Raw genomic sequence first — 72,089 nt, 5'->3', positions numbered from 1 at the left:
TATTTGCCTGATCCAGGTTGGAATGGATTTTCTGTCATTTACATCTAGAAGAATTCTGACAGATACAAGTTTCCAAAGAGGAAAATGACTATTCTGGAATCAGTAGTGGTTTTTGCAGCCAGTGGAGTAGCTATTTTTGTGTTTAAATCTTTTCTACAAATTTTAAAACTTAGATCTGTACAGTTTAGGTCAGGTCAACAAAAGCAAATTCAGTGACTTAATACTGGTCACTCACTCCCTGTCACCTTCACACATGCTTGGATGGAGATGACACCTGGAAAGCACATGCATCTTCCATGAAGCATCTGATGCAAAGGTAGGAAGAAGAGCTTTCAGTAGGGATTGGGTGATGGGGATGAGGCATAATCTCATTAGAGATAGCCAGAATGATGAGAATGAAAGAAAAGAAAGGAACACTGAACTAAATCTGGAAGCAAATATTTCTGAAAAGGGAAAAACACATGAGATCGATTAAGAACATCAAGGAAAGAAATGACACTTTTTTTGTCTTAGTAGTAGAGGACCTAGAAGACCCTAAAGAACTTATACAGGAAAAAAAAAAAAAAGGAAATTTACAGATAAACCATAGATCAGAAATTACATGAAGACGCTAAACTTCAACTGATAAAAAAAATTTTGCAGTAATTATAAAATCTATGAAGTAGATGCTATGAAGGATCTTGAAGACTTCAGGGTTTTAAAAGATACTAAACAATTAAAAATAACACAATATGGGGGCTTCCCTGGTGGCTCACAGATAAAAAAATCCACCAGCCAATGCAGGAGACATGGATTCCATCCATGATGAGGGAAGATCCCACATACCTGGGAACAACTAAGCCTGTGTGCCACAACTATAGAGCCTGTGCTCTGGAGTCCAGGAACCACAACTACTAGGCCCACGTGCTGCAGCTATTGAAGCCTGAGCATCTAGAGCCCATGCATTGCAACTAGAGAGTGGACCCCAGCTGCCACAATTAAAGAAAGCCCATGCACAGCAATGAAGACCCAGCATAGACAAAAATTAAATAAAAATTTAAAAATAACAAGTGAAGCATATCTATATTAAGATTGTTTGAAAAATTAGTTTGAAATAATTGTATTTCAGTCTAAATTGACAATTGCATGAAAATTACCTGGCTCAGAGGTAAAGAATATACCTGCCAGTGCAGGAAATGTGGGTTCGATTCCTGAGTTGGTAAGATCCCCTAGAGAAGAAAATGGCAACCCACTCCAGTATTCTTGCCTGGAAAATCCAAGGTACAGAGGAGACTGGGCTATAGCTCACAGGGTTGCAAAAGAGCCAGACATTATTTAGTGACTAAACAATCAAACAAACAAAAATCCAGTTCATTGACAGGGTTACACAATTTGGGAAAAATAAACAAGAAAGGCAAAGTGAGCCAAACAAGAAAGTCATGGATTGCAGAGCGAGGGGTTAGTGGCTGGTCAAGGGTTTGGGGCCAGATAATCTGAAAGACCAAGGATTTCTTGAAAAAGAACAAGATCTGCAGACATTTCATTTTCTAATGCCTTTGCTCTGTTGTCTAATCCCTTCATCATGTAGCTTAAACTTTTTCCTTTGAGTTTTGCCAAATATTACATTCAGAACTTTGTGGTCATATGCTAGACATTTTATTTCTTAACACTGAAGTGCTCAAGTGACAAGGGGTCTTGGAGCAACAAAGGGTTAAATTGATCTAGCAGGAAGAATGTTGTAATCCCAAGATATCTTCCCCCAGCTGTATATGTTCTGTATCATCTGCTTCCCTGTTGGCTCGGTGGTAAAGAATCAGCCTGCCAATGCAAAAGATGGAGAAGAGGGGATGTGGGTTTGATACCTGATCTGGGAGTAGGAAATGGCAACACACTCCACTATTCTTGCCTGCAGAATTCCATGGGCAGAGGAGCCTTGTGGGCCCCAGTCTATGGGGTTACAAAGAGTCAGACTTGACTGAGCAACTAACACAGACTCATCCCCTTTTCTTGATAGTCAGTGAGACAGTGGCTATGACTGAAACAGCTACAATCTGGCTACTTTATATTTTAAAAGATGAAAGAGATTTGGCAGATATAATCAAATCCCAAATCAGTTTGAGTTCTTTAACAGGGAGATTATCTTTGGTAGGTTTGACCTAATCAGATGAGCTTTTAAAAAGGTTGGGTTCTTCCTGAAGAAGGGGGTTAGAAGGGTAAGAAAGTCGTGTGGCATCTCAATGTGTGGAGGGAGCCATGTGGCAGGGACATGAGAACAGCACCTAGGAACTAGGAGAGGTCCCCAGTCAATAGCTAGCAATAAAACTGAGTCTTGTGTCCTACAACTTCAAAGAACTAAGTTCTGCCAGCAATCTGAATGGTGTTGGAAGCAGATGTCTTCCCGAGTCAGCTTCTACATGAAAATGCAGCTGACTGACACCTTGAGTCCAGCCCTTATGAGGCCCTTGTGAGCATCTGGCTAAAATGTGCCAGACTGCTCCTGACCAACGAATTGTGAAATAATAGATCTGTGTTATTGTTCTTAAGCAGCTGAGTTTGTGGTAACTTCTTTCACAGCTACAGAAAACAGATACAATTAGGAAATTTGGCTGCTACTGTATTTTTTTTTTTAATTTTGTTTTACTTGTGGTTATCTGTAGCTGCTGGGGTTACTAAATTGGGACTCAAACGTATAATATGGATGTATATGAGCCATGTTCTCTAGTGGAGTCTCAGTTGTCCCTCTCTGAACTACATAAAAATATGTCAGGAAAAGCTGTATATAATAAGCATATGTGATGTGCTCCTAGAAATGCAGTGCTTGTTTTGTTTTTGTTCAGTTGCTCAGTCATGTCCAACTCTTTGCGACTCCAAGGACTGCAGCACAGCAGGCTTTTCTATAATTCACCATCACTCCAAGTTTGCTCAAATTCACTTCCATTGAGTTGATCATGCCATCCAACCATCTCATCCTCTGTCATCCTATCTCATCCTCTCATCCTTCTCCTCCTGCCTTCCATCTTCCAGCATCAGGGTCTTTTCCAATGAGCCAGCCCTTTGCACCAGGTGGCCAAATATTTGAGCTTCAGCTTCAGTATCAGTCCTTCCAAATCAGGAATTCAGGATTGATTTCCTTTAGAACTGACTGGTTTGACCTCCTTGCAGTACAAGAGACTCTCAAAAGTCTTCTCTAGCACAATTTGAAAGTATCAGTTCTTCAGTTCTCAGCCTTCTTTATGGCCCAACTCTCACATCTATATATGACAACTGGAAAAACTGTAACTTTGACTATATGAATGTCAGCAAAGTGATGTCTGTGCTTTTTAATACACTGTCTAGGGTTGTCACAGCTTTCCCTCCAAGGAGCAAGCGTCTTTTAATTTCATGGTTGTAGTCACCGCCCACAGTGATTTTAGAGTCCAAGAAAAGAAAACGTGTCACTGCTTCTAGCTTTTCCCCCATCTATTTGCCATGAAGTGATGGGACCAGATGCCATCATCTCAGTTTTTTTGAATGTTGATTTTTAAGCCAGCTTTTTACTCTCCTCTTTCACCCTCATCAAAAGGATCTTTAGTTTCTCTTCACTTTCTGCCATTAGAGTGGTATCATCTACCTATCTGAGGTTGTTGATATTTCTCCTAAACTTCTTGATTCCAGCTTGGGATTCATCCAGCCTAGCATTTCACATGATGTACTCTGCATAGAAATTAAATAAACAGAGTGTCAATATACAGCCTTGCCATACTCTTTTCCCAATCTGGAACCAGTGTATTGTTCCACATCTGGCTCTAACTGTTGCTTCTTGACCTGCATACAGGTTTCTCAGGAGGCAGGTAAGATGGACTGGTACTCCATCTCTTTAAGAATTTCCCACAGTTTGTTGGAAACATAGTCAAAGACTTTAGCGTAGTCAATGAAGCAGAACTGACTACTTCTTTATTTCAGTTTTTATTAAATTCCCTTGCTTTTTCTATTTTCCATCTGATGGTGGCAATTTGATCTCTGGTTCCTCTTCCTTTTCTAAATCCAACTTATACATCTGGAAGTTCTCAGTTCAGGTACTGTTGAAGCCTAGCTTGAAGAATTTTGCACATTACATTGCTAGCATGTGAAATGAGCACAACTGTACCATAGTTTGACCATTCTTTGGCATTGCCTTTCTTTGGGATTGGAATGAAAACTGACCCTTTCCAGTCCTGTGGCCACTGCTGAGTTTTCCAAATTTGCTGGCATATTGAGGTCAGCACTTTCACAGCATCATCTTTTAGGATTTGAAATAGCTCATCTGGAATTCCATCACCTCCATTAGCTTTGTTTGTAGTAATGTTTCCTAAGGCCCACTTGACTTCACACTCCAGTATGTCTGGCTCTAGGTGAGTGACCTCATCATCATAGTTACCTGGGTCATTAAGACCTTTTTGGTACAGTTCTTCTGTGTATTCTTGCCACCTCTTCTTAATCCCTTCTGCTTCTGTTAGGTTCTTACCATTTCTGACCTTTATGTGCCCATCTTAGAATGATATGTTTCCTTGGTATCTCTAATTTTCTTAAGAAATCTCTAGTCTCCCATTCTATTGCTTTTCGACAATGAGGGCGACTCCATTTCTTCTAAGGGATTCTTGCCCACAATAGTAGATATAATGGTCATCTGAATTAAATTCACTGAATCCTGTCCATCTTGGTTCAGTTGATTTCAAAAATGTCGATGTTCACTCTTGTCATCTCATGGTTGACCACATCCAATTTACCTTGATACAGGGACCTAATATTCCAGGTTCCTATGCAATATTGTTCTTTACAGCATCAGACTTTACTTGCACCACTAGACTCATCCACAGCTGGGTATCATTTCTGCTTTGACTCAGCCTCATCATTCTTTCTGGAGCTTTTTCTCCACTCTTCCCCAGTACCATATTGAACACCTGCCCACCTGGTGGGGAGGCTCATCTTCCAGTGTCATATCTATTTGCCTTTTCATACTGTTCATGGGTTTCTCAAGTCAAGAATACTGAAGTAGTTTGCCATTCCCTTCTCCAGTCGACCACGTCTTATCAGAACTCTCTACCTTGATGCCTCCATTTTGGATGGCCCTGAACAGCATGGCTCACAGTTGCACTGAGTTACACAAGGCTGTGATCCATGTGATCATTTTGGTTAGTTTCTATGACTGTGATTTTCATTCTGTCTGCCCTCTGATGGATGAGGATAAGAGGCTTGTGGAAGCTTCCTGAAGGGATTGGCTGTAGGGAAAACTGGGTCTTACTCTGGTGGGTGAGGCCATGCTTAGTAAACTTTAATCCAATTTTTTGCTGACAGGTAGGGCTCTGCTCCTTCCCTGTAGTTTGGCCTGAGGTGGCCCATTCCTTGAGTCTGCAGTCTCTATGGTAGTGCTAATGGCACCTCCCCAAGAGGACTTATGCCAACATGCCACACCTCCCAGGCCTGCTGCTACCAGTGCCTCTGATCCTAGAGCAGGCCATTGTCGACCCACACCTCTGCAGAAGACTCCCAAACACTCAGAGGTAGGTCTGGCTCAGTCTCTTGTGGGGTCGCTTCTCCTTTTTCTTGGATCCTGGAGTCCACAAAGTTTTGTTTGTGCCTTTCAAGAGTCTCTGTTGCCCCCAGCTCTTTGGAAGTTATGTAATCAAATATGCTGACCTTCTAACCTGGAGATTCCCAGTCCCTTTACCAGATCCCCAAGTTGGGAAGTCTAAAATGGGGTCTAGAACCTTCACAATAGTGCTTTGGTATAATTCTTCTCCGGTTTGTTGGTCACCCACCCAGCAGCTCTGTGGTATGACTCCAAGATCAATGGTAGTGCTAATGGTGACCTCCTCCAAGAAGACTTATCCCAACACACCATACCTCTCAGGATGGTTGCTGCCAGTGCCCCTGTCCCCATGTCAGGCTGCTGCTGACCTGTGCCTTCACAGGAGGCCCTTAAACACTACAGGCATTTCTGGCTCAGTCTCTTGTTGGGGGAGAATGCTCCTTTCCCTTAGGTCCTAGTGTGCACAAGGCTTTTTTCTGTGCCCTCCAAGAGTCTCTGGTGGGTATTGCATTTGACTTTAATATGACTGCACCCCTCCTACCATCTCGTTGTGGCTTCTCCTTTATCCTTCAAAGTGGGCTATCTCTTTTTTTGGTGGGTTCCAACATCTTCCTGTCAATGGTTGTTCAGCAGATAGTTGCAAGTTTGGTATTCTTGCAGAAGAAGATGAGTGAACGTCCTTCTACTCTACCATATCAAAATAGGATCCAAAAGTCTACAAGCAATAAATGCTGGAGAGGGTGTGGAGAAAAGGGAACCCTCTTACACTGTTGGTGGGAATGCAAACTAGTACAGCCACTAGGGAGAAAATTCCTTAAAAAACTGGAAATAGAACTGCCTTATGACCCAGAAATCCCACTACTGGGCATACACACCGAGGAAACCAGAATTGAAAGAGACACATGTACACCAATGTTCATCGCAGCGTTGTTTATAATAGCCAGGACATGGAAGCAACCTAGAGGTCCATCAGCAGATGAATGGATAAGAAAGCTGTGGTACATATACACAATGGAGTATTACTCAGCCATTAAAAAGAATACATTTGAATCAGTTCTAATGAGTGGATGAAACTGGAGCCGATTATACAGAGTGAAGTAAGCCAGAAAGAAAAACACCAATACAGTATACTAACACATATATATAGAATTTAGAAAGATGGTAATGATAACCCTGTATGCAAGATAGCAAAAGAGACACAGATGTATAGAACAGTCTTTTGGACTCAGAGGGAGAGGGAGAGGGTGGAATGATTTGGGAGAATGGCATTGAAACATATATAATATCATATATGAAATGAATTACCAGTCTAGGTTCAATGCATGATACAGGATGCTTGGGGCTGGTGCACTGGGATGACCCAGAGGGATGGTATGGGGAAGGATGTGAGAGGGGGGTTCAGGATGGGGAACACGTGTATACTCGTGGTGGATTCATGTTGATGTATGGCAAACCAATACAATATTGTAAAGTAATTAGCCTCCAATTAAAATAAATAAATTTATATTTTTAAAAAAATAAATAAAAATTTTTTTAAAAAAAGGATTGAAAGGGTATCATCTTAAAGTGGAATGCTGCTGCTGCTGCTAAGTCGCTTCAGTCGTGTCCGACTCTGTGCAACCCCATAGACGGCAGCCCACCAGGCTCCCCCTGCCCTGGGATTCATTAGGCAAGAACACTGGAGTGGGTTGCCATTTCCTTCTCCAACGTATGAAAGTGAAAAGTGAAAGTGAAGTCGCTCAGTCGTGTCTGACTCTTAGTGACCTCATGGACTGCAGCCTACCAGGCTCCCCCATCCATGGGATTTTCCAGGCAAGAGTACTGGAGTGGGTTGCCACTTCCTTCTCTATATATGTATTGGATAATTTGGGCTTTCATGGTGGCTCAGATGGTAAAGAATCTGCCTGCAATGCAGGAGACCTGGATTTGATCCCTGGGTTGGGAAGATCCCCTGGAGAAGGGCATGGCAACCCACTCCAGTATTCTTGTCTGGGGGATCCCTATGGACAGAGGACCCTGGCAGTCTACAGTCCATGGGGTTGCAAAGAGTCAGACATGACTGAGAGACTAAGCACACAGCACAGATCAGATAATTCATACATAATTCACGTCTCAGCAGATGTGTGTGACTCATGATAAGGCTCTTATTGTGTCTGATGTGTGATATATTGCTAAAAATAGGCCCATTAAGATTTGTAAGATTGGGAGGGAGATTCAAGATGGAAGGGACATAGGTATACCTATGGCTGATTCATGTTGATCTTTGGCAGAAACCAACATAATACCATAAAGCAATTATCCTTCAATTAAAAATAAAATAAAATTTTGAAAAGATTTGTAAGATTAAGTAAATGCCTAGTAAAGAACCAAAATTTCATCATGATGAGATGTTTGATGGAGCTGGAACATCAATGAATGTGTGGTTAAAAATTTTTATTAATGGGTGTGATTTTCAAATATTGGTCATTACAGTTCTTGTAGTTGAATAACAATGATGATTTTCATATCATTAGTCATGGTTAAATTCCATGAAAGAATAATGATAACATACATTATATTTAGTTTAAGTACTATTTTTGTGATTGGTTTTGTGGGGTTTTCTTCAAAACCTTCACCTGTTTATGGAGGGCTTGGGTTAACTGTAAGTGGTGGTGTTGGTTGTGGTATTGTATTGAATTTTTGTGAGTCTTTTTTATGATTAATGGTATTCCTGATTTATTTAGGTGGGATGTTAGTGGTATTTGGTTATACAATGACTATGGCTACTGAGCAATATCCTGAGGTTTGGGTTTCTAAGAAGACTGTCTTAGGAATATTTCTTTCTGGCTTAATTATGGAATTTTCAATGGCTTTTCTATACATTGAAGGATGAGAAGTAGAGGTTGTATTTAAATTTAATGGTCTAGGAGACTGAGTAATTTATGATACAGGAGATTCTGGGTTTTTTAGTGAGGAGGCCAAGGGGATTGCAGCGTTGAATAGCTATGGTACTTGATTAGTGATTATGACTGGTTGATCGTTATTGATCAGTGTTGTGGTTATTATGGAAGTTACTTGTGGAAATTAAATAAGATTATGCAATGAGCAAAGTAATGAGGAAAGAAAGAATTAATTGATTGATTAATCCTTTTTAGTCTGATACTAATGTATGTTTTTATCTGAATAAGGGAGGTGGTTTTTGGTAAATGTTCTCTAACCAGATTAAGTCTAAGAGAGAAGAAGCTGATTTTTGGCTTGTTGTTAAGTTTAAATAAGGGGTTAGGTGGTTGCCTGGAGAATCCCATGGACGGAGGAGTCTGGTGGGCTACAGTCCACGGGGTCGCAAAGAGTCGGACATGACTGAGTGACTTCACTCACTATAGGTAGTGCATAATAGTGGGAAATACCTTAGGAGGTTGGAGAACTTGAATGCTTGATGAACAGTTGAACTTCAAGTTCTGTACCACGTTACTAATTTTGAGTGCCAGGATAAAGCTTAGTATAATTACAGCTAGGGCGGTTGGTTTGAGGTGACAAGGTATAGTTATTTGGGGGATTGTTGTTTGGGGAATATTGTTCGAGATAATAAAACCAGCAAAAATACTTCCAATTAGTAGATGTTTAATAGAATTAACTAGGAGGGCGTTGTTCTCAAAAATGATTGATGTAGATAATCAAGGCTGTCCTTGAGGACATAAATAATACGGGTTTGAAAAAGTTGTGAGTATAGATGTGGAGGAATGCTAGGTAAGGTTGGTCGATGCCAATTGTTACTATTATTAGGCCTAATTGACTGGAGGTAGAGAAAGCAATGATTTTTTGGATATCATTTTGGGTGAGGGCACATATTGCTGTGAATAATGTAGTGATAGCTCCTAGGCACAATATAACTGAATAAATGTATTATTTTTTGTTGAAGGATAGAAGCGAATGAGTAGGATGATGTCTGCTAATACTTTTGTGCTTGAGTGGAGTAGGGAAGAGATGGGTGTGGGACTGTCTATTGCAGAGGGTAGTCAGGGGTGAAGACAAAATTGGGCAAATTTTCTGGCTGTGGCTAGCACAAGACCCAGTAGAAGTAAGTTTGAATTATCTATTTGGAGTATAAAGATCTGTTGACGTCTCAAGCATTAAAGTTGGGTAAGAAGCATGCTGTTATTATGATAAAACCAATATCACCAACATGGTTATATAAGATTGCTTATAGGGCTTCTGTGTTTGCATCTGTCTGTCCATATCCTCACCCAATAAGTAGGAAGGATATCATTCTTACGCCTTCTCAGTAGATTAATAATTGGAAGAGGTTATTGGTGATGACAAGAACTAGTACTGTGATGAGAAAAAGGAGTAACTATGTAAAGAATCCGTTACTATTGGGATCTAAGTGCATATATCATACTGAGAGCTCTATAATTGATCATGTGACAAGTAGCACTACTGTACAAATATCATTGAGAAATAGTCTATTTTGAAACGGATTGATAGTTTGCAAGTTTGAACTGTAATTCAGTGCCAGTTTAAGATCATTATTTTTTGGCACATATAAACAAATATTGTTGTTGTACTAAACTGATAAAGGCATACGAAATGGTTTTTACATCCAGTGGATATGTGGTTTTGTAGCTGTTAGTGTCTGCTATTATAATAGGTATTGTTAGTGTAAGTAGGGTGGCTAGGGTGAAAGAGGAGAAAAAGTTTATTAGTTTTATTTAGAGTTGCACCGATTTCTTTGGTTCCTAAGACTGATGGATAACTACTGTCCTTAAAAGTTTGAAAAAGACACGTTCTTAGTCATGGGAACAGAATTAACAGTTCTTACATAATTTTTCGATAAATAAGGTACAGTCTTCTGTTACTAGATTCACAATCTAGTGTTTTGTTCTAAACTATATTTAAGGTAAAAAAGACCTAGAATGATTTTTGAGTTTAAGGATAGTAGAAGGGGTGCCGTCTGTGGGGTCGCACAGAGTCGGACACCACTGAAGCGACTTAGCAGCAGCAGCAGCAGAAGGGGTAAAATGTGTGATGATATGAGGACATTTTCTTGTGTAAAAGATGGAAAGATATTGTTAATATGGTGTGTGTGTGTGTTTTGCTCACTGTGTTATAATTAGTATATATAAAGACAATAGGGCACTGACTACTATATTAACTCCTATTGAAATAATTGTAATGTTTGATCATGAGAAAGTAGTATTACTCCAAATAGTTCTCCAATTAAGTTAATAGTTTGGGGTAGGGCTAGATTTGTAAAGCTTGATACAGTGGAAGTGACAAACAGATTAAAGGGACTAGATCTGATAAACAGAGTACCTGAAGAACTTTGGACAGAGTTTCGTAACACTGTATAGGAGGCTCTAACCAAAACCATTCCCAAGAAAAAGAAATGCAAAAAGGCAAAATGATTGTCTGAGGAGGCCTTACAAATAGCCGAGAAAAGAAGAGACTCAGAAGGCAAAAGAGAAAAGGAAAGATATACCCATCTGAATGCAGACTTCCAAAGAATAACAAGTAGAGATTAAAAAAAAAAAAAGCCTTGATCAATGCAAAGAAATAGAAGAAAACAATAGAACGGGAGAGACTAGAGATCTCAAGAAAATTAGATACCAAGGGAATATTTCATGCAAAGATGGGCACAATAAAGGACAGAAACAGTAAGGACATAATGGAAGCAGAAGATATGAAGAGGTGGCAAGAATACACAGAATTATACAAAAAAGATCTTCACGACCCAGATAATTACAATGGTGTAATCACTCACCTAGAGCCAGACATCCTGGTGTGTGCAGTCAAGTGGTATTCAGGAAGTATTACTACAACCAAAGCTAGTGGAGGTGACGGAATTACAGTTGAGCTATTTCAAATCCTAAAAGATGATGCTGTGAAAGTGCTGCACTCAGTATGCCAGCAAATTTGGAAAACTCAGCAGTACTTACAAGATGGGAAAAGGTCAGTTTTCATTCCAATCCCAAAGAAGGACAATGCCAAAGAATGTTCAAACTACCACAGATTGTGAACTCATTTCCCATTCTAGCAAGGTAATGCTCAAATTCCTTCAAGTTAGGCTCCAACAGTACATGAACCAAGAACTTCCAGATGTACAAACTGGATTTAGCAAAGTCAGAGGAACAAGAGATCATATTGCCAACATCCACTGGATCATAGAAAAAAAAGGAATTCCAGAAAAACATCTACTTCTGTTTCATTAACTATGCCAAAGCCTGTGACTTTGTAGATCAAAATCAACTGTGGAAAATTCTTCAAGAGGTGGGAATACCAGAACACCTTACCTGCCTCCTGAGAAACTTGTATGCATGTCAAGAAGCAACAGTTAGAACTGGACATGGAACAACAGACTGGTTCCAAATCAGGAAAGCAATACATCATGGCTGTATATTGTCACCCTGCTTATTTAACTTATATACAGAGTACATCATGCAAAATGCCAGGCTACATGAAGCTCAAGCTGTAATCAAGATTGCTGGGAGAAATACCAATAACCTCAGATATGCAGATGACACCACCCTAATGGCGAAAAGTGAAGAGGAACTAAAAAGCCTCTTAATGAGGGTGAAAGAAGAGAGTGAAAAAGCTGGCTTGAAACACAGCATTCAAAAAACTAAGATTGTGGCATCTGGTCCCATCACTTCATGGCAAATAGATGGCAAAAAAATGGAAAGAGTGACAGACTTATTTTCTTGGGCTCCAAAATCACTGCAGATGGTGACTGCAGCCATGAAATTGAAACATACTTGTTCCTTGGAAGGAAAGCTATGATGAATTTACCATATTAAAAAGCAGAGATGTTACTTTGCCAACAAAAGTCTGTATAGTCAAAGCTATGGTTTTTCCAGTAGTCATGTATGGATGTGAGAGTTGGACCATAAAGAAGGCTGAGCACCAAAGAATTGATGCTTTTGAACTGTGGTGTTGAAGAAGACTCTTGAGAGTCCCTTGGATGTAAGGAGATCAAATCAGTCCTAAAGGAAATCAACCCTGAGTACTCATTGGAAGGATTCATGTTGAAGTTGAAGCTCCAATACTTTGGCCACCTGATGTGAAGAACAGACACACTGGAAAAGACCCTGATGCTCATAATGATTGAGGGCAGGAGGAGAAGGGGACGACAGAGGATGAGATTGTTGGATTGTATCACCAACTCAATGGACATGAATTTGAGCAAACTCTGGGAGACAGTGAAGGGCAGAGAAGGCGTACTGTAGTCCATGGGATCACAAAGATTCAGACACAACTGAGTGACTGAACAGCAAGCATAGTCTTCAGGTTGCTATAGTGGAAGAAAAGTTGGTAGGCCTCAAGCTAGAATTATTGTTCAGCTGTGGATTCACATGTAATTTGAATTTTTCAGGCAAAATAGTATTAGATGATGTAAGGCCATGGGCAATTATTAGGGCAGTGTCTCCTATATAGCTTCAGGATGTTTGGATAAGAATAGCTATAATGACAAGTGCCATATGGCTGACAGAAGAATATGCAATGAGTGATCTTAGGTCTGCCTGACATAAGCAAATTAAGCTAGTTAGAATTATACCCCTTAAGGACAGTATAATGAATGGATATCCTATGAAGTATGTTTGTGAGCTTAGCATTATTTTAATCCATCATGTACCATAGCCTCCAAGTGTTAGCAATACAGCTGCAAGTACTGTGGAACCTGCAATATGGGCTTCTACATGTGCTTTAGGTAATCAAAGGTAGAGGCCATAAAATGGTAGTTTTACTCTACAGGCCATTGTGCATGCTAGACCTGGATGTTGGTTGAGCTGCATATTGGTTGAGCTCAGTATTGGAGTATTAGGAAATTTGAGGATCCTACTGAATTTTGAATAGTGTTACTAAAAGAAGGAGACCCTGTTAGTATATAAAATAAGGTGAGGTCTGCATTAAGGTGTTCTGTTTGGGTCCCCATCGAATAATGATAAAGAGGATTGGAATTAGTGTGCTTCAAATAGGATATAGAAGAGAATTAATTCTATGGCAGCAAATGTTATAATTAAAAATAGTTGTAATATAATTAATATGTGTGTTAGTCACTCAGTTGTGTCTGACTCTCTGCGACCACATGGACTGCAGCCCACCAGGCTCCTCTGTCCATGGAATTCTCCAGGAAGAATATTGGAATGGGTTGTCATTTCCTTCTCCAGGAGATCTTCCTGACCCATGAATCAAACCCTGGTGTCCGGCATTGCAGGCAGACTCTTTACTGACTGAGCCATGAGCGAAGCACATAACTAACATAGTAATATACAATTTGGGGGGGGGGGGGGTTAGGGATTCTTTTGGAGAAGGCAATGGCACCCCTCTCCAGTACTCTTACCTAGAAAATCCCATGGATGGAGGAGCCTGGTAGGCTGCAGTCCATGGGGTCGCTAAGAGTCGGACACAACTGAAGTGACTTAGCAGCAGCAGCAGCAGGGATTCTTTTAGTAAATGGTGTTGGCTTGCCATTAGCATAAGGGGTAGTAATTATGTAGTTAAAATCAACAGTGGAGTTGACAAGGAGTCAGAGGAAAAAAGCTAATGAGAAATTGAGGTTATTGTCATTGAACTGATTAAGAAGAAGTCATGTGATTCTAATTAGTAAGTTGTGAGTGGTGGTGTTGGTCCAGATTATGTTATTTTCTGATAATCAGGTTAGGGGTATTAGTATAATTATAGGAATAATGATTTTTAGCATTGGAGTAGATTGAGATTCTGTGTGTAATCAGTGCCATACATGTTTGATACTATTAATTACTAGTAGAGACAATCTGAGCACTACTTTGCAGGCTGCAAATACTAATAACACAATGGGCATTATATTAGCTAGGGTGAAATGTGTGTTGAGGATTACTAGGGTTGCCATTTAAATAAAGATAACATTATTCTTTCTAATCATAGTAAGGATGATATTAAATGGGATTGATATATTAGCCTATAAGGGATACTGTGAATGCTATGATAATATTTATATATATTAAACACACGTGGTAATTATGAATTTAATGACAATCTAATGAGTCAAAATCATTTGTTTTAAACTAAAAACCATATTCAGTTCTCTCTAATCCTTTTTGAGTTCATTCATAGGCCAGGCTTGCCACTAATAATATTAGAAAAAAGGCTGTCATAAGTATGGTATTTAAGTTATTTGTTTGTGATACTCAGAGAAGTGGCAGGAGGAGTGCAATTTCTAGATCAAAAAGAAGGAATGTAGTGGCTACTAGAAAAAATTTTATGGAGAAGGGAAGATGAGCTGATATCATGGGGTCAAATCTGCACCCCCTAAGGGCTTGTTTTTCCTGAGTAGACATTTAATTGGGGGAGCCAAAATGCAGTTATTAAAGCAGTGTGGCTAGAATTAGATTTGTGAGTAGTGTCAATATTAGGTTTATTATTCTTTTTGGCTATACTAAAACTAACTGATTGGAAGTCCGTTGTGCTATTTAATACTAAAAGAACACAAGCCTCATCAATAGATAGATACATAGAGGCATCGTCATACTACATCTATGAAGTATCAGTACCATGCGGTGTCTTGAAAGCCAAAGTGATGATTGGATGTAAAAGGAAATCTTAATAAACATAAAAAATAAACAACAAGGAAAGTTGATCCAATAATTACATGTAATCCATGAAATCCTGCGGCTACAAAGAAAGTTGAGCCATAGAATCCATCTGATATGGTAAATGATATTTTGCAGTACTCTGAGGCTTGTAAGTGTGTGAAATAAATGCCCAGGGCAATTGTGATAAAAAGAGCTTGAAGTATGTGATTTCAATTTCCTTCTGTAAGGCTGTGATGGGCTCAGGTGATTAATACTCTAGAGGCTAGTAGTACAGAGGTATTCAAGAGCAGGACTTCTAAGGACTGAGAGGACAAATGCTTGTAGTAGGTCAGCATCCACCCAGCTCAGGTACTGGAGCAAGAGTTGAATGATAAAAAGCTCAAAAGAACCCGGCAAGAGATAAGACCTCTGAGATGATTAAAAAAAAAAAATTCCACAGCAAAGTCCTTTTTGAACAGTTGGTGTAGAGTGACGTTGAAAGGCACTTTCTTGAATATCTCATCATCATTGATATATTGTAAGGTTATTTGTTAATAAGCCAAGTAGAAATGGTGTTGTTGAGTTAAAATGGAATAATATAACTAGACCAGATGTTATTAAAAGGACTGAGTGATCAGGGGCTAGGGTTTACTATATGGTAGGCATGGGTTTGGTGGGTCACACACACACACACACACATTTATGTATCATCATGTAAATAAAGGCTTACTAATAGTGTGAATATTTAGGCTTGAATTATGACCATGGCAAATTCAAGAATGGTGAGTAAAATTAGGACAAAAAAATGTAAAAGGGCTGTGGTGGTGCTGATGCTTCTCAATGCCAGTTTAATTCCAATTAAGTGAATTAGCAAGCATCCTGCTGTAATGCTGGCCATTAGCCCTACAGCTACAGCTATTGGTTGAATAAAAAGGCTAAATAGTTTCGATAATAACTAGAATAGTGATTAGGGGGACTGGTGTCACTTGTAGAAAATGGGCAGATGATGCTTTAGTTTTATTGCAGAAGCCTATAACTATGGTTCCTGCTCATAGAGGGATTGCTATACTGAGATTTATTGATAGTTGCATGGCAGATGTAAATGAGTGTGGCAATAATCCTAATAAATTTGTTGACCCAATAAATAGAATAAGTGATATCAGTGTTCAAGTTTGTCCTTTACTGTTATGAACGCTTATTATTTCATTGTTCATTGTTCATATTTTCACTGGTCATTGTTTTGGTGAGTTGGACCAACCATTATTGAAGAGAGATTAAACAATTATTAACCAATTGGTCAGATGTTGGAAATAGTATGCTCTGGAATATAATAATTAGGATGACAATAGGGAGTCCTATAATTGTTGGGGTAATGAAAAGGCAAATAAATTTTCATTTATTTTAGTGCTCAAGAGGTGTTCGTTTTTGTATTTTAGTAGATATTGGTTCTGGATTTTAACAGTAATTATATTTTGAAATTTTTAGTTGAAATATAATAAATAAGATAAAAACATTGATAAAATATTAATAAATCATGTTGATGTGTCTAGCTGTGGCATATTATTAAAGGGAATTTAACTTCCAATCTCCAATTTAAACGGCTAGTGCTAGCTTAGCTTAATGAATCTATAGCATTGATGGAAATCATTTTTCAAAGTGTTTTAGTGGTACCAACTTGACAATTGGTATAAAACTGTGATTTGATCCACAAATTTCTGAGCATTGTCCATAATATAAGCCTGGTCGTGTTAATAGGGTTGTTTGGTTTAGATACCCTGGTTTAGGTCTTGAATGTAGTACATCTTCTGAGGAAATTAACTTTTGGATAGTTATTTCCATAGGCAGCACACCTTATTATCTTCAATAGTCACAACTCTCCTGATTTTAACTCTATTGTTAGGATTTTGTAGGCATCAAAATTTGAGTCTTCATAATCTGTATATTCAAAACTTTAGTACCAATTGTGTCCTATAGTTTTTACTGTAAGAGATGGATTGCTGATTTTGCCTATTATGCATAGAATTCATAGTGATGGAAGGGCAGTTAAGATTAAGATAGTAGCCAGTAAGATTGTTCAAATAGTCTCTACTTCTTGTGCATCTATTGTACTAGTGTAAGTTTTGTTGTTAATATAAGTGAAATAATATATAGAACCAGCAAGCTAATTTTAAAAAATGATTATTAATGTGTGATTTTGAAAATGTAATAATTATTCTATAATGGATGTTGTTGCATCTTAAAAGCCTAGTTGTAGAGGCTAGGCCGATGAGATATACAGGCTTTTCACCTACGACTTCAACAAAATTATTTAATATTTTACTAATACCTTGTTAATCGAGAAAGACATAATGGCTATGATGTTAGCTTGAAACCAGTAGTTGGGGGGTTTGATTCCTTTCTTTCTTATCTATTTTAAATTGGCATATGTAGGTTCTTCAAATGTGTGATATGGTGGAAGACATCCATTTAATCATTCTAGGCTTGTAGTAGTTAAGTCTAGTGTCAAGACTTCTTGTTTTGTTGCAAATGCTTCTTAGATAGTAAAAACTATTACTATTACTGCTCTTAAGGAAATGAATGAACCTATAGATGAAGTAGTATTTCAATGGAAATATTGGTCTGTAATTTTCATTTCTTGTAGTATTTTTGGGATCAGCATGATGCTGGCCTTTGAAAATAAGTTTGGTAGTGTTCCCTCCTTTTAGATTTTTAGGCAAGTATGAGAAGAATTAACATTAATTCTTTAAATATTTGATAGAATTCACCAGTAAGACCATTTAGTCCTGGGCTTTCTGTGTTGAGAGGATTTTGAGTACTGACTCAATCTCCTTACTTGTTATCAATCTGTTTAAATTTTCTCCTTATTCATGATAAGGTCTTAATATGTCATATGTATCTAGGAACTTACCAGTTTTTTCGGCTATCCAATTTGTTGGCATATAATTTTTCATAGTAGTCTCTCATCCTTTGTACTTCTATGGTACCAATTGTAATGTCTCCTCTTTCATTTTTGAGTTTATTTGGGTCCTCTCCTTTTATTAATTAATCTAAATAAAAGTTTATCAACTTTGCTTACCTTTTCAAAGAACCAGCTCTGAGTTTTGTTGATACCGTCTATTGTTTGTCTGGTCTCTTTTTATTTCTGCTCTGATCCTTGTTATTTCCTTCTTTCTGCTAGTGTTAGTTCTTTGAGGTTGTAAAATGAGATTATTTGAGATCTTTGTTTCCTACTATAAAAAGACCATAAGAAAACATATTTATCACTATGAATTTGCATCTTAGAACTGATTTTGCTACATCTCATATGTTTTGATATATTGTGCTTTCTTTTGTTTCATGATATTTTTTAATTTCCTTTTTGACTCTTTGACCCATTGGTGTTCAGGAGTATGCTGTTCAATCACCACACATTGTGAATTTTCTAGCTTTCTTCCTAATTTCTACTTTCAGACTGCTGTGGTTGGAAAAGATATTTGGTGTTATTTCAGCCTTCTTAAATTTGCTAGTACATGTTTTGTGAAATATTGTGCGATCTATCCTGGAGAGGGTTCTATGTGCCCTTGAATGCATATTCTACTGTTATTGAATGGAATGCACTGTGTATGTCTGTTAGGTTCATTTAAAGTGTCATTCAAGTGCATTATTTCCTTACTGATTTTCTCTCTGGATTATATTTCTCTCTGGATTATAGTGTTGAAAGTCCCCTACTATTATTGCATTGTTGGCATTTCTCCCCTCATATTTGTTAATAATTATTTAATATACTCAGGTGCTACAAAATTGGGAGTATATGTATATCTGTAAGTATTGTATCTTCTTGATGAATTGACCCCTTTATGATGACCTTCTTTGTCCCATCCCTGGTGGCTCAAATGGTAAAGAATCTGCCTGCAATGCAGAGACGCAGGTTCAGTCCCTGGTTCATGAAGAGCTCCTGGAGAAGGGAATGGCAACCCATTCCAGAATTCTTACCTGGAGAATCCCATGGACAGAGGAGCCTGGCGGGCTACAGTCCACGAGGTCACAAACAGATACGACTGAATGACTAACGCTTTCACTTTTTGTTCATATCTATAACTGTATCTTCTTAATGAACTGACCCCTTTATCATTATATAATGACTTTCCCTGCCTCATAAATTTTTACTCAAAGTATATTTTGTTTGATATAAATATAGCTATCTCTGTTCTCTTTTGGTTTCCATTTGCTTGAAATAATTTTTCCATTCATTTGCTTTCTAAGAGTGTCTTTAATGTTTCAGTGAGTATTTTGTAGGAAGTATATAAATAGGTCTTATTTTTTATTCATCAACCATTCTGTGTCTTTTAGTTGGCAAGTTTAAACTATTTACACTAAAAATAATTGATAGGTAAAGACTTACTATTGACATTTTTTTCACTGTTGCCTAATTGTTTTGTGGCTCCTTAATTCCTTTCTAACTGTCTTTTGTGTGTATGAATTGATGATTTCTTGTAGTGGCTTGTTTTGATTATTTTTTACTTATCATTTATGTATCTATTACAGGTTTTTGTTCTGTTGTTACTGTTAGGTAGTTAGAATAGGGAAAAGGAGTCCAAAATGGCGGTGGCTAACAAAAAACAAGGAAGGTCAAAGGAAGGTCCGAGGACCAGAGTGAAGACTTCAGGTAGAACAAACAGCACTCCTGGCTAAGCCCAATTTGCATAGGGCAGGCCCAGGTGGAGGCAAAAACATATAAAAGGAGGAGCCAAAGCGCTCTTTCTCGCTTCCTCTCCCACATGCATGCACCCTCTCTCTCTCTCTCTCCCTCTCCCTCCCTCCCTCCCTCCCTCTCTTTCTTCCTTTCTCTCTTCCTCTCTCTCTCCCACGTGCTCCTCCACTCTCTTCTCTTCAAGTCTTTGGGTTGGCATGCCCTCACGCTTCGAGGATGTATTCTCCTGCTATCTTCTAAATAAAATAGAGCTGTAACACTGATTTGCCTGAGAGCTATAACACGGTTTGTCCAAGACCCAAGAGCTGTGACACGCTGAGGGCTTTAACGTCCATCGCTCCAAATCTTTGTTGTGACGAGACAAAGAACTGAGAAACATACACTCATGTGACAGTTACCATGTGGTTTTCATAACACACTGAATAGTTAGAATTGTCTACTTTCAGTTGATAACAACTTAACTTCAATTGCAAAAGAAAGTTCTACCCATTTGCTTGCCCCCTACTTATGTTGACTTCCTAACTTACATCTTTTTAAATTTTGTGTCTATTAATATAATTTTATAGTTATTTTCAACATTTTTGTCTCTGTATTTTAGATTTCAAAGAAATTTACATACCAGCATGCAGTATTAGAGTATTTGATTATATATTTACTTTTATATATTATATATTTACCTTTACCAGTGAATTTTATATTTTCAAATGTTCTTATGTTACTAATTAGTGTCCCTCATTTTAGCTTAAAGAACTCCTTTTAGCATTTTCTGTAGAGCAGGCCTAGTGGTGATAAATTCCCTTAGTTTTTATTTGTCTGGGAAAGTCTTACTTCATCTATGAATGGCAGCTTTGCTGGGTTAACTATTCCTGGTTGGCGTTCCCCACTCCACCCCACCCCCGCCTTTGAGCACGTTGAATATATCATCCCACTCTCTCCTGGCCCACAAGCTTTCTGCTGAGAAGTCTGCTGATTACTTTGTCAAGATTCCTTTGTATGTAATGATTCTTTTTTTCTCTTGCTGCTTTCAAGATCTCTCTTTGACTTTTGAGAGCTTGATATAATGTATCTCAGTGAAGATCTCTTTGAGTTGAATCTGTTTGGCGATCTTACAGCTTCCTATGCCTGGATGGTCAATCTCTCCCCAGTTTGGGGACATTTTTAGTCATTATTTTTTTTTAAATAAGGCTTCTATCCCTTTTTCCCTCTCTTCTCCTTCTGGAACTCTCACAATGTGAATATTTTTTCTTTTAATCATGTCCCAGTTCACTTAGGCTTTTGTTAATTATAATTTTAATGTAATTCCTTTTTAATTCTAGCTTTATTTTCCTCTGATTGGATAATATCAAGAGATCTATCTTCAAGCTAACAAGTTTGTTCTTATACCTGATTGAGCCAGCTGCTGAAGCTGTCTATTGCATTTTTCATTTTATCATTGTAGTCTTCATCTCTAAAATTTGTTTGGTCCTTTTGTATGATTTCTATTTTTTATTAAATTTCTTGTTTTGTTCATTCTTCCTACATTCATCGTTTATTTATCTGTGTTCTCTTTAATCTCACTGAGCTTTCTTATATTATTTTAAATTATTTTTCAAATAACTTGCCTATCCATTTCTTTGGGGATAGTTACTGAAATGTTATTGTCTTCCTTTGGTGTATCATGTTTCCTTGTGTTTTTACGATAGGTTTGCATTGTTTGCTATGCATTTGAGGGCACAGTCATCCTACTTTTTTTCAGATTGGCTTTAGTAAGGAAAGATTTTCACCTTGAAATGGCTGTAAAGTTGCCAACCAGGTGGAATGCAGCATCTTTGGTTCCTGGAAAGGCACAGTGGTCCAATCTTATGCGCTCCTTTTGTTGAGGCCAGACTCTGAGGGTCGGGTGTGAATGTGTGCAGGTTTCCCGTGGAACTAATAATACCTGTGTCTCAGGGGCTCACCACTATGACTCCAGCTGACAAATGAGGGTAAGAGGTGGTATGAATGCAGCAATGGTACAGGTCCTGAGATGAAAATGTGCAGCAGACAAGACGCAACAGTAGTACAGCCTAGGGAAGGTGGGTTACAGTCCCAACTCTAGCCCCAGTGGGCAGGCAGTCACAACAGTAGTATGGCTGCTGGTGGTCTATTTATGCCATGTGTTGGAACCTGGGCTCAGAGCAGTGATAGCATAACCCTGGCAATGACTGGTCAGAGTTGTGATGGGGGAAAGTGGGATTTGGAGCACTAGGAGCACGGTCTCAGCACTGATGGATAAAAGATAAGATCTTCATCTAGGGACAGGGATCAGGGCAACAGCAATCCAGTCCTAGCAATGATGGACCAGAGCCACAACTGAGATGAGTGTGGGGTGGGGCTCAGGGCAGCTTTAGCACCTCTGGAAATGATGGGTCAGGGCCATGACCTGGAAGAACCCAAGAGGTAGGATGAAGGGCAGCAGGAGGGCAGTCTCAGAAATAATGGTTCAGAGACTAGAATTAGGATGGGGGGATGGGTCTCAGAGCAGCATTAGTGCCTCTGGAAATGGCTATTCAGAGCTGCAACCTGGAACCTGGTAGCTGGGACTCAAGGGGAGGCAACATCATCAGATAATGACATCAAAGAGAGACTTTGGACTCTGGGTGCATGGCTCAGGGCAGTGGAGATTGGTAATGGTGGGAAGAAGCCCTAGCCTGGGGTCAGAGGCGGGCATAGAGCAATGGCAGCTCAAGATAGGTTTATGGTAAGGTACTATGGTACCTTATCCCTGAGAGTGGGGCACAACAGCAAATGGAGCCCCTGAGGGCAAGTCTCACCTTAGCAACAGCTCTAGCCTCTGGAAGTAGAAGGAGGAGGAGGCACTCCTGGCTATTATATTAGCTAGGATCAGCATCTGTGAAGACTGAGAGACCTCTGTAGCCAAAGCTGCAAATGTCCACGATAGTGAAACTTACTGGGCTTCACCTGTTCTCCAAGTGGTCAAAATCCCTCTGAGGGGATTCCTCTTACTGTTCAGCAGCTCCAGACTGACAGAATAGAATGATGTAGGCAAAATACTTCCGGTCCTTTTTTATGCCCATCCTTAATTTTTAAGCTCCACGGGTCTTTTTGCTGTTACTCTATCATCTAAAATTCTCCCTGAACTGTTTTCTTGAGTTTTTAGTTGCTTATTTATTCTTGCATTTTTGTTTGAACTGTTTACTTGAGTTTTTAATTGCTTATTTATTCTTGCTTTTTTGTCAGGGAGATGAGTGTTGGCATCTTCTAGCTCTCCATCCTGCTGACATTCCAACATATCTCTTCAGATATTATATTTGTCTTCTCTCTCTCTGGAACTTCTAGAATTCTGGTTAAATATGTTAGACCTTCTCATTCCTAACTCCACATCACAGATTCTCTTTTATGTTTCTTTCCATCTTTTTGTCTCTTTATGCTGCATTCTGTGCCATTTCTTCCAGTCTCCTAGTATATTAATTCTTTTTGTCTAATATATCTTAATTTTTATTATATAGAAGTTCAATTTGGATCAGTTTCAAATCTATGTCACTTTGTATTGCTTGTTGTTCCTGCCAATATCTTTAAGCTTGCATTTTATTTTTAATTATTTAAAGATAATAATTGTAGTTTGCTTATTGTCTGTGACTGGTATTTTTAATATCTGAAGATCTTATGGGTTTGCTGCTGTACATTCTGCTTGTGTCTTTTGGTTTTTTTTTTTTTTTTTTTGAAAAAGCATTTTATTTTATTACTATTTTCCCAATTAAACATGTAGATTTATATTTTAGACTTTTAAAATATTAATCTGAAGATATATTTTATGGTTGAAAATGTCAGGACTACAAATAAAGAGAACTAATATACTAATATCTGGAAAGGAAACACAGTTTAAACATCATAACATCTATATGTATGTTTCAGTTATTCTGTAAACAAAATTTTTATCATGAATTCAGCTTAGTAAAATAGTTCTCAAATAAGTATTTCATAGTTAAAATACATCATAGGCAATGAATAATAGCTTACAGAAAACCACAGCAGACAAAAAAGGTATATTTGAGTGGTGTATTTAGGTGATATAATTTGCATTCAGTTCAGTTCAGTTGCTCAGTCGTGTCTGATTCTTTGAGACCCCATGAATCACTGCACACCAGGCCTCCCTGTCCATCACCAACTCCTGGAGTTTACCCAAACCCATGTCCATCGAGTCAGTAATGCCTTCCATTATGGCCAAGCTATTGCCTTATTAACTGTGTAGTCACATCCATGGTGCCTAATTCCTGGTCTTAATTTGATTCTTGAAATATTATTGCAACTTTCAGTGAAACTAAAAGGTTATCTAGTTAAACTGTCACTCAGTGAAAGACTCTTTTACAATGGTAACTTGAATTACCAGTATCTTTTTTATACTTTTAGTACAAGTAGATTCACTCCCTGGAAATGAGTCCAGTCTGCTTTAAGAGTTCCAATTAATGTATTCTTTTTATTGGATCAAAATTGGGGGATTAGAATTGACAAGACTATACACTACCATGTCAATGTATCAGTTCAGTTCAGTTGCTCAGGCATGTCCGACTCTTTGCAACCCCATGAACCGGAGCACATCAGGCCTCCCTGTCCATCACCAACTCCTGGAGTTCACCCAAAGACATGTTCATTAAGTTGGTGATACCATCCAACCATCTCATCCTCTATTGTCCCCTTCTCCTCCTGCCCTCAATCTTTCCCAGCATCAGGGTCTTTTCAAAGGAGTCAGCACTTCAGATCAGGTGGCCAAAGTATTGGAGTTTCAGCTTCAAAATCAGTCCTATCAATGAACACCCAGGACTGATCTCCTTTAGGACGGACTGGTTGGATCTCCTTGCAGTCCAAGGGACTCTCAAGAGTCTTCTCCAACACCACAGGTCAAAAGCATCAATTCTTCGGCGCTCAGTTTTCTTTATACTCCAACTCTCACATCCATACATGACCACTGAAAACTCATAGCCTTGACTAGTCAGACCTTTGTTGACAAAGTAATGTCTCTGCTTTTGAATATGCTATCTAGGTTGGTCATAACTTTCCTTCCAAGGAGTAAGCATCTTTTAATTCCATGGCTGCAATCACCATCTGCAGTGATTTTAGAGCCCAGGAAAATAAACTCAGCCACTGTTTCCCCATCTATTTCCCATGAAGTGATGGGACCAGATGCCATGATCTTCGTTTTCTGAATGTTGAACTTTAAGCCAACTTTTTCACTCTCCTCTTTCACTTTAATCAAGAGGCTCTTTAGTCCTTCTTCACTTTCTGCCATAAGGCTGGTGTCATCTGCATATATGAGGTTACTGATATTTCTCCTGGCAATCTTGATTCCAGCTTGTGCTTCCTCCAGCCCAGTGTTTCTCATGATGTACTCTGCATAGAAGTTAAATAAAAGCAAGGTGACAATATACAGCCTTGATGTACTCCTTTTTCCTATTTGGAACCAATCTGTTGTTCCATGTCCATTCCTAACTGTTGCTTCCTGACCTGCATACAGATTTCTCAAGAGGCAGTTCAGGTCATCTCTTTCAGAATTTTCCACAGTTTATTGTGATCCACACAGTCAAAGGCTTTGGCATAGTCAATAAAGCAGAAATAGATGTGTTTCTGGAACTCTCTTGCTTTTTCCATGATCCAGCGGATGTTGGCAATTTGATCTCTGGTTCCTCTGCCTTTTCTAAAACCAGCTTGAACATCTGGAAGTTCACGCTTCACGTGTTGCTGAAGCCTGGCTTGGAGAATTTTGAGCATTACTTTACTAGCATGTGAGATGAGTGCAATTGTGCGGTAGTTTGAACATCCTTTGGCATTGCCTTTCTTTGGGATTGGAATGAAACCTGACCTTTTCCAGTCCTGTGGCCACTGCTGAGTTTTCCAAATTTGCTGGCATATTGAATGCAGCACTTTCACAGCATCATCTTCCAGGATTTGAAATAGCTCAACTGGAATTCCATCACCTCTGCTAGCTTTGTTTGCAGTGATGCTGCCTCCAAGGCCCACTTGACTTCACATTCCAGGATGTCTGGCTCTAGGTGAGTGATCACACCATCGTGATTATCTGGGTCGTGAATATCTTTTTTGTATAGTTCTTCTGTGTATTCTTGTCACCTGCTCTTAATATCTTCTGCTTCTGTTAGGTCCATATACTTTCTGTCCTTTATTGAGCCCATCTTTGCATGAAATATTCCCTTGGTATCTCTAATTTTCTTGAAGAGATCACTAGTCTTTCCTATTCTATTGTTTTCCTCTAATGCTTTACATTGATCGCTGAGGAATGCTTTTTTCTCTCTCCTTGCTATTCTTTGGAACTTTGCATTCAAATGTGTATATCTTTCCTTTTCTCCTTTGCTTTTTCTACCCTTCTTTTCACAGCTATTTATAAGACCTCCTCAGACAGTGTATACTTTCATATATTTTTCACAGATAGATAGCTAGTGGGAACCTGCTCTATAGCAAGGAGCACAGCTCAGTGTTCTGTGATGACCCAGATGGATGGGATGGGGGGGTGGGATGGGAGTGGGGTCCAAGAGGGAGGGGATATATGTGGACATACAGCTGATTCACACTGTTGTACAGCAGAAACTGTACAATATTATTAAGAAGCTATATCCCAATTTTTAAAAGAGTGGCCTCTTCCTGACTTCCTTTCAGAATCCATATATGTAGTTAAATCACAAAGAATAAGTTTTATCCATCTTCCATATATGATCCCTATTTAAATAGCTATTTAGCTATTTGAGTTACACAAGACTGTGATCCATATGATCAGACTGGTTAGTTTTCTGTGATTGTGATTTTCAGTCTGTCTGCTCTCTGCTGGAGAAGGATAAGAGGTTTATGGAAACTTCCTGATGGGAGAGACTGCTGCTGCTGCTGCTGCTGCTGCTGCTGAGTTGCTTCAGTCGTGTCCGAATCTGTGCAACCCCATAGACGGCAGCCCACTAGGATCCCCCGCCCTTGGGATTCTCCAAGCAAGAACACTGGAATGGGTTGCCATTTCCTTCTCAAATGCATGAAAGTGAAAAGTGAAAGGGAAGTCACTCAGTCGTGTCCAACTCTCAGCGACCCCATGGACTGCAGCTTACCAGGCTCCTCCATGCATGGGATTCTCCAAGCAAGAGTACTGGAGTGGGTTGCTATTGCCTTCTCCAGGGAGACACTGACTGCAGGGGAAACTGGATCTTATTCTGACGGGCAGGGCCTGCTCAGTAAACCTTTAATCCAGTTTTCTGTTGATAGGCGGGGCTGTGTTCCTTCCCTGTTATTTGACCCGAGGCCAAACTGTGGCGGAGGTTGAAGATAATCAGCTCAGTTCAGTGGCTCAGTCCTGTCTGACTCTTTGTGACCCCAAGGACTGCAGCATGCCAGGCCTCCCTGTCCATCACCAACTCCCGGAGTTCACTCAGACTCACGTCCATTGAGTCAGTGATGCCATCCAGCCATCTCATCCTCTGTCGGCACCTTCTCCTCCTGCCTCCAATCCCTCCCAGCATCAGAGTCTTTTCCAATGAATCAACTCTTTGCATGAGGTGGCCAAAGTACTGGAGTTTCAGCTTTAGCATCATTCCCTCCAAAGAAATCCCAGGGCTGATCTCCTTCAGAATGGATTGGTTGTATCTCCTTGCAGTCCAAGGGACTCTCAAGAGTCTTCTCCAACACCACAGTTCAAAGGCATCAATTCTTTGGCGCTCAGCCTTCTTCACAGTCCAACTCTCACATCCATACATGACCACAGGAAAAACCATAGCCTTGACTAGACGGACCTTAGTCGGCAAAGTAATGTCTCTGTTTTGAATATGCTATCTAGGTTGGTCATAACTTTTCTTCCAAGGAGTAAGTGTCTTTTAATTTCATGGCTGCAGTCACCATCTGCAGTGATTTTGGAGCCCAAAATTTAAAGTCTGACACTGTTTCCACTGTTTCCCCATCTATTTCCCATGAAGTGATGGGACCGGATGCCATGATCTTCGTTTTCTGAATGTTGAGCTTTAAGCCAAATTTTTCACTCTCCTCTTTCACTTCCATCAAGAGGCCTTTTAGTTCCTCTTCACTTTCTGCCATAAGGGTGGTGCCATCTGCCTATCTGAGGTTATTGATATTTCTCCTGGTAATCTTGATTCCAGCTTGTGCTTCTTCCAGTCCAGCGTTTCTCATGATGTATTCTGGATATAAGTTAAATAAGCAGGGTGACAATATACAGCCTCGATGTACTCCTTTTCTTATTGAGAACCAGTCTGTTGTTCCATGTCCAGTTCTAACTGTTGCTTCCTGACCTGCATACAGATTTCTCAAGAGGCAGGTCAGGTCATCTCTTTCAGAATTTTCCACAGTTTATTGTGATCCACACAGTCAAAGGCTTTGGCATAGTCAATAAAGCAGAAATAGATGTGTTTCTGGAATTCTCTTGCTTTTTCCATGATCCAGCGGATGTTGGCAATTTGATCTCTGGTTCCTCTGCCTTTTCTAAAACCAGCTTGAACATCAGGAAGTTCACAGTTCATGTATTGCTGAAGCCTGGCTTGGAAAATTTTAAGCATTACTTTACTAGCATGTGAGATTAGTGCAATTGTGCAGTAGTTTGAGCATTCTTTGGCATTGCCTTTCTTCGGGATTAAAATGAAAACTGAACTTTTCCAATCCTGTGGCCACTGCTGAGTTTTCCAAATGTGCTGGCATATTGAGTGCAACACTTTCACAGCATCATCTTTCAGGATTTCAAAAGGTCCCATGCACACACTGCTATGCTCAGTGCCCTCAGGCTTGCAGCAGGCCACTGTCAACCCACCTTCACTGGAGACTCCTGGACACTCATGGGCAAGTCTGCGTCAGTCCTTTGTGGGGTCACTGCTCCTTTCTCCTGGGTCCTGGTGCACACAAGGTTCTGTTTGTGCCCTTCAATAGTCTGTTTCCCAGTCCTGTGTAAGTTCTGGCAGCTCTATGGTGGGGTTAATGGCAACCTCAGCCTGGTTAAGGGCTTATGCATACCCAGGTCTACTACACCCAGAGCCTTTCCCCTGCAGCAGTCCACTGCTGACACATACATCCACAGGAGACACTCAAACACAGTTCTGTCTCAGTCTCAGTGGGATCTCTGAGTCCTGGTATGCACAAGGTATGTTTGAACCCTCTGAGCATCTCCAAGATGGACAGGTCATGGTGGAGAGGTCTGACAAAATGTTGTCCACTGGAGAAGGGAATGGCAAACCACTTCAGTATTCTTGCCTTGAGAACCCTATGAACAGTATGAAAAGGCAAAAGATAGGACATTGAAAGATGAACTCCCCAGGTGGGTAGGTTCCCAATAGGCAACTGGAGATTAGTGGAGAAATAATTCCAGAAAGAATAAAGAGACAGAGCCAAAGAAAAAACAACACCCATTTGTGGGTGTGATGGGAAGTAGAACTAAAATCCATGCTGTAAAGAGCAATTTGCATAGGAACCTGGAATGTTAGGTCCATGAAACAAGGCAAATTGAAAATGATCAAACAGGAGATGGCAAGAGTGAATATCGACATTTTAGGAATCAGTGAACTAAAATGGACTGGAATGGGTGAATTTAACTCAACTCATCAAAGTTCATCTTTCAGTGTCCTATCTTTTTGCCTTTTCATACTGTTCATGGGGTTCTCAAGGCAAGAAAACTGAAGTGGTTTGCCATTCCCTTCTCCAGTGGACCATGTTTTGTCAGAATTCTCCACCATGACCCGTCATCCTGGACACACTCAGAGGGTTCAAACATACCTTGTGCACACCAGGACCTCCTGCGGAGGTATGGGTCAGCAGTGGACTGCTGATGACCATTATATCTACTACTGTGGGCAGGAATCCCTTAGAAGAAGTGGAGTAGCCATCATAGTCAACAAAAGAGTCTGAAATGAAGTGCTTGGATGCAATTTGAAAAACAACAAAATAATCTCTGTTTGTTTCCAAGGCAAACCATTTGATATCACAGTAATCCAATTCTGTGCCCTGACCAGTAATGCTGAAGAAGTTGAAGCTGAAGGGTTCTATGAAGACCTACAAGACCTTCTAGAACTAACACCCAAAAAAGATGTCCTTTTCATTATAGGGGACTGGAATGCAAAAGTAGGAAGTCAAGAAACACCTGGAGTAACAGGAAAATTTGGCCTTGGAATACAGAATGAAGCAGGGCAAAGACTAATAGAGTTTTGCCAAGAGAACACACTGGTCATAGCAACCACTGTCTTCCAACAACAAGAGAAGACTCTACACATGGACATCACCAGATGGTCAACACCAAAATCTGATTGATTATATCCTTTGCAGCCAAAGATGGAGAAGCTCTATAGAGTCAGCAAAAACAAGACTGGGAGCTGACTGTGGCTCAGATCATGAACTCCTTATTGCCAAATTCAGACTTAAATTGAAGAAAGTAGGGAAAAACACTAGACCATTCAGTTATGACCTAAATCAAATCCTTTACAGTAGAAGTGACAAATAGATTCGATAGACAGAGGGCCTGAAGAACTGTGGATGAAGGTTCATGACATTGTTCAGGATGATGAAGACCATCTCCAAGTTAAAAAAAATGCAAAAGGCAAAATGGCTGTCTGGGGAGGCCTTACAAATAGCTCAGTAGAGAAGAGAAGCTAAATGCAAAGGAGAAAAGGAATGGTATACCCATTTGAATGCAGAGTTCCAAGGAATGGCAAGGAGAGATAAGAAAGCCTTCCTCAGTGATCAATGTAAAGAAATAGAGGAAAAGAACAGAATGGATAAGACTAGAGAATCCTTCAAGAAAATTATAGATACCAAAGAAACTTTTCATGCAAATATAGTCACAATAAAGGACAGAAATGGTAGGGACCTAACAGAAGCAGAAGATATTAAGAACAGGTGACAAGAATACACAGAAGAACTGTACAAAAAAGATCTTCATGACCCAGATAATCATGATGGTGTGATCACTCACCTAGAGCCAGACATCCTGGAATGTGAAGTCAAGTGGGCCTTAGAAAGCATCACTGCGAACAAAGCTAGTGGAGGTGATGGAATTCCAGTTGAGTTCTTTCAAACCCTAAAAGATGATACTGTGAAAGTGCTCCATTCAATATGCCAGCAAATTTGGAAAACTCAGCAGTGCTTACAAGATGGGAAAAGGTCAATTTTCATTCCAATCCCAAAGAAACACAATGCCAAAGAATGCTCAAACTATCACACAATTGTACTGATCTCACACATTAGCAAAGTGATGTTCAAAATTCTCCAAACCAGGCTTCAATAGTACATGAACCATGAACTTCCAGATGTTCAAGCTGGTTTTAGAAAAGGCAAAGGAATCAGAGATCAAATTGCCAACATTTCCTGGATCATCGAAAAAGCAAGGGAGTTCCAGAAAAACATCTACTTCTGCTTTATTGATGCCAAAGCCTTTGACTGTGTGGATCACAACAAACTGTAAAATTCTTCAAGAGATTGGAATACTAGACCACCTTACCTGCCTCCTGAGAAATCTGTATGCAGGTCAGGAAGCAGCATGAGAACTGGACATGGAACAAGAGACTGGTTCCAAATAGGAAAAGGAGTACGTCGAGGCTGTATATTGTCACCCTGCTTGTTTAACTTCTATGCTGAGTACATCATGAGAAATGCTGGGCTGGAAGAAGCACAAGCTGGAATCAAGATTGCCAGGATAAATATCAATAACTTCAGATATGCAGATGACACCACATTTATGGCAGAAATCAAAGAAGAACTAAAAAGCCTCTAGATGAAAGTAAAAGAGGAGAGTGAAAATGTTGGCTTAAAACTCAACATTCAGAAAACTAAGATCATGGCATCTGATCCCACCACTTCATGGCAAATAGATGGGGAAACAGTGAGAGACTTTATTTTCTTGGGCTCCAAAATCACTGCAGATGGTGACTGCAGCCATGAAATTAAAAACATGCTTGCTCTTTGGAAGAAATGTTATGACCAATCTAGACAGCATATTAAAAAGCAGAGACATTACTTTGCCAACAAAAGTCTGTCTAGTCAAAGCTATGGTTTTCTCCAGTAGTCATGTATGGGTGTGAGAGTTGGAGTATAAAGAAAGCTGAGCACCAAAGAATTGACACCATGAATGTGGAGTTGGAGAAGACTCTTGAGAGTCCCTTGGACTGCAAGGAGATCCAGCCAGTCCATTCTAAAGAAAATCAGTCCTGAATATTCATTGGAAGGACTGATGTTGAAGCTGAAATTCCAATACTTTGGCCACCTGATGCGAAGAACTGACTCATTTGAAAAGACCCTGATGCTGGGAAAGATTGAAGGCAGGAGGAGAAGGGGATGACAGAAGATGAGATGGTTGGATGGCATCACCAACTCTATGGACATGAGTTTGAGTAAACTCCAGGAGTTGATGATGGACAGGGAGGCCTGGCATGCTGCAGTCCATGGGGTTGCAAAGAGTCAGACAGGACTGAGCCACTGAACTGAACTGATTAGCTATTCAGATAGCTAGGGCAGTTGTTTACACAAGCTATCTGGTTTTTTTGCTACTCCTGCTGTGTTTCTTCCTATTGAGCCTGATTGTCTTTGACTGCATATTGTTCACTGTACTTGAAAATTTATTTAAGAATTATTTGGAGGCTTATTATAAAGATTTATCTCTCCAGAGACAACTTGCCTTTGCATCAGAACTATCAGTCCTGACCCTTTATTTTATGTTCAGGGTTAGAAATTTATTTCCTTGTAATGCGATCTCAGGTTTCAAAGGCTTCTGAGGGCTCTTCTACTTATGATTTACTCTGAGTGATGCTGGAGTCCCAGTTTATTTTGGAGACAGTCTGCAGTTGGATTCCCAATTCAACCAGACATGAGCATATACTTTCTGTTCCTCTTACTAAAGAGATTTCAAAATGAAAGTTCAGATTTGCTAAGTCACAAAAGCCTTCAGAACAAAAGCAGTTCCCAGGCTTTCTTCTCTCTCTAGGGTCCTGTTTTCGTTTCAGTATTTGGTCAGTACTTCCTTCCTGTATTGTCAGCTCTTCATATTTTTTAAGAAGGATTGTTTTTAACAATTTATTTGAGCTTGTTAGCTCTTCTCAGCTCTTAGTACATCCAGATAACCAAGCCTACCAATACTGGAAGCTGAAGTCTTCCCATTTCGAGTCTCAAATATTTTAAAGCAATTTGGTAATGCTAATATATAACTTTATAATAATTAAAATGGAGAATTGGGGCATTACATGAAACTAAATTGATATAAATACCCTATACTCTGGATTTTTCTTTACTAAGGTCTAGCTGAAAAGAGGAGGTAAGGGGACTTCCCTGGCCATCCATCGGTTAAGACTGCACACTCCCACTGGGGGTGACAAAAGTTCAGTCCCTCACTGGGGAACTGAGATCCTGCATGCTGCTCCCCAAGGACAAAAAAAAAAAACAAAACAGCAGTGGGTGTGGCAAAATCTATAGAGACTGCTTTTGTTTATTCGTTTTTTAGTAGAGTTAAAGTCCTGTGAATACCATGCCAAAATACCAAGCAAAGATTGACTGAAATACATTTGACTAAAATACATGTTACTCCATCGATTCATTTCCCTACCCACCTTCCCTTATACTTAAATTCATGACTGTGTCTAAACTGCTAGATAATTTATATTTTTAGATAAAAGTTTACTTACAGAATGTTATTTTTTCTCCTGAGTTTGTTTTTGTTGTTTCTGTGAAAAACCTGGCCAAGTCTACATACTCACACAATAAAAAAACAAGACAAAACAAAATCTGATAAAACTTGTTGTTTGAAACTTTACAGATAAAAAAAAAACTTCTGAACTTTTGGCTCCATGAGATATGGCTGTGGAGAGTCCTAAGTGGCATATGAACACTTAGATAAGGCAGACAGCCACACATGCAGTCCTGTGGCTGGATCCATGAGGTACAGAGGAGGATCTATTAAGTAATTTCCCATTACCTTAAGCAGTGTTTGGACTCATCACTCTTTATAGATAAAATCTGGGACTCTTTGATTTAAAGTAGAGAAGAACTAAAGAGAAATATGTTGAGAAATAAATGCTAAGATGCTGTTATCAGTTATTGTGTAACTTTACTGGCAAGAGCAAAAGAGTTCTTTGACTGTTTGCTTTTCCAAAAACAATGTTAAAATGATATTTCTAAATTTATGTGGAAAGTTTGAATAAGCAGAGGTTTGTGAATGTGTACTTTCCAGATTGTTTTACCTACATACTCAGTGTTCTGATGAGGGCTTGACTGACCATTGTTGAGACACAGATCTATTGATTATCATTTTGTGTTTGTTTTTCTAAAATTTCATCCATCTACCTACATCCTACACATTTCCGTCAAACCACTAACTCAGCATTTCTTAAAGGGATTGGCAGAGGTATTGTCATGACATTCCTAGATTTCAAATTTGAGAATATTCTATTTGTTGATGATTTGTGGTAGTTCCTTGTACCATTATTTAAAAATAAACATTATTCAAAGTGCATGACTTTCAATATCTCTAATCCTGGAAAGTGGGTATTACAAGGATCCCTCTTTTACAGATGGATCTTAAAAATGGCTCAGAGAGGCTAATAGCTTGTTTCAGCTCATGAGTGAGCTGGAATTCAAAACCCAACCTATGTAACAGAAGTGCAGAAGACAGAGAAGCATCAGACAAAGCTAAGAAGAAAACAGGAAGAATAGAAAACCTCAAATTGCCTCATGGATCATCTCCATAGCTGTTAGCAGCCCTTGCATTTCTGGACAGTGACCTTTTTATTTTTCTATTAGCCACAAGCTTGTGATCAGATCAGCTCTTGCTGTTATGGTGGGAAATTGTTCAGTTCAGTTGCTCAGTTGTGTCCAACTCTTTGTATTCTTTTTCAAAATATCCATTCCCCTTTTTGAGGTGCCCATCTCAAAGAGTCAGACACAACTGATCATGCATGCATGGTCATGGGCTTCATGGGAAGATTATATATCTATGCTTCCTTGAAACCAGCTTGGCCACATGACTTGTCTTGATCAGTGATATACTTTTGAGTGAAAGTGTCAGAGACAATGTTTAAGAAGCCACTCAAGATCTACTGTGATGTTTTTAATCACTGCCATGAGTCTGACCACAACCCTGATAGGAGCTGCTCCATAAGGCTGAGTAATAGGATATAGATGATGACAAGTATACCTGCAAATGTGTTATGGACAAGTCAGTGACAGAGAATTCTTTGTTGAAACCACAAAGCTTTAGTGTCAATTATTATCACTTTTGCTTTTCTGAGTTTTGATTACTTCATCTGTTAAATGGATTAATAATATCAATTTGTAGATATTTTGAACAATGGGAGAATTATCTAAGAAAATGGATTTAAAGAGCTAGACATATTGGCACATGCAATAGCTGGTACTTACTATTCCCCACTCTGGTGTTGAATGCTATATTTATCTAAAAAAGTAATCAGCTATATCTGAGCTTTCTTATTTCTGGAGTGGACTGCCCTCTAATAAAATGAAGGTAACATCCCCATGTAAAATTTGGCAGCAAAAATTTCTTTCAAGTCAAAATAATAAGAGCAAAATATACTAGTTCATTCCCCAGATATTAACTGACTATCAGGTATCAGGCACTGTGTTTAGTGCTTGGAGGCTACACACACACATTCAGTTTTTTTCCTAAAAGGAAGATAATCTAGTAGATTTATTAAACTTTGATGAGATAAAGCTTTACATATTGAAGGATAAACTAGGTGTTAGGATTAGATGTCTTATTTTAATACAGTTATATTACCATCTATAAGAATAAATCAAACCATCAAGGCAGTATTCCTAAGTACATACTTGATTGGATCTGCTACAATGGATATGTAGAATTTATTAGTAATAAATAACAACAGTAATATTAAATAATGACAAGATTTTTAAATAATCATTTTCAAAAAGATAATCTAGTTCACATTTTACTTACACTACAGATTCCTTCCATTCAAAGTAAAAAGATTAAATTTCAATCCAGATCTAAAGACACTAAGCTCTTCATCAATAAATTAGGAATTGATTATAACTTACTGTTAAAAATAACATGGAAGTGAGCACACCTATCAAGCCCTTAGAAGTACATTCCTTTGCATGCAGGTTTCACTTTTTATTCTTTGGTTTTCATACCTCAGACACATGATGAAGTGAACCCCATCAGAAGCCATAGACTTGGAGTGAATGAGGCACTCTGTGTAGGCTGAACCACTTGGGTGCAATGTGCAGAGATAAGAGAATCACCAGTGGGACCTGGGAGCCCAGGTACAGCATTTCATCTCTGTGGTTCTCAAGGAACCAAAAATTATTTATTAAAATAAAAATATTAATCAGGCATTTACTATGAACACAACACCCTGGTTTGTAGGGAGCTTATAGAGTGCCACGGAGAAGGCAATGGCACCCCACTCCAGTACTCTTGCCTGGAAAACCCCATGGATGGAGGAGCCTGGAAGGCTGCAGTCCATGGGGTAGCTGAGGGTCAGACATGACTGAACGACTTCACTTTCACTTTTCACTTTTCATGCATTGGAGAAGGGAATGGCAATCCACTTCAGTGTTCTTGCCTGGAGAATCCCAGGGACGGCGGAGCCTCGTGGGCTGCCCGTCTATGGGGTCGCACAGAGTCGGACACGACTGAAGCAACTTAGCAGTACAGAGTGCCACAGATACTGAAAGCACATTCTCTGACCTCCAAGAATGTGACCAACTTAGTTCAGCTGCATAAACTATTGTAATCCTTAATTGCTATTACTGAGAATTGGGTAGAAAGAAGCGAAATCATTTCTCTAGATCCTTGGAAAGATTTACCATGTATTGCCACATGTTTTCTATTGCAGAACAGAATACACACAGTTCTCTGCCAGTGGCAAACTGACATCATTTAATTAAGTATTCTAAATGTATTCTTTCACTGAGTTCTCTGTCAGCATTACCTTTTAGGAAAAGATCTACTGCGAGCACTGGCAAGCTTTTTGAAGTCAAATAAAATGAAGGAATTGTTTTGAGTATGTTTTGCTGCCAGACTCTCAACAAGATTAATAATTCAAGTGAAATACATAGCCAAAGGAATTGTACGCTTTCTCTCATTTGAACAAATGTTTAACTAATGATCTGCAGATGTGCAAGAAAGCCTGTATAAAAGTAAAATGTATCACTTGCTACCACTTTAAATGTAAATACATCCTATGGCTCCCTTTTGCATATTGAGGAATTTTTAAAGTAAATATTTGAATGAAACATCTCTCCAAATAAAATACTACTTAAAATAAATAATATGTGAGCCAAAACGTCCATTTTAGTAGCCCATTCCTAAACTACTATTAGCCTCAATTGAGGATAACTGAGCTATTGGAACTGAAATAATCAGGATCTTCAGGTCTAAGTAGACTTTTTGAAAATGCACAAAAGCAATAGTGAAGCATTTGGTCCATTGTGAGGGGAAAGTTGCACTTCCTTTTCTCCTGCCATGACCTGCTTATTCCATTTAAGAACCAGCTACCTGGGCTTCCCTGGTAGTCCAGACAGTAAAGAATCTGGAGGCAGTGGGGGAGATCTGGCTTCAATTTGGGTCGGGAAGATCCCCTGGAGAAGGAAATGACAACCCACTCAAGCATTCTTGCCTGGAGAATTCCATGGACAGAGGAGCCTGGTGGGCTACAACCACGGAGTCGCAGAGTTGGACATGACTGAGCGACTTTCACTTTCACCTGCTTTTTAGCTCCTTTCCCATCAAAACCTAAAATATACCTGAATTTTTTATTTGAATGCTTACTCTTATAGCTTTATGTCCTAAACATTATGTGGCTAACTTGACTTCAGAGCAGCTGATGAGCTGTGTGGCCTTCAGATAATATCTACCTTGCTGAAAGCATGCATGCAAACCAGCAAGGGATTTGTTCTGTCTTTCAGGAGCAAGGATGGCTTCTATACTAGCCAAATAATCAAAGTATTTCTTAAGTTCTTTACTGTTATGGCATCGTATAGATTTTGACACTAAAACTTAAATCATAGCCCAATACTGGCCAGTGGTATTATAGATGTAAGCAAAAACGGTAATAATCCACCAAACCTTAATACAAAGAAACTTTAAGATCAGAAGTAGAAGGTGAAGCTTTGGTACTAATCAGCCTAGTGTAGATGTGGTAAGAAATGTTAATACATATATACACATGCATACATGTACACACACAGTAAGAACTATCTAAATACAGTTCACTAATTTCCAGAAAATTACATGATTTGGTGATTAAATATTCAGATTGTGAGTAATCTACAACCCTTGACTTGTGTCCCCTTCGTTTCTGGCTAAATGTCTTTTGACCATTTCACTCCTCAAGAATATTTTCAACTGCGAAAATATTGAAGTCAGGGGGAATAAAAAAGGTGAATATCAAACAAGTCATTTGGCCTACTTGTCATTAGCTGTGAGGAAGGTATCTTGGGGATAACAGTGAAAATTACATTTGCGAGTTGTCAGCGTCAATAATATTTTCATTTTACTTCTGATTTTTCATGGGCATTGTAGAACTGGTGTTACTGCTCAAATACCACAAGTTCCAAGCTTGACTCATTTACATTGAATAAGGCATGAATATTCATTGATACTCATGGTCAGTCATATATTCTTCGTCATAACAGGTTTCATTCCAAAGGTCCTGTTTAGTTTTTACATAATTCCATTGGTGCTGTTTTCATTTTGCAATTGACCTTCTGTATTATACAGGAATATATTTAAGGTTTGGTATTTTGACCACAGAAAGTTTATCGTTCTGCAACTTCTAAATTGCAGAGGCAGCAATTTTGGAGTAACCTGTACTAAAACCATTATACTTGAGAATAAATTTTACTTGAAAGAAAGAAAAAGAACACTTACGTATGTCTTAAACAGTGATGAAAAGTATGTCATTTCCATTTTCCAAGCAGACTTCAACATATGCATTGGTGTTTTTCACTCATATAATAGTGAGTAGCCAGACCAAGAGAATGTTCTTCCTCACAGTACACTAAGTGTGCTCCCAAATGATTTTTTCTATGCTTCTCAAAAACTTTGATATTGAATTACTAAAAGTACTAAGCCCTTTCCAGATAGCTGTTGAGAAACATGTGGAATATCTTACCCTGAAATGTGGTTGTAATTTAATGGCACTGCATTAAAGAAAATATAATTGTTTAACTCTGCTGATTGTTTTGTTTTGCCAGCAAATACTGGCATATGTGTTTTACAGAGGTGTGATATACTTCATATACTTTACAGAGGTATGATATACTTTGTTACCACTGAGGTCCAAGAGAGTTGCCATTAATGTAAGCTGTATTTTGGACCAAATCTCTGAGCAAAAGGTAAACTCTCCAGTATTTCTAATATTAAGGGATTATTATCTTGTGAACATTAACCAAATGTATACAGTCAAAATTTTATTATTTAATACTGAACCCAAGTAAAAAGATTTGTATTCTTGAATTATGTTTATTTGTTCATAAAATCACCCCCTCTTTTCCATAAACAAAAGCCATCACTAAATAATACAGAGGAGGGGAAAAGTACAAGTTTTTGGTCACTTGAATTAGCAAGACTGCCTTTATGATTATTTTTTATACAGTTAATGCTATAATAGGAATCTGTAGTCTTCTCATTCAAGATTTGCCTAAGGTTTTTGAACATATCCACTTGCCTTCCATCCACCCCATCTTCCTCCCTAACTAGATACAAAATTCTAGGTAAATCATTATTTCTTCTTCCTCTTTTTTTATTTCATAGAATATAGCATTTAAAGTTAGTGTTATATCAACCAAAATAACACTCTTGAGAATCTGGAATTCTGGATCTTTTTCCCAAGGAATAAAACTTTATAAGGTACTTTGGAGAAGGTGAGTTCTAGTTGTGGTAACTTAAAGATACTAAATTAGAAATTTCTGTTTTCTCTTTTCAGAAAATGTTTATTTATTAGACATTAGTAATGACTTAGGCTCAGAGCTACAATATAAATTCTGTCTCTCTTCTGTTTTCTATCTCTCTTCTTTATAATGCTCCCTTAACTATATTATGTTTTAGTCCTCTATTGCTGTGTAACAAGTTACCTTGCAAAATATAGTGGCTTAAAGCAGCACACATTTATCGTCCTAACAGTTTCTGGGACTCAGCTTTCAATAGCTGGGAGACTGACTCAGGGTCTCCCACTAGGTTGCGATGAATTGCTGAATGGAGCTGCATCATGTTAAAGGAGGCAGAATCTGACTGGTGTTGGAGGACCTGCTCCCAAATTCACTCTCACAGCTGTTGACAAGAGATTTTACTTCCAGTTTGAGAGACCTCAGTTCTCCACCATGTGAGTCTCACCAAAGCGTTACCTGAATGTCCTTCTGACGTGGCAAATGGCTTCCCAAAGAAAGAGTCAAGGAAATCTCACGGTTTGTTTGTTTGTTTTCTCTTTTCCTTTCCTAGCTCTGCCTACAGGTAAGCCCCCGACAGGGAACTGCACTGCCATATCACAAGTGGTGGCACAGACACCTAAAATCCTGAGAGAGGATCTGTCACCCTGGTCAGGAAATCCATGAAGGGGACCTCTAGGGTAAGACAATTGTTGGAGGAAATCCTGTTAGTTTTTCCTTCTAATTCCCTTCTTTGCCCTGAGGGCAGCTAAAATCTCATAGAATTATATAACAGTGGGAGAAGCCTAAAACTCTGAGAGAAAGCCATTTTTCTTCTCAGAGAAATTGAGAAATGGGGCCTCTGGGATTTAGAGCATGAGGGGAAATCCATAAGAGAAGAGAGAGGGAGAAGCAGGTCCCATAATTCTTTGTATGAACAGATGGAAGCCCCAGATTTAACACTATGAATTGGTTATGTGAGTAGTACAGACACAAAAGCATAGCAAATGTTTCATAGTTATTGCACAAACTGTACCGTGTCCCAGACTAACCCCTGAGTGAGAGGCCCAAACATTACAACAAAAAGTTTAAAAAACTAAATTCACATTGAAACCAGCATCCACAGAAAGCAATACAGAATTTGTCTGCAGTCCAAACCTACATGGCTAGATTACCTGTTAATCAAAACAATCAACATTCTTCCTGAGGATTGTAATGAGGCTCAGAACCTCACAACATATTTAAAGTTTCCATAACAACATTCATAATTATTTGACACAGAAATTTTGCAAACATAATATCTGACCAATTCTCAATGGGAAAAAAGTCAACAGACACAAACTCTGAGATCCTCAAATGTTGGAAGCATCAGATACACTTTGGGGTAACCATGAGGTAAATCTGAACACTCTGGAAGTAAATGGAAATCTAAAACTTCCAGACGTAGCGATAGAAATAGAATAAATATTTTAAAAATCCTAACTTAAAATATGACACTAAAATTAAGACTTCCGTGGATATCTTAAATAGCAGAAAGGAGAAGACTGAAGAAAAGGTGAGTGGTCTTTAAACATGGTGAAATAAAAATTACCCACTCTGAAGAACATAGTGATAAAAGGTTGAAAAAATTAACAGTTTCAGGGACTTGTAGGAGAATGAGAAATGTTTAAAATTTGTGTCATTGGAGTCCCACAAGAGTAAAAATATAAACTGGTGTGGGAAAAGAATGGCTAAAAACTTTCCAAATTTGGTAAAAGACATAAATTTTCAGATTCAAGAAGCTCACCAAATTCTAAACATAATAAATTTAAAACCATGCTCAGTTTAGTTGCTCAGTCGTGTCCGACTCTTTGTGACCCCATGAATCACAGCACGCCAGGCCGCCCTGTCCATCACCAACTCCCAAAGTTCACTCAGACTCACGTCCATCGAGTCAGTGATGCCATCCAGCCATCTCATCCTCTGTCGTCCCCTTCTCTTCCTGCCCCCAATCCCTCCCAGCATCAGAGTCTTTTCCAATGAGTTAACTCTTCGCATCAGGTGGCCAAAGTACTGGAGCTTCAGCTTTAGCATCATTCCTTCCAAAGAAATCCCAGGGTTGATCTCCTTCAGAATGGACTGGTTGGATTTCCTTGCAGTCCAAGGGACCCTCAAGAGTCTTCCCCAACACTACAGTTCAAAAGCATCAATTCTTTGGCACCCAGCTTTCTTCACAGTACAACTCTCACACCAAAACCATGCTCAGATATTTCTTAATAAAACTGCTAAAAACAAAAGAGAAAATAAAATGAAAGCAGCCAAATGTTGTTACTTATAAGGAAACAAAATTTCTCATCAAAAACAATAGAAGCTAGATGACAGTAGGAAAATATCATTAAATTACTAGTAAAAGACTGTCAACAGTTTTTTTTTTCTTTTATGTCAACAGTTTCAAATCAACTTCTATACCAAGAGAAAGTATGATTCAAGAGTAAAGACATTCTGAGAAGGAAAAATAGGAATTATTTTCCCACAGAGTTTCTCCAAAAGAAATACTACCAGTAGGTCCTCAAACTGAAGGAAAATGAAAAATCAAACTTAGAGTTTCAAGAATGAAAGAAAAATAAATATGGTAAATATCAAGGTAAATAAAGTAGACTATTTTTCTCTTCTTACATTTTTTTCAATATAAATGACTATAGAAAGCAAAAATTATAACATTTGCTGGTGAGATTTTTCAGTGTACGTAAATGAAATACATATAACAATTATAACAAATTATTTTGATGCTTTTACATTTTATTTAAAATTGAAAATTGTCACTTTAAGAAGGCTGTGAGAGATTTACATATAAAGGGCTTCCCCAGAGGCTCAGAGGTAAAAGAATCAGCCTGTAATGCAGGAGATGTAATAGACACGAGTTCGATTCCTGGGTCGGGAAGATCCCCTGGAGGAGAGCATGGCAACCCACTCCAGTATTCTTGCCTGGAGAATCCTATGGACAGAGGAGCCTGGTGGACCACAGTCCATAAGGTCACAAAGGGTTGGACACAACTGAAGTGACTTCAAAAGCACACATGCATATGTATGTAAAATACTGTATATGGTATAATCCATAGATAGACTGCTAAAAATGTAATAGAAAAGATAGATAAAAATCCAACAGATAAATTTAAATGAAATTAAAAATTAAAATAATCCAACAGAAGCATGAAACTTGATAGAGAAACCAAAAAAGAAGGAGAAAAACAGAAAGCAAATAATAGTGAATCTAATTATACCAATAACCACATTAAACGTAAATGGTCTAAATGTACTAAGTGAAAAACATTGTCAGATTAGCTATATTTCATAACTTTAAATTGAATGATACAAGTAAATTTAAAACATAGAAATGATATGCTATGCAACACTAATCATAAGAAATCTGTGGTGGCTGTATTAACATCAGACAAAGATTTCAGGGCAAAAAAAAAAAAAAATTACCAGGGGTAGAGAGAAACATTAGACAGTGTTAAAAGAGTCAATTCACCAAAAAGACATAACAACCCTAAATATGCACATACCTAGCACCAAGGTTGTGATAGGAACAATTCCAGGATGACCCTCTCTGGCACCCCCATTCCTGTGTACACACCTGTATAATTCCATCCTTCAAAGTGTGGGCAGGAACTGCAACTACACCAGGATATCACTTGTGGAATTAGGTTATATTACCTGGTAAAGATGAAGGGATTTAGCAGATATAACTAAGGTTCCCAAGTCAACTTCTTTATTTAAGTTGGTCAAAAGGGAAGATTTCCTTTGTGGGTCTAATTTAGTCAGGAAAACCTCCTTAAAGGAGTAATTGGTTTCTTCGTGAAGAAGGAAATTCACCCCATAGCTCTGGAAGAAGTATGGTGTCATATTGCTAAAGGGTCTGTGGAAGTGCTATATGGAAGGAACTGTAGAAGTTTCTAGGAATTGAGAGTAAAGCCCAGTCAGTAGCCAGCAAGAAAACTAGGACCTCAGGTAGACAATATCAAGGAACTAAAATTATGCCAGTAACCTAAATGATCTTGGAAGAGGACCTTGAGTCTCAGGTGCTGACAAAGACTTGGCTCACATCTTGATTTCAGCCTTAGGGAACCCTGAACAGAGGACATAGCTAATCTGTACCTGGATTTCTGACCCATAGAAACTGGGAAACAATAAATAAATGTTATTTTATGTTGCCCTATTGGTCTTGGAGCGAGTGATGAGAATGAAAACAGAACACAAAATCTGGTGCAATGGGTCAGGGGACCTGCAGCCTCTATTGGACTGAGGTGCAGAGTCCACTCTGAGTCCAGCTTTTAATCCTAATTGCAGCTACAAGACTTTTTTGATCTTATCTTTTCCAAGACACTACACTGACAGAGTCCAGATTACCTTGTTTTTACCCCAGGCCATTCCCTTTGGGGCTAGTCTCGGGAACAATCAGCAAGTGCATAAGCAGCATTCATGCCTGACACCTACCCCGTGTTCCAAGGTCCATGCTTTCATGATCCCAGTCATACTCCCTTCTGGGTCTGGCCTTGGGGTTTATAACAAGATTATTCTTAAGAAAAACATGGAAGATAATCATTAACACGGTTTCTTAATATATGCTGTTTTTTCAGGTGCTATTTATGTGGAATTTCTCAAGGCTCTGAAAGTACATTATTAGGAATTCCCACTACAATTTTAGGCTGCTAATTTTGTGATAATTTGTTGCATAACAGTAGAAAATTAATACAAGAGCTTCAAAATACACAAAGGGAAAGCTCATAAAAGTTGAAGGAAGAAGAGCAAATCCAAAATTATAGTTTGACATTTCAACACTCTGCTCTCAATAAACAATAGAAAAAGAAAAAGACACAAAATATTAGCAAGGATACAGAGGATCTGAATACCATCAAAAACTATTTTACATTTACAGAAGAACATTCCTCCCAACAATAGCAGAATATACATTCTTTTCAACTGTATATTTGCCAAAAAAAAAATACCTGGGCCATACATTTAAAAGACCTGTAATCATACAAAATATGTTCCATGACCATAGTGGAATTAAACTAGAAATCAAAAACAGATATCCTAGAAATTCCCAAAGATTTGGAAATGAACAATACTTATAACTCATGAATCAAAGAAGGAGAATCTCAAGGGAAATTAGAAAATAGGTTTAGCAAAATGAAAATATAACTTACTAAAATTTCCAGAACATAGCTAAAGCAGTATTTACAAGTAAATTTATAGTAGTAAAAGTCTCAAATCAATAACCCAAGTTTTAAGTAACAAACAAATGAGCAAATTAAGCTCAAAGTTAGAAGGAAATAATTGAGAACATAGATCAATGAAATTTAATATAAGAAGATAATATAGAAAATTGGTGAAACCAAAAACTAGAAAAGATTAATGCAACTGATAAAACTTCACCCAAAATGAACAAGACAAAAGGAAGACACAAATTACAAAAATCTAAAATGTAAGAGCCTCTTGATGAAAGTGAAAGAAGAGAGTGGAAAAGATGGCTTCAGTTCAGTTCAGTTGCTCAGTCATGTCCAACTCTTTGCGACCCCATGAATCACAGCATGCCAGGCCTCCCTGTCCATCACCAACTCCGGGAGTTCACTCAGACTCACATCCATCGAGTCAGTGATGCCATCCAGCCATCTCATCCTCGGTCGTCCCCTTCTCCTCCTGCCCCCAATCCCTCCCAGCATCAAAGTCTTTTCCAATGAGTCAACTCTTCGCATGAGGTGGCCAAAGTACTGGAGCTTCAGCTTTAGCATCAGTCCTTCCAAAGAAATCCCAGGGCTCATCTCCTTCAGAATGGACTGGTTGGATTTCCTTGCAGTCCAAGGGACTCTCAAGAGTCTTCTCCAACACCACAGTTGAAAATCATCAATTCTTCGGCACTCAGCCTTCTTCACAGTCCAACTCTCACATCCATACATGACTACTGGAAAAACCATAGCCTTGACTAGACGGACCTTAGTTGGCAAAGTAATGTCTCTGCTTTTGAATATGCTATCTAGGTTGGTCATAACTTTTCTTCCAAGGAATAAGCGTCGTTTAATTTCATGGCTGCAGTCACCATCTGCAGTGATTTTGGAGCCCCCCCAAAAAAAGTCTGACACTGTTTCCTTAAAACTCAACATTAAAAAAACTAAGATCATGGCATCCAGTCCCATCACTTCATGGCAAATAGATGGGGAAACAGTGGAAACAGTGGCTAACTTTATTTTTGGGGGCTCCAAAATCACTACAGATGGTGACTGCAGCCATGAAATTAAAAGACACTTACTCCTTGGAAGGAAAGTTATGACCAAACTAGACAGCATATTGAAAAGCAGAGACATTACTTTGCCATCAAAGGTCTGTCTAGTCAAGGCTATGGCTTTTCCAGTAGTCATGTATGGGTACAAGAGTTGGACTATAAAGAAAGCTTAGTGCAGAAGAATTGATGCTTTTGAACTGTGGTGTTGGAGAAGACTCTTGAGAGCCCCTTGGACTGCAAGGAGATCCAACCAATCCATCCTTAAGATCAGTCTTGAATATTCATTGGAAGGACTGATGTTGAAGCTGAAACTCTGATACTTTGGTCACCTGATGCAAAGAACTGACTCATTTGAAAAGACTCTGATGCTGAGTAAGATTGAGGGCAGGAGGAGAAGGAAATGACAAAGAATTGATGGTTGGATGGCATCACCAACTTGAGGGACATGAGTTTAAGTGAACTCCAGGAGTTGGTGATGGACATGGAGGCCTGGCGTGCTGCAGTCCATGGGGTCACAAAGAGTCAGACATGACTGAGTGACTGAACTGACTAAAAATGTAAGAGACATCACTGCAGATTTAGACATTTAAAAAGCAATGAAAAAGCATTATGAACAACTCTTGCCCATAAACTTAATAACTTAGATGAAATGGAAAAATTCCTTGAGATAAAATTTGTCAATTCTATCCAAGCTCTTCCAGAAAATAGAAGGATAAACTTCCTAACTCATATTTATGAAACCAGCATAACCTTGATACTAGACAAAGACAATAAAGGAAGGCTCCAAGCTAATAAACCACAAGAATATAGACACAGAAATTCTGAAACCAATATTAGTTAATTTAATGCAGCAGTAATTATAAATAATAAAACAATCACAGCCAATTCAAATTTATGCAGGGAATGAAAGTCTTGTTCAATGTTTGAAAGTCAACTCTATTAATTGACTGAAAAGGAAACCCTGCAAGATTATATCAATAAAACAGAAGATGCATTTGGCAAAGTACATTAATTCATGATTTAAAAACACTTCAGTTCAGTTTAGTCCAGTCACTCACTCACGTCCGACTCTTTGTGACCCCATGAGTCGCAGCACGCCAGGCCGCCCTGTCTATCACCAACTCCGGGAGTTCACCCATACTCACATCCATCTAGTCAGTGATGCCCTCCAGCCATCTCATCCTCTGTCGGCCCCTTCTCCTCCTGCCCCCAATCCCTCCCAGCATCAGAGTCTTTTCCAATGAGTCAGCTCTTCGCATGAGGTGGCCAAAGTACTAGAGTTTCAGCTTTAGCATCATTCCTTCCAAAGAAATCCCAGGGCTGATCTCCTTCAGAATGGATTGGTTGGATCTCCTAGCAACCAAGAATAGGAAAACTTTCCTAACTTGATAAAGGGCAACTATCAGAAAAAGAAAGAAAAAGAAATTCTGCAGCTAACTTCATATTTTAACATGTTTAATAAGATTTCATATTAGAATAGCTAAATTCAAGAAAATAGTACTACAAGTTCTAATGAAGGTGGACAGTAAGTAGAACTCAAATATTGCTGGTGAGAATGTAAAATGGTACAACCACCTTGGAGAGCATTTTAGAAGTTTCTTGTAAAGTTAAAAACACACTTATCATATGATCCAACTATGGAACTCCTAGTATTTATCCAAGAAAACAAAAAATTTTGTTTTCACAAGTACTTTTTTATGTGTTTATAGCTTCTTTATTCATAATTTGCAGAAAATAAAAACAAAAATAAGCTTCAACTGGAAAATAATTTAGTTCATTACACAATGGTTTATTGTTCAACAATAAGAACAAACTACTGCTGAAATCAACAGCATGAATAAGTCTTGAATTCATTATGCTGGGTGAAAGAAGCCACACTCAGAAGACTAGAAATTTGGAATGACTTTTTTAAACAGTGTTAAGTACAGGTCAAATTTTATATGTTGGGTTTTTTTTCCAAGCAGTTGTCCTAGCCAGTTTATTGAAAAGTCTGTCAACACCACATATGTCATAAATCAGGTTTCCATACTGCTTGAGTCTATTATGGAAACCCTCTTCAGTTCAGTTCAGTTCAGTGGCTCAGTCATGTCTGACTCTTTGCGACCTCATGAACCGCCACACGCCAGGCCTCCCTGTCCATCACCAACTTCCAGAGTTCACTCAAACTCATGTCCATTGAGTCAGTGATGCCACCCAACCATCTCATCCTCTGTCGTTCCCTTCTCCTCCCCACCTTCAATCTTTCCCAGCATCAGGGTCTTTTCAAAGGAGTTAGCTTTTCACATCAGGTGGCCAAAGTATTGGAGTTTCAGCTTCAATATCAGTCCTCCCAATGAGTATTCAGGACTGATCTTTGGATGGACTGGTTGGATCTCCTCACAGTCCAAGGGACTCTCAAGAGTCTTCTCCAACACCACAGTTCAAAAGTATCAGTTCTTCTGCACTCAACTTTCTTTATAGTCCAACTCTCACATCCATACATGACTACTGGAAAAACAGTAGTTGTTGGTAAAGTAATGTCTCTGCTTTTTAATATACTGTCTAGGTTGGTCATAACTTTCCTTCCAAGGAGTAAGCGTCTTTTAATTTCATGCATTCAATCACCATCTGCAGTGATTCTGGAGCCCCCAAAAATAAAGTCTGACACTGTTTCCCCATCTATTTCCCATGAAGTGATGGGACCAGATGCCATGATGTTAGTTTCGCGAATGTTGAGCTTTAAGCCAACTTTTTCACTCGCCTCTTTCACTTTCATCAAGAGGCTTTTTAGTTCCTCTTCACTTTCTGCCATAAGGTTGTGTAACCTACATATCTGAGATTATTGATATTTCTCCCAGCAATCTTGATTCCAGCTTGTGCTTCCTCCAGTGCCAGGGTCCAGCTCTGGTGGATCCAGGGTAATTCGAAGGGGAGATGGAGTAGGCGAGGAAAAACTTACTTATTTAGAAACATAAAGAGAGATTAGGAAAGAATAGTATAGTAGGAAAATTAGTGGAGAAAAGATGCTGAATAACTTAGTTTACGCGGAAAGCTAATAAAACCTCAAGACATAGAGGTTTGCACCATCTACATAGGCTACCGGTGCCTGCTTGAATAGCGGAGGGTGCCTGCCTTGGGCTCCCTCTCACGTTGGTCTTAGAAGCCAGGGCAAGTAAGTATACACGATGAGCCTCCACGCCCCAGATGGGAATTCAGCCAGAAAAAAAGAGAAGGAGAAAAGACCACACGGGGGAAACCAGTCTTTTCAGTGACTGGCCCATCCTTTATTGTTTGGGAAACCATTTTATACTTTTGGTTGTATATAGCGATCAATGGATAATACAAAAATTATGCAGCATCGGCAGCCCTGACTCTTATCGAGACCAGGCTTTCTCTCTGCATACCTAGCTGTATACACAAGTCTTAGGTGATTTACATCATCTTATGGCCAGAAGGCCTATTAGCATTTTGTGTCCCTTTTCTGATAAGGGTCTGTCAACCAGAAAACTTATCTGCCCTTAAAAGTGTTGTTCTTTCCAAAGTCTGGTGCTACTCTTAGAAAGCACTAAATAAAGTTACATTCTTACATAGCAAGGACACAACAATTTATAACAAAGCAAGAGGAGTACAGTGATTTATAACAAAGAGAAAATTAATTAACTCAAAAGTCTAGTGTTGCTAACATCAAAACTACTATATTCCTTTTTCTATATCCCAAGTACATTGATTAATATCCTTCAGGTGCCTAAAAGATAAAGAATATGGAGGCCTGGCAGCAAACATTAACTCAAAAGTGAAATCCTTCACCAAACTAATTCTTAGCTCTAAAAGGCTCTATATCTTTAAGGTGTTTTAAGCTTCATGCCTCTCACGGTTGGGGGGCTGTAAACAATCACAAGTTGTAAAAGTCTCCAACTGTCAGGCAAGTTAGCCATCAGAGGGATTTGAGCTGAAACTTTCCTTTCATATGCAGGAGACCAGTTGGAGCTCCAAGTTAACTTTTTCCAGAGAAAGGTAGTCGGGGATAGCCCCCTGTAATATCAGAAGAGTATAGTATAGCAGACAGTAAACAGACAGATTTTGGTTTCGGGGTAGATGCTCAGGCAGAGGACCCCTTGAGACCTGACTCACCTTGCCCCATCAGGTCTCTCTGCATGACCTTGTCATGGGTGGGATCTCCTGTGCTGGCTCCCAGCACTCCAGCCCAGCATTTCTCATGATGTACTCTGCATATAATTTAAATAAGCAGGGTGACAATATATAGCCTGATGTACTCTTTTTCCTATTTGGAACCAGTCTGTTATTTCATGTCCAGTTCCAACTGTTGCTTCCTGACCTGCATACAGGTTTCTCAAGAGGCACTCATCTCATATACTAGTAAAGTAATGCTCAAAATTCTCCAAGCCAGGCTTCAGCAATACATGAACAGTGAACTTCCAGATGTTCAAGGTGGTTTTAGAAAAGGCAGAAGAACCAGAGATCAAATTGCCAACATCCACTGGATCATGGGAAAAGCAAGAGAGTTCCAGAAACACATCTATTTCTGCTTTATTGACTATGCCAAGGCCTTTGACTGTGTGGATCACAATGAACTGTGGAAAATTCTGAAAGTGATGGGAAACCCTATAATTTCTACTAATTGAGTCTTCCTGAACCAGTATTTCACTGTCCTATTAAATATTTACTATACTTCTATTTATTTATATTTTACTTAATATAATTCAGTTATTTCATACATCTCTGAAGTTGTATACAACTTTGTTAAAATTTTTCTTAGATGTATTTTATCCATTACTTTTTTAAATTACATTTTTAATTGATATTTAATTACATAGAGCAAAAATTTTCATATGTTAATTTTGTGTCTAGCAAACTTGCTAGAAAATTTATTAATACTAATAATTTATTTGGGATCCCTTTGAATTTTGAGTTAGACAGTTTTATTACCTGAGATTAAAAGGTTTTGTTTTTTCCTTTCCAAACTCTATGCCCTCACATACACACATATTTACAAACATATATAAATTTGGTTTTCTGCCCTAGCTAGAGATTGGGCAAAAGTGAGAGTAATGAACATCTTGTTTTGTTCTTGATTTTAAAGGGATGGCTTCAACACTTCAAAATTCCTCAAGTAAAGGGATTTGCTTTAACACCATCATGTAAGATGTTTGCTGTAGGTTTTTGAAGAATGCTTTATGAAGGTAAAGAATTTTCCTATTATTCCTAGTTTGCCAATTTGTCTTATTTTTTAAGTCATGATTGATTGTTGAATTTTCTCAAGCGTTTTTTTTTTTTTTTTTGCTCCTGTATTGAGATGATCAGATTGCTTTTCTCGCTTTTATTAATTTTTTTTTCCAACGTTTCATATTTATTACTGAGTCTTAGACTGATAGCTAGGAAATAAGAAACATCAGGAGCCAAGCATTACAGTAGTGATATTCTCACTGTGATTTGGCTGCTTAAAGAAGTGGTCTTAACATGTGTGGCACACATGTTAAGACCACTTCTTATAGACCCAGCTTGCTTCTTATAGACCCAGCTTGGTTCTTCTCCAATGTCTTCTCTTGGAGTTGTACCTGATTTTATTGCCAGTTTTCATTCGAATCCATTGAGGAATGGGACGATTCTGCTTTTGTTTCTTGGCCAGGAATCACTTGATCCTGAAAGTCTTGTGAGAAGACATGGTGAGGAGAGAACTCAACCACACATAGGATGGCGGAGAAGAGAAAAGAACTTTTTTAATTAAAAAAAATAAATTTATTTATTTGATTTTGGCTGTGCTGGGTCTTTGTCGCTATGCTGGCTTTCTCTAGTTGCAGTGAGTGGGGCCTACTTTCTAGTTGCCTTGTGCAGGCTTCTCATTACAGTGGCTTCTCTTGTTTCAGCACACAGGCTTCAGGGCATGCAGGGTTCAGTAGTTTAGGCACATGGGCTCAGTAGTTGCATCTCCTGGGCTCCAGAGCACAGGCTCAGTAGTTGGGGTGCATGGGCTTTGTTGCTCCGCTGCATATGGCATTTTCCTGGATCAGAGATTGAACCCGTATCTCCTGCATTGGTAGGAGGAATCTTTACCACTGAGCCACCAGGGAAGCCCCACTTTTCTCCTTTAACACATTCATATTTTAATATGTTTATTAACTTAATTTTCTAATGTTAAATTCAAATTGAATTTGTAGGATAAATTAACTCAACCCTAGTATATCAATTTTTAATTATTATACATTACTTGATCCTGGTATTCATTTAATTTTGCATCATTTTTCATGAGAGTTGATTGTTGAGGCAGTCTAAGAGCAAGTTAGAAAAGAATTTCCAGACATAGGACATTTCTGAACAGAGTGAGTTCATTAAGAACAAAGAGCAGAGATAAGTGGGCACACCAAGCTCAGTAGGCCAGCCTCCTGAGAGACCAGGGAAAGCCAACAGTTTTTGTGAATTAATAGCCAATTTGTATAGCCTCAAGAGGAAGAAAATTCCTGTTGGAATATTGTTCTGAGGTGATTGGTTGGGACGCTATAGGGTGTTTACTGGAGTGGGCATCTTTGCCTAATTGGGAGTAAGGAAGCTTGTTAGTGATGATCAGGGAGCTTTTAGCAATGCTTAAAAAGAGGCTCCATCAGCTTCAGAGGTGACCTTGATTCTGGGCTCTGCTTCTGTGTCCTTGGGGGCAGGACTCAACAATGGTAACCTATAACTTTCTTATACAATCCTCATTGAGTTTGATGTCAAAGTTACATTAATTTTACAAAATAGAGGATTTTTTTCCCTCTCTTTTCTACACTCTGTAATAGTTTACTTATGGTCAGAATGTTTTCCTGGTAAAACCATCATGGTCTGTTTTCTTTGTGAGCAAATTGTTACAGTCAATTGTATTTTTTAAATTGCTACATTATTTAGGCCTTCTATTTTAATTTGACTCCATTTTGATAAAGTATATATTTTCAATATGTAACTTGATGTGTATATTTCTATCTTTATTTGCAATATATAAAATTATTAGTGTCAAGATATTCAGCAAATACTACTAATTTTCTTGGTTTACAATTTCATTTTAACTTTTTTGTAAAGTAAAATTGACTTTTCATGTTATATAGTTTTATGTTTTGACAGATAAATAGAGTTGTGTAACTACCACCACCATCTAGCTGCAGGACTCTACTACTCAGAAAAAAATTCTTTATGCTGCCCCATTGAAGTCAAGTCCTTCCTACCAACCCTTACAACATGTAGCCTCTAATCTGTTCTTCATCACTACATTTTTGCCTTTTCCAGAATGTCATAAAAATTAATCATACATGACTTTGAGTTTGGCTTCTATTACTAACTATAATACTTTTGAGATTCATCCATGTGGTTGTGTGTATCAAAATTCATTCCTTTGTTTATTGAGGAGTCTTCCACTGTACAGATATTCCATAGTTTATCCACCCACCAGTTGAAGGATTTTTAAATTATTTTCAGTTTGTTTGTTTTACACAGTTCAGATTCTTTATTTTTAGTTTTTTATTTTTTGATCATTTTATATTTACAGAAACTTATAAAGATGTTACAGAGAGTTCTCATATCCCTTATTTAATTTTTAAATTATTGTAATAATTTAATTATTTTTACTTTTTAATTGGAGGAAAATTGCTTTACAATGTTGTGTTGGTTTCTGCCATACAATAACACAAATCCACCATGATTATACTTTTATCATCTCCCTCTTGAGCTTCCCTCCCCTCCCCCCACCCTACTCCTCTAGATCACCACAGAACACCAAGCTGGGCTCCCTGTGTTATTCAGCAATGTCTCACCAGCATTCTATTCTACACATCATAGTATATATATGTCGATGTTACTTTCTCCATTCATCCCACTCTTTCCTTCCCCGACGGTGTCCACAAATCCTTTCTCTATATCTGTCTCCATTCCTTCCTTGCAAATAGGTTCATCAACACCATTTTTCTCGATTCCATATATGTTAATTCATATTCTTTACCCAGCTTTCCCTATGTAACCATGAGATATCCATCAACACTGTTTCTTAGTTCAGTCTCTCAGTCATGTCCAACTCTTTGCGAGAGTCCTACTCTTTGCGACCCATCAACACTAAGAATTGATAAATAATTTGTTTGGTTGGTTGTTCAGTCATCAAGTCATGTCCAACTCTTTGTGACTCTATGGACTGCTGCACGTCGGGATTCCCTGTTCCTCACCATCTCCTGGAGTTTGCCTGAGTTCATGTCCATCAAATCAGTAATGCTATCCAACCATCTCATCCTCTGCCACCTTCTTCTCCTTCTGCCTTCCATCTTTCCCAGCATTAGGAACTTTTCCAATGAGTCAACACTTCACAACAAGTGGCCAAAGTATTACAGCTTCAACTTTAGGATCAGTCCTTCCAGTGAATATTCTGGGTTGATTTCCTTTAGAATTGAGTGGTTTGCTCTCCTTGCAGTCCAAGGGACTCTCAAGAGTCTTCTCCAGCACCACAGTTCAAAACCATCAATTCTTCAGTGTTCTCCCTTCTTTATGGTCCAGCTCTCACATCAGTACATGACTACTGGCAAAGCATTTCATAGCCTTGATACTATAGCCTTACTACTATTATACTACAGATGTTATTCAGATTTTCCCAGACTTTCTATTGTCATTTTTCTGTTCCAAGTTCTTATCCAGGATCAGTTCAGTTCAGTCGCTCAGTCGTGTCCGACTCTTTGCGACCCCATGAATCGCAGCACGCCAGGCCTCCCTGTCCATCACCAACCCCCGGAGTTCACTCAGACTCACGTCCATCGAGTCAGGGATGCCATCCAGCCATCTCATCTTCTGTCCTCCCCTTCTCCTCCTGCCCCCAATCCCTCCCAGCATCAGAGTCTTTTCCAATGAGTCAACTCTTCGCATGAGGTGGCCAAAGTACTGGAGTTTCAGCTTCAGCATCATTCCCTCCAAAGAAGTTAAATAAGCAGAGTGCCAATATACGTCTTTGACATACTCCTTTCCCAATTTGGATCCAGTCTGTTTTTCCATGTCTGGTTTTAACTGCTGCTTCATGATTACAAACCTCCATCCATAGTCCTTCAGGAACTCTATCAGATGTAACCCCTTGAATCTATTTGTCACTTCCACTGTATAATCATAAGGGATTTTATTTAGGTCATATCTGAATGGCCAGGTGGTTTTCCCTATGTTCTTCAATTTAAGTCTGAATTTGGCAATAAGGAGTTCATTATCAGAGCCACAGTGCACTCCCGGTCTTGTTTTTGCTGACTGTATAGAGCTTCTCCATCTTTGGCTACAAAAAATGTAATCAATCTGATTTCAATCTTGACCATCTGGTGATGTCAATGTGCAGAGTCATCTCTTATGTTGTTGGAAGAGGGTGTTTGCCATAACCAGCACATTCTCTTGGAAAAACTCTGTTAGCCATTGTCCTGCTTTATTTTGTACTCCAAGGCCAAATTTGCCTGTTACTCCAGGTACCTCTTGACTTCCTACTTTTACATTCTAGTCCCCTATGGTGAAAAGGAAATCTTTTGGGGGTGTTAGTTCTAGAAGGTCTTTTAGGTCTTCATAGAACCATTCAACTTCAGCTTCTTTGGTTTTAGTGGTTGGGGCATAGACTTGGATTACTGTGAGATTGAATGGTTTGCCTTGGAAACAAACAGAGATCATTCTGTCATTTTTGAGATTGCACCCAAGTACTGCCTTTTGGACTGTTTTGTTGACTATGAGGGCAACTCTATTTCTTCTAAGGAATTCTTGCCTACAGTAGTGGATATAATGGTCATCTGAATTAAATTTGCCCATCTGTACCTATTTTAGTTCACTGATCCCTAAAATGTTGATGCTCACTCTTGCCATCTCCTATTTGACCACTTCCAATTTATCTTGATTCATGGACCTAACATTCCAGGTTCCTATGTAATATTGTTCTTCAGAGCACTGGACTTTACTTTCACCACCAGACACATTCACAATTAGGCATTGTTTCTTCTTTGGCTCCACCTCTTCATTCCCTCTGGAGCTATTTCTCCACTCTTCTCTAGTAGCCTATCAGACACCTACCTACCCGGTGCTCATCTTTCAGTGCCTTATCTTTTTTACTTTTCATACTGTTCATGAGATTCTCAAGGCAAGAGTGCTGAAGTGGTTTGCCATTCCCTTCTCTGGTGCACTACATTTTGCCAGAGCTCTCTACCATGACCCGTCCATCTTGGGTGGCCCTACACAGCATGGCTCTTTGTTTCACTGAATTAGACAAGGTTGTGGTCCATGTGATCAGTTTGGTTAGTTTTCTATGATTCATGGTTTCATTCTATCTGCCCCCTGGTGGATGAGGATAAAAGGCTTGTGGAAACTTCCTGATGGAAGGGACTGGCTATGGGGAAAACTATGTCTTGTTCTGGTAGCCAAGGCCCTGCTCAGTAAGTCTTCACCAATTTTCTGCTGATGGGTGGGCCTGTGTTCCCTCCTTGTAATTTGGCCTGAGGCCAAACTATGGTAGGTGTAATGGTGGGAATGGTGACCTCCTTCGAAAGGACTTATGCCAGCATGCTGAGCCTCCCAGGACTGTTGTAGTCAGTGCCCCTGACCATGCAGCAGGCCACTGTCAACCCACACCTGCACCAGAGACTCCTGGACACTTACAGAAAAGTCTGGTTAGATCTCTTGAGGGGTTACTGCTCCTTTCTCCTGGGTCCTGGTGCACACAAAGTTTTGTTTGTGCTCTCCAAGAGTCTCTGTTTCCCCAGTCCTATGGAAGTTCTGTAATGAAGTCCTGCTGACCTTCAAAGTCAGATTCCTTGGGAATACTGAGTCCCTTAGACAGATCCCCAGGTTGGGAAGTCTGTTGGTGGGCCTAGAATTTTACAAGTACAGGGTGATATCTCATTGTGGTTTTGATTTGCATTTCCCTATAGTAATGCTGAGCATTTTTTCATGTGCTTGTTAGCCACCTGTATGAGTAACAGGCAAATTTGGCCTTGGAGTACAGAATGAAGCAGGGCAAAGGCTAATAGAGTTCTGCCAAGAGGACACACTGGTCATAGCAAACACCCTCTTCCAACAGCACAAGAGAAGACTCTACATATGGACATTACCAGATAATCAACACCAAAATCAGATTGATTATATTCTTTGCAGCCAAAGATGGAGAGGCTCTATACAGTCAGCAAAAACAAGACCAGGAGCTGACTGTGGCTCAGAACATGAACTCACTATTGCCAAATTCAAACTGAAATTGAAGAAAGTAGGGAAAACCACTAGACCATTCAGTTCAGTTCAGTTCAGTCGCTCAGTCATGTCCAACTCTTTGCGACCCTATGAATTGCAGCACTCCAGGCCTCCCTGTCCATCACCAACTCCCAGCGTTCATTCAGACTCATGTGCATTGAGTCTGTGATGCCATCCAGCCATCTCATCCTCTGTCATCCCCTTCTCCCCCTGCCCCCAATCCCTCCCAGCAGCAGAGTCTTTTCCAATGAGTCAACTCTTCGCATGAGGTGGCCAAAGTACTGGAGTTTCAGCTTTAGCATCATTCCTTCCAAAGAACACCCAGGACTGATCTCCTTTAGAATGGACTGGTTGGATCTCCTTGCAGTCCAAGGGACTCTCAAGAATCTTCTGCAACACCACAGTTCAAAAGCATCAATTCTTCGGCACGCAGCTTTCTTCACAGTCCAACTCTCAGATCCATACATGACTACTGGAAAAACCATAGCCTTGACTAGATGGACTTTTGTTGGCAAAGTAATGTCTCTGCTTTTGAATATGCTCTCTAAGTTGGTCATAACTTTCCATGACCTAAATCAACTCCCTTATGACTATACAGTGGAAGTGAGAAATAGATTTAAGGGACTAGATCTGATAGAGTGCCTGAAGAACTATAGACAGAGGTTCGTGACATTGTACAGGAGATGGGAATCAAGACCATCCCCAAGAAAAAGAAATGCAAAAAAGTAAAATGGCTGTCTGAGGAGGCCTTACAAATAGCTGTAAGGCTAGTAAAGTGTAAGGGAAGTGAAAAGCAAAGGAGAAAAGGAAAGATATACCCATTTGAATGTAGAGTTCCAAAGGATAGCAAGGAGAGATAAGAAAGCCTTCCTAAGCGATCAATGCAAAGAAATAGAGGAAAACAATAGAATGGCAAAGACTAGAGATCTCTTCAAGAAAATTAGAGATAGCAAGGGAACATTTTATGCAAAGATGGGCTCAATAAAGGACAGAACAGAAGCAGAAGATATTAAGAACAGGTGACAAGAATACACAGAAGAACTATACAAAAAAGATCTTCATGACCCAGATAATCACAATGGTGTGATCACTCACCTACAGCCAGACATCCTGGAATGTGAAGTCAAGTGAGCCTTAGGCATCATCACTGCAAACAAAGCTAGTGGAGGTGATGGAATTCCAGTTGAGCTATTTCAAATCCTAAAAGATGATGCTGTGAAAGTGCTGCACTCAATATGCCAGCAAATTTGGAAAATTCAGCAGTGGCTACATGACTGGAAATGGTCAGTTTTCATTCCAATCCCAAAGAAAGGCCATGCCAAAGAATGCTCAAACTACTGCACAATTGCACTAATTTCACACGCTACTAAAGTGATGCTTAAAATTCTCCAAGCCAGGCTTCAGCAATATGTGAACCATGAACTTCCAGATGTTCAAGCTGGTTTTAGAAAAGGCATAGGAATCAGAGATCATGTTGCCAACATCTGCTGGGTCATCAAAAAAGCAAGAGAGTTCCAGGGAAACATCTATTTCTGCTTTATTGACTATGCCAAAGCCTTTGACTGTGTGGATCACGACAAATTGTGGAAAATTCTGAGAGAGATGGGAACACCAGACCACCTGACCTGCCTCTTGAGAAACCTGTATGCAGATCAGGAAGCAACAGTTAGAACTGGATATCGAACAACAGACTAGTTCCAAATAGGAAAAAGGAGTATGTCAAGGCTGTATATTGTCACCCTGCTTATTTAACTTCTATGCAGAGTACATCATGAGAAACGCTGGGCTGGAAGATGTACAAGCTGGAATCAAGATTGCCGGGAGAAATATCAATAACCTTAGATATGCAGTTGACACCACCCTTATGGCGAAAATGAAGAAGAACTAAAGAGCCTCTTGATGAAAGTGAAAGAGGAAAGTGAAAAAGTGGCTTAAAGCTCAACATTCAGAAAACTAAGATCATCCCACTTCATGGGAAATGGAGAAACAGTGGGAGGCTAACTTTATTTTTCTGGGCTCCAAAATCACTGCAGATGGTGACTGCAGCCATGAAATTAAATGATGCTTACTCCTTGGAAGTTATGACCAAACTAGACAGCATATTAAAAAGCAGAGACATTACTTTGCCAACAAAGGTCCAACTTCAAGGCTATAGTTTTTCCAGTGGTCATGCATGGATGTGAGAGTTGAACCATAAAGAAAGCTGAGTGCAGAAGAATTGATGCTTTTGAACTGTGGTGCTGGAGAAGACTCTTGAGAGTCCCTTGGACTGCAAGGAGATCCAACCAGTCCATCCTAAAGATCAGTCCTGGGTGTTCATCAGAAGGACTGATATTGAAGCTGAAACTCCAATATTTTGGCCACCTGATGCGAAGAGCTAACTCCTTTGAAAAGACCCTGATGCTGGGAAAGATTGAAGGTGGGAGGAGAAGGGGATGACAGAAGATGAGATGGTTGGGTGGCATCACCGACTCAATGCACATGTGTTTCGGTGGGCTCCGGGTGTTGGTGATGGACAGGGAGGCCTGGCATGCTGAGGTTCATGGTGTCACAAAGAGTCAGACATGACTGATTGACTGAAATGATATATATATTCAGATTCTCTCCTTATTTTTAATTTGGTTGTTTGGCTTTTTATGTTATATGAGTTCTTTCTTGAATGTATTGTATGCAGATATCTTCTCCCATTCAATAGATGGCCTTTTAATTTTGTTGTGTTTCCTTCACTGTGCAAAAGCTTTTAGTTTTATGTAGTCTCTTTAATTTTGCATTTTTTCCTTTTCTTGAGACATACCCTCCAAAATATTACTAAGACCAATGTCAAAGTACATACTCCTTATGTTTTCTTCTAGAAGTTTTATCATTTAAGGTTTTACATTTAAGTTTGTGCATGGTGTGAGAAAGTGATCTACATTTATTCTTTTGCATTTAACTGTCCAGCTTTCTGTGGAAAATTCTGAGAGAGACAGGAATACCAGAGCACCTGACCTGCCTCTTGAGAAATCTGTATGCAGGTCAGGAAGCAACAGTTAGAACTGGACATGGAACAACAGATTGTTTCCAAATAGGAAAAGGAGTACGTCAAGGCTGTACATTGTCACCCTGCTTATTTAACTTCTATGCAGAGTACATCATGAGAAACGCTGGACTGGAAGAAACACAAGCTGGAATCAAGATTGCCAGGAGAGATATCAGTAACCTCAGATATGCAGATGACACCACCCTTATGGCAGAAAGTGAAGAGGAACTAAAAAGCCTCTTGATGAAAGTGAAAGAGGAGAGTGAAAAAGTTGGCTTAAAGCTCACCATTCAGAAAACGAAGATCATGGCATCCAGTCCCATCACTTCATGGGAAATAGATGGGGAAACAGTGGAAACAGTGTCGGACTTTATCCTTGTAGGCTCCAAAATCACTGCAGATGGTGACTGCAGCCATGAAATTAAAAGATGCTTACTCCTTGGAAGGAAAGTCATGACCAACCTAGATAGCACATTAAAAAGCATGAGATATTACTTTGCCAACAAAGGTCCATCTAGTCAAGGCTATGGTTTTTCCTGTGGTCATGTACGGATGTGAGAGTTGGACTGTGAAGAAAGCTGAGTGCCGAAGAATTGATGCTTTTGAACTGTGGTGCTGGAGAAGACTCTTGAGAGTCCCTTGGACTGCAAGGAAATTCAACGAGTCCATCCTAAAGGAGACCAGTCCTGGGTGTTCATTGGAAGGACTGATGGTGAGGTTGAAACTCCAATACTTTAGCCACCTCATGTGAAGAGTTGACTCATTGGAAAAGACCCTGATGCTGGGAGAGACTGGGGACAGGAGGAGAAGAGGACAACAGAGGATGAGATGGCTGGATGGCATCACCAACTCAATGGACGTGAGTCTGAGTGATCTCTGGGAGTTGGTGATGGACAGGGAGGCTTGGCGTGCTGCTATTCATGGGTTTGCAAAGAGTGGGACACAACTGAGTGACTGAACTGAACTGTCCAGCTTTCCCAACACCGTTTATTGAAGAAGCTATCTTTTCTCCATTGTGTTTCTTGCCCCCTTAATCATAGATTAATTGCCCATATAAGTGTATGTATATTTCTGTGTTCTTGACATATGTGTCTGTTTTTGAGCCAGTACCATACTGTTTTGATTACTATAGTTTTGTAGTATAGTTTGAAATCAAAAGGAATGATACTTCCAACTTTGTTCCTTTATCTCAATATTGCTTTGGTTTGGGGGGATCTTTTGTGTATCCATACAAATTTCAGAATCATTTGTTCTAGTTCTGTGAAAAATACCATTAGTGTTCTGATGAAATTGTATTGAATCTATAGATTGCCTTGAGTATAATAGTCATTTAAACAATATTAATTCTTTCAATTCATCAGCACAGTTTATCTTTTAATCTGTTTCTGTCATCTTCAATTTCATTCATCAGGGCCTTATAGTTTTCTGAATATAGGTTTTTTACCTCCTTAGATTTACTCCTAGGTATTTTATTCTTTTTGATGTGATTCTAAATGAGGTTGTTTCCTTAATTTATCTTTCTGATAGAGCATTGTTAATGTATGGAAATGCAACAGACTTCTGTATATTAACTTTGTATTCTACAACTTCACTGAATTCATTAATAAATTATAATAGTTTTTGGTGGCATCTTTAGAATTTTTTATGGTATAGTACCATGTCATTTGCAAAGAGTGACAGTTTTACTTCTTCCTTTCCAATATGGATTCCTTTTTTTTTTTTACTTGTCTGATTGTTGTGGTTAGGACTTCCAATACTGTGTTGAATAAAAGTGGCAAAACTGGACTTTCTTGTCTTGTTCATGATCTTAGAGGAAAAGCTTTCAGTATGGTGAGTATAGTAATAGCTATGGACTTGCAATATCAATATATGACCTTTATTATGTTGAGGTATATTCCCTTTATACCTATTTTGACATAAATGGCTGTTTAATTTTGTCAAAAGTCTTTTCTGCATCTATTGAGATGATAATATGTTTTTTACTCTTAATTTTGTTAATGTGACATATTACATCAATAGGATTACAGATACTGCTGGCGACAGATACTGCTGGCGAAACACCATCACTGCAGAGTGGTTTGAATCTTTATATTTTAACACTTGCTTCTTACAGCTGCTTTATTTTATATCCCTTGCACAACAACCTACAGGACAAGTTGCCAAGCACTATGATTCAGAGAGTATACAGTGCGCAGGCGCAGGGAGAGATAACCTTTACCTTGACTTATTTACTGCAGCTAAGACTTTGTTTTGGGGAACTTCCTTATCAACTTAGAATCCGTTTTGTCCCTGGGTCTGTTCCTTTTGAGGAATCAGAGAAACATCCTTGTGTGCAAGAAATGTTCTTTTCCCACGGGAACAAACAGAGGATTCTTGACTGAACATCTCGTTTGCAAGAATGTTTAGCCCTGGTTGAGAGTCTCGTTTGCAAGCACTTCTCAACCTTCCTTATACCTTGTTCCCTACAGATACTGAAACAGCCTTGCATCACTGGGATAAATTCCATTTGATCATGGTGTATGACCCATTTAATGTATTATTGAATTTAATGTGGTAATATTTTTTGAGGATTTTTACATATATGTTCATCAATGATATTGACTTGTAATTTTGTGAGTATGTGTGTGTGATATCTTTGTCTGGTTTTGATATAAGGGTGATGCTGTCCTTGTAAAATGAGTTCAGAATCTTTCTATGCTCTGCAATTTGGGGAAATAGTTTGAGAAGTATTAAATCTTTTCTCTAAGTTTGGTAAAATTTATCTGTGAAGTCTCCTGGTTCTAGATATTGTTTGGCAGTGAGGTGGGGGAGGCAGATTTTAAAAATATTATTAATTCAGTTTCATTGCTGATAACTGATATGTTTAAATTTTCTATTTCTTCCTATACCTGTCTTGGGATATTGCACACTTCTATTATTTCTTCTAGGTTGTCATTTTTATTGATGTGTAATTGTTCATAATAATAGCTTATGATCCTCTGTTTTTCTGTGGTATTGATTGTAACTTCTTTTTCGTTTCTGATTTTGTTGTTTTGGGCCCTCTTTTTTTCGTGGTGAATCTGGCTAAAGTTTTATCAATCTTGCTTGTCTTTTCAACAAACCAGGTCTTCATTTAATTCATTCATTTTCCTTTGTTTTCTGTGTAGTAAAAATAGTCTCTTTTATTTATTTTTCCTCTGTTCTTTAGTATTTCTTTCATTCTAATAACTTTCCATTTCATTTGTTTTTCTTTTTCTAGTTCCTTTAGGTATAGTGTTAAGTTGTTTGAGATTTTCTTGTTTCCTGGGGTAGGCTTCTATTGCTATAAACTTTCCTCTTAGAACTGGTTTTGCTCCATTTCACAGATTTTGAATTGTTTTGTTTCTGTTTTCATTTGTCTCCAGATGTATTTTGATTTCTTCTTGGATCCATGATTGTTTAATAGCATTTTGTTTAGCCTCCATGTTTGTGTGTTTTGCAGGTTTTTTCTTATAATTGATTTCTAGTCTTGTAAATTTGTGGTCAGAAAAAGAAGCTTGATATGATTCCAATCTTCTTAAATTTACTGAGACTTGTGAATTGACCTGAAATCTATCCTGGAGAATTTTCCATGTGAACTTGAAAAGAATATGTATTCTGCTGCTTTTGGATGGAATGTTTCATATACATTAAGTACATTTGATCTGATGTTTTATTTAAGGCCAGTGGTTCCTTATCGATTTTCTGTCTGGATGATCTGTCCATTGATGTAAGTGGAGTGTTTATGTCCATTATTGTTATTGTGTTGTTGTAAATTTCTGTTTTTATGTCTGTTAATATCTTCTTCATGGTTGATCCCTTGATCATTATGCAATGTCCTCATTTGTCTCTTGTTATAGTCTTCTTTTAAATTTGATTTTGTCTAATATAAATATTGTGTACCCAAGCTTTCTTTTCATTTCTATTTATACGGTATAACTTTTTCCATCCTCTCACTTTCAGTGTGATCTAAAGTGAGTCTCTTGTAGGCAGCATAAATGAGTCTTTTTTTGTGTTCATTCATCCACTCTGTCTTTTGATTGGAGCATTCAGTTCAGTTCAGTCACTCAGTCATGTCCGACTCTTTGCGACCCCATGAATAGCAGCATGCCAGGCCTCCCTGTCCATCACCAACTCCCAGAGTTCACTCAGACTCACGTCCATCGAGTCAGTGATGCCATCCAGCCATCTCATCCTTGGTCGTCCCCTTCTCCTCTTGCCCCTAATCCCTCCCAGCATCAGAGTCTTTTCCAATGAGTCAACTCTTCGCATGAGGTGGCCAAAGTACTGGAGTTTCAGCTTTAGCATCATTCCTTCCAAAGAAATCCCAGGGCTCATCTCTTCAGAATGGACTGGTTGGATCTCCTTGCAGTCCAAGGGACTCTCAAGAGTCTTCTCCAACACCACAGTTCAAAAGCATCAATTCTTCGGCGCTCAGCCTTCTTCACAATCCAACTCTCACATCTATACATGACCACAGGAAAAACCATAGCCTTGACTAGACGGACCTTAGTCAGCAAAGTAATGTCTCTGCTTTTGAATATGCTATCTAGGTTGGTCATTACTTTTCTTCCAAGGAGTAAGCATCTTTTAATTTCATGGCTGTAGTCACCATCTGCAGTGATTTGGGAGCCCCCAAAAATAAAGTCTGACACTGTTTCCACTGTTTCCCCATCTATTTCCCATGAAGTGATGGGACCCGATGCCATGATCTTCGTTTTCTGAATGGTGAGCTTTAAGCCACTTTTTTACTCTCCTCTTTCACTTTCATCAAGAGGCTTTTTAGTTCCTCTTCACTTTCTGCCATAAGAGTGGTGTCATCTGCATATCTGAGGTTATTGATATTTCTCCTGGCAATCTTGATTCCAGCTTGTGCATCCTCCAGCCCAGCGTTTCTCATGATGTACTCTGCATAGAAGTTAAATAAGCAGGGTGACAATATACAGCCTTGACGTACTCCTTTTCCTATTTGGAACAAGTCTGTTGTTCCATGTCCAGTTCTAACTGTTGCTTCCTGACCTGCATACAGATTTCTCAAGAGGCAGGTTAGGTGGTCTGGTATTCCCATCTCTCTCAGAATTTTCCACAGTTTATTGTGATCCACACAGTCAAAGGCTTTGGCATAGTCAATAAAGCAGAAATAGATGTTTTTCTGGAACTCTCTTGCTTTTAGGTTCATTTATATTTAAAGTAATTATTGATAGGTATGTGCTTATTGCCATTTTGTTAATTTTTTATGGGTGTTTTGCAGTTCTTTTTTGTTCTTTTCTTCTTTTACTCCCTTCTCTTGTGATTTGATGACCACTTTTAATGTTATGTTTGGATTATTTCTCTTTTTTGTATGTATATATTTTACATATTTTTGATTTGTAGATACCATGAGGTCTATATACAGCAATCTCTACATATACATGATTATTTCAAGTTGCCTTATCCCTTAAGTTCAAACATAGTTTAAAAATCCTGCATTTTTACTTCCCCTAACAAGAATTTAATATTTTTAACATCATATTTTATATCTTTTAATTTTGTTTATGCCTTAATTACTTGTGGCTATAGATGATTTTAGTGCTTTTGTCTTTAACCTTTCACTAGCTTTATAGGTGGTTTGTTTACTTCATTTACTGTATATTTGACTCTACCAATGAGATGTTTTCCTCTGACAGTTTTATATTTCTAGCGGTGGCCTTTTCTAATTAGAAAAGTCAATTTAATATTTCTTATAAAGCTGGATTCATGATACTGAACTCTTTTAACTTTTGATTGTCTGTATAACTTTGATTTCTCCTTCAAATCATAAGGAAAGCCTTGATAGATCATTCTTAATTGCAAGCTTTCCTCTTTCATCACTTTAAATATATCATGCCATTCCCTTCTGACCTGCAGAATTTCTGATGATGAGTCAGCTAATTGTCTTAAGAGAGTTTCTTTACTTTTTACATATACTTTTTACATATAACTTGTTGCTTTTCCCTCACAAAAAAATATTCTCTCTTTATCTATAATTTTTGCCATTTTAATTACAATGTTCTTGGTGTGGTCCTCTTTGGATTGATCCTGTTTGTGACTCTATGCTTCTGGAACTTAGATGCTTGTTTCCTTTCCCAGATTAGGAAAGCTTTCTGCTATTATGTCTTCAAATAATTTCTCTGCTCTTTTATCTCTCTCTTCTGTAATACAAATGATAGTATGTTTGATATTATTTCAGAAGTCTCTTTTTAGGGTAAGTCCCCTACATACCAACACATTTCATTCCAAGAAGATATTGGTAAGTCCAATTTGTTCATAAGTCCAGCAAAGTTAGCCTAGGTACCCAACTAACAAAACTGGCTAAACAGTACTATACTGTAATAGTTTTATAATACTTCTCACACAAATAATACATAAAAACAAACACCCCCAAAAATATTTCTAATCTTACAGTGAAGTGAAGTGAAGTCATTCAGTCGTGTCCAACTCTTTGTGACCCCATGGACTGTAGTCTACCATGCTCCTCTGTCCATGGGATTTTCCAGGCAATCCACTGGAGTGGATTACCATTTCCTTCTTCAGCGGATTTTCCCAACCCAGGGACGGAACCCAGGTCTCCCGCTTTGTAGACAGACACTTTACCATCTGAGCCACCAGGGAAGTCCAGTACAGTATTATCAGCTACATTACCACTGCTTTTCTACTTGCTTTCAGACATCCTGGGCTTGAAATAAAAACATGGTACTACTGTATTTTGTATAGTACTATACAGTAAAGTACACAAATGCACAACCACTTGTAGAGAATGCATTCACATGACAACGTACACCAAACGTGAACTAACTCACATGACTGAATACGTAAGTACACTTTCACATCTTTGAAAATTTGCAACTTGAAGGTTCATATGTAAGGAACTTAACTGTATTCTTTTTTTTTTTTTTCCTGTTCAGTTTCAGTGATTTCCACTGAACCTCTATCTTTTAGTTTGCTTATCCATTCTTCTTTTTCATCTAGTCTACTGTTGAATCCTTCTAGGGTATTTTTAATTTCAGTTATATTCTTCAGCTCTGTTTGGTTCTTCTTTATGTCTTCTAGCTCTTTGTACAGTTTCACCGTGCTCCTTCAATCTTTTCCTTAGGCCTTTGAGCATTTTTATGATTATTGCTTTCAATTCTTTGTTGGGTAGATTTCTTATTTCTACTTCATTTAGTTCTTTTAATGTTTTATCTTGTTCCTTTGTTAGAAACATATTCCTCTATTGACTCATTTTACCTAATTCACTGTTTATATTTCTATGTAGTTGGTAGGTTGGTTACATTTTCCAGTTTTGGGAGAACAGAGGAGACATGTGTCCCAGCAGTGTGCTCCCCTCTAGTCACCAGAACTATGTGCTCTAGGGGTAGCCCTATGTGGGCTGCGTGGGTCTTTCTGTTATAGGTGGTTGACTACCATGGGAAGCCCAGTTAGCATGGCTGCCCTCAGTCTGGTTGGTTGTCAGACCCTGCCATGTGAAGAGGCTACTGGCCACTGGTGGTGAGTGGAGCTCTGTCACAAAACAGCTGGTTCAGAGTTCCTGAAGCCTAGGGGTGGTGGGTAGAGTCAGGTCTTAGGATTGGTGATGTGGATCCAGGACACCTGATCTACTGTTGGCCTGTGATGAATGGGGTGGGTTTCTGACATAGCTGGCTGCAGGGTCTGGGTGTCTAAAAGCTAATGTTGGTGGGCTGGTGAGTGGGGCTGGATCCTGGCTGGATAATGATCCTAAGGTGTCTTAAAGCTAGTATCAGTCTGCTAGTAGGGAGGGGCGGGGGTGGCAGGGTTAGGTCTTGGAAATAGTATTGGTCCTTTGGTGGGTGGAGCTGGGACCTGGGGTCTTTGGTTCCAGCACCCAGGCACCTAGAGCTGATGATGACCCATAGGTGAGTGGGCCTGGGTAGCCTCTGGGTAGCTCACTGGTGGATGGAGCCAGGTCCCAATGTCTCTAGTTGCAGGGCCCTAGAGAGTTTGTGCCTCCCCTCTAGTGAGTGAGGCTTGTTCCAGTGCTAGTATCAGCCAGTGGTGGGTGCAGCTGTGTCCCAAGGTTTCTGGCTGCAGGATTATAGCGATCCTGAGGCTAGTGCTGGCTCACTGTTGGGTGGAGCTGAATTCTGGGGTCTTTGGATGCAGGCCCCTTGGGGTTCCACAGTTGATTTCAGCCCACTAATACCCAAGTCAAGTCCAGCGGTCCCTGGGCTAGTGCCAGCTCACTGGTGAATGGAGCTGGATCTTGTGGTCTCTGGCTACAAGGCCTTGGGGGTTCCTGGAGATGGTTTTGGCTACTGGTGAGTGGGCTAATTCCTGATATGGCTGGCTGCAGGGTCCAGTGAACCTGAAGCTGGTGTCAGCCTGTCAGCCCACTGTAGGTGTGGTCAGACCCTTGGGCACCAGCTGAGGGGCCCAAGATGCCCCAGAGCTGATGCTGGTCTGCTACTGGGTGCGGTCAGGGCCTAGTTGGTCCTGGTTCTAGTGCTGGTGCACTGGTGGGCAAGACTGGGTCCTGGGCCCTCTGAGAATGGGTCACATCCTGGTGGCAGTTGGGGGCTCAGGAGTCCTAATGCAGCTGGCCTGGTGGTGGATGTGGCTGTGCCCCTGCCCAGCTAGCTGCTTGACCTAAGGCATCCAAGTACTGGTTCTGTCACTGGTGGGTGGGGCCAGGACCCAGTGCTAATAAGCTAGAGGGACAACTCTAAAATGGTGCTTGCCAGCATTAATGTCTTCATGGTAGAATGAGCTCCCTATAATGCCTGCTGTTAGCATCTGTCTCCCCCAAAGTGAGCTCTACTTGCTTCTCTGGGAGTCTCCAAGATCAGCAAATGAGTCTGACCCATGGGCTTCTTTCAAACTGCTGCTTCTTGCCTAGGTTTCAGCATATGACATTTTGTGTGCACCCTTTAAGAGTGGAGTTTTGTACTTCCTCCAGCCCTATGGCTCTCCCAAAAGTAAGCCCTGTTTGCCTTCAGAGCCAAATGTTCTGATGTTCACCTTCCCAGTGCAGGAAGCCCCAAGGTAGGGAGCCTAATGTGTGGCTTGGACTCCTCATTCCTTGGGGAGAAACTCTCCAACTGTAATTATCCTCCCATTTATGGGTCACCCATCTACAGATATGAGACTTGACTATACTTACCCATCTTGTTATTGTTCCTCCTTTTTAAATTGTAGATTATTTCTGCTAGTGTTTAGGTCATTTTCATCAATATTTGCTCTGTGAATAGTTGTAATTTTGCCGTGTCTGTGAGAGGAGATGAGCTAGGGTCTTCCTACTCCACCATCCTGGCCACTTCCCTGAACAGGCATTTTTTTTTTTTTTAAAGCAACAATAAATATATGGCCATCTTCATACATGGTCATTTAGGTGTATACTCCTCTACAGGTAAGTGTGATAAAGGTGACAATTGCTCCTTTGTCTTGTTCTCTTCACTGGATATTAACTAACTCCTCAAAGCAAAGACTATGCTTCTTCATAATATAACTCTTTCTGTAGAGTACATGCTACATGGTGAGTCACTGAGGCAGGTAATGATGGCATTGAAGAGGAAGATGCAAAACACATTCCATATAATAATTTATAGGTATTTCTGTTTCTGACTTCACCCTGTATGACTGTCTCTAGGTCCATCCACATCTACAAATGACCCAATTTTGTTCCTTTTAATGGCCAAGTAACATTTCATTGTATATATGTACCACATCTTTATCGATGTGGTTCTCTGTTGATGGACATTTAGGTTGCTGGCATGTCCTGACTATTGTAAACAGTGCTACAGTGAACACTGGAGTGCATGTGTGTATTTTTTTACTAATTGACATGTTTACACTACCATGTGTAAAATATAGCTAGTGGGAATGTGTTGCATAGAACAGGGTGCTAAGCTTAGTGTTCTGTGGTGATCTAGACGGGTGGGATGTAGGGGGAGTTGGAGGGAGGTCCAAGAGGGAAGGGATATATGTATACGGATAGCTGATTCACTTCATTGTGCAGCATATATTAACACAATATTGTAAAACAACTATACCCCAATTAAAAACAATTATAGGTAATGGACCTCTATCCAGACTCTGAAAGCACTTCATAGGTGTGCTTTCCATATTCCCTGACATTGTTAGAAAGTGACATATTTACAACTTATACATTTAGAGCTCTTAGAGCCCAATAAAAACTCTTGGTTTTAACAAGGAAAGCTCTGTTCTGTGTTTTTGTTTTAATGGAGGATATGTTTAACCACTGTGCTAACTGGTGAACTGTCCTGTGTACATGTCTGTAAAATTAGCCAGGAGTTTCCCATACTATATTATATCTATTAAGTGGAGAAGTTAAACAGTGAGTAGTAAGTAGACTACTCAGTTATATTCCTTCGAGGGACAGATTTAAAACTATAAAAGTGTAGAAAATAAAACTAATTAAAAGACATTTAAACTTTCTGTTTTCATGTTAGCCAGAAAGAACAACTGGTTTAGGTATATGTAGGAGTCACAATGGCACCCCACTCCAGCACTCTTGCCTGGAAAATCCCATGGACAGAGGAGCCTGGTAGGGTGCAGTCCACAGGGTCGCTAAGAGTCAGATACAACTGAGCGTCTTCACTTTCACTTTTCACTTTCATGCACTGGAGAAGGAAATGGCAACCCACTCCAGTGTTCTTGCCTGGAGAATCCCAGGGATGGGGGAGCATCGTGGGCTGCCGTCTATGGGGTTGCACAGAGTCAGACACGACTGAATTGACTTAGCAGCAGCAGCCGGAGTCACCCAGTTTCTATTTTCCTCACCAAGACTTGCAGTGAATCTATCCCAGCTTATGAATGGCCAACATCCTACTTTCCTTCCAGTATTGTATTTAATTTTTATACAGGAAAGAAAAATTCATCTATTTGGATGCTTTCAACTTCAGCTCTCTCAACTCTTAGAACTGCAGCAGCTAGGATTTCTTTGATCTGAACTATGTGATATGGGAGTCTCCCTGCTATAATTTGCAGACATAGCTTTCCTAACTTAGATTTAGCACAAAAATAAGATAAATTAAACTTTAAAGAGTATTTGCCTGAGAGTTCAGGTGTTGGGAGATAATATCAAATTAAACACCTCTTCTTGTGTATTTGATTAGTCTTACTCTTGATATTTTTGGTTTAGGCTAACCTTCCTGAACATATATCAGTGTAATTTAATATGAAAGGGCTTTATCTCATCCAAAGCTGCCTCTATGACTTCATCCCATCACTTACATTTTTCCTTCCATAGCACACTCTTTTTCAGTCCCTAAGGCTGGGCCTTGGCTGTCCTTTTATCTCTTAGAATTTGTCCTTTTCAAATGCAAAATGGTTTATTCTTATAGATCATTGGAATTTAAGTCATCTCATAATGATCAGAAGTAAATTCTCTCTTTCCTAAATACAGAATTCCAAGAAGAAAGGGGGCATTTACTTGTGAACTGTGGTTTTAAATTATGTCTAGTTAGGCATCCTGTTAAGTAATATGTCAGAATCTCAATAATGCTGGAGTGTGTCACTGCTGTATTCTGGCAAGATTAGCACAGAATATTGCATGAAGAAATTCCAAATTACAAAACAGCTATGATCCATCCAGAAAGTAACTTTTGACTGCTGAAGATAAACCTCTTAAATCATGTTTGGCCATTTAATTCCAGACATGGAAGTGAAAGAAAACCCTCAAACTCTTCCCTTTTGTATTTGATAAGTCAGATCACAGTTTAACGTGACATTGGATGCTCGGATTCAGATCAGATCACCTCTCCACCATGGAGGACCCAATGGGAATGCTTAGCTCTAAAGCAGAAGTACTTAAACTGGTCAAATCCAGCCTACTGCATGTTTCTGTATAGTGTTTAAGTTAGGAATTTTTTTTTTTAATGATTGAAACAAAATCAAAAGAGTAATATCATTATGATATATCATAAAAATTATATGAAGTTCAAACTTCAGTGGTTATAAATGAAATTTTATTGAAACACAGCCCTGCTTATTCATTTACATAATGTCTGTGGTTGCTTTCACTACAGTGA

General features: G+C 39.1%; 1 long non-coding RNA gene and 1 pseudogene across 1 annotated transcript; one reads left to right on the top strand and one right to left on the bottom strand.

Moving 5' to 3' along the window:
- Positions 1-51,175: 51,175 nt before the first annotated feature.
- On the bottom strand, positions 51,176-51,528 carry LOC120858752 (annotated as a pseudogene).
- Positions 51,529-53,852: 2,324 nt separating this feature from the next.
- LOC120858747 lies at positions 53,853-66,455 on the top strand. The gene is made up of 3 exons (XR_005719939.1): positions 53,853-53,864; positions 57,704-57,709; positions 66,364-66,455. It is a non-coding gene; the product is annotated as an uncharacterized LOC120858747 (long non-coding RNA).
- Positions 66,456-72,089: the final 5,634 nt, after the last annotated feature.

This window comes from Oryx dammah, unplaced genomic scaffold (genome assembly GCF_014754425.2).
Source record: "Oryx dammah isolate SB20612 unplaced genomic scaffold, SCBI_Odam_1.1 HiC_scaffold_2, whole genome shotgun sequence".
Lineage (NCBI taxonomy): Eukaryota > Metazoa > Chordata > Mammalia > Artiodactyla > Bovidae > Oryx > Oryx dammah.
Note: the sequence above shows the minus strand (reverse complement) of the source record. Positions and strands in the feature narration are given on the sequence as shown.